The sequence below is a fragment of the Benincasa hispida genome, chromosome 12, assembly GCF_009727055.1.
Source record: "Benincasa hispida cultivar B227 chromosome 12, ASM972705v1, whole genome shotgun sequence".
NCBI classification, from domain to species: domain Eukaryota; kingdom Viridiplantae; phylum Streptophyta; class Magnoliopsida; order Cucurbitales; family Cucurbitaceae; genus Benincasa; species Benincasa hispida.
This window is the reverse complement of record NC_052360.1, coordinates 20,555,922-20,628,010: the sequence shown is the minus strand read 5'-3', so window position 1 is coordinate 20,628,010 and position 72,089 is coordinate 20,555,922. Positions and strand designations below refer to the sequence as shown.

The 72,089-nt window shown below is 34.9% G+C and overlaps 3 protein-coding genes across 3 annotated transcripts; 1 reads left to right on the top strand and 2 right to left on the bottom strand.

The window, feature by feature from the left end:
• The first annotated feature begins 8,774 nt into the window (after positions 1–8,774).
• On the top strand, positions 8,775–18,383 carry LOC120068437 (chloroplastic import inner membrane translocase subunit HP30-2-like). Its single transcript, XM_039020204.1, has 6 exons — positions 8,775–9,323; positions 9,529–9,644; positions 17,238–17,364; positions 17,712–17,860; positions 17,954–18,016; positions 18,102–18,383. Exons 1-6 carry the CDS (start codon positions 9,042–9,044, stop codon positions 18,130–18,132), a joined length of 768 nt encoding a protein of 255 aa, XP_038876132.1. The 5' UTR covers positions 8,775–9,041; the 3' UTR covers positions 18,133–18,383.
• A 4,526-nt stretch (positions 18,384–22,909) lies between these two features.
• On the bottom strand, positions 22,910–23,517 carry LOC120067725 (protein RESPONSE TO LOW SULFUR 2-like). Its single transcript, XM_039019281.1, has one exon. It carries the CDS (start codon positions 23,480–23,482, stop codon positions 23,165–23,167), a length of 318 nt encoding a protein of 105 aa, XP_038875209.1. The 5' UTR covers positions 23,483–23,517; the 3' UTR covers positions 22,910–23,164.
• Positions 23,518–40,864: 17,347 nt separating this feature from the next.
• LOC120067056 (NPL4-like protein 1) lies at positions 40,865–48,992 on the bottom strand. The gene is made up of 2 exons (XM_039018436.1): positions 47,727–48,992; positions 40,865–41,301 (listed from the first exon to the last, which is right to left on the bottom strand). The coding sequence occupies exons 1-2, from the start codon at positions 48,705–48,707 to the stop codon at positions 41,047–41,049; spliced, it is 1,236 nt and encodes a 411-aa protein (XP_038874364.1). The 5' UTR covers positions 48,708–48,992; the 3' UTR covers positions 40,865–41,046.
• Between the last annotated feature and the right edge of the window lie 23,097 nt (positions 48,993–72,089).

Here is a 72,089-nt window from a genome sequence, read left to right as displayed (position 1 = left end):
AAGATCGAAAGAATAAAATGCTAGCTCTGTCTCAAGCATTATACATTGATAAAAGGTTTGTCAAGTATTTGACGCAGAACTCCAAGAGAGGATTACTATCTTTCAGGCATGGAGCAATTTTGCCTAAGGAACAGTGTCCTAAGACACATCAAGAAGTTGAGGAAATGAGATGGATCCCCTATACATCGGCTGTTGGCAACCTAATGTATGCGATATTATATACTCGACTTGACATCTGTTATGCAGTGGGGATAGTTAGTGGATATCAGCCTAATTCAGGATATGATCATTAGACTATCATTAAGAATATCCTCAAGTATCTACAGAGAACAAGGGACTACATGCTAGTGTATGGTTCTAAGGATTTGATCCTTACAGGATACACAGGCTCTGATTTTCAGACTGATAAAGATTCTAGAAAATCCGCATCAGGATCAGTGTTCACTCTTAACAGAAGGGCAGTAGTTTGGATGAGCACCAAGCAAGGGTGCATTTCTGACTCCACTATGGAGGCTGAGTATGTAGCGACTTATGAAACTACTAAAGAAGTTGTTTGGCTCAGGAAATTATTGACTGATCTAGAAGTCATTCCAGACATGTCAAAGCCCATCACACTTTATTGTGATAATAGTGGTGCTATGGCTAATTCCCGATAGCCTAGGAGTCATAAGCGCATAAAGCACATAGAGCGAAAGTATTATCTCAACCGAGAGATTGTGCATCGAAGGACGTGATTGTCACGCAGATAGCTTCAGAGCATAATATTATAGATCCATTTACAAATGCCCTCACGGCTAAGGTGTTTGAGGGTCACCTACAGAGTATGGTTTTATGGGACAGACCATGTTTAGACTAGAGCAAGTGAGAGATTTGTACTGGACGCGTGTTATGACCTAGTTTATTGTGTTATGTATTTTATTTTATAGTTTGAATGTTACATTGTACACCTCACTAGTTTTAGGTCAAGTGGGAGATTATTGGGGTTGATGCTCTAAATCTTGTATTGTACAAACATTTTATTTATGTAATAAAATATATGATTTTTTATTTCAAAATTAGTTACATTAACCACAAACCAATAAACTAACATCCAAGATTATCTTGTAACTTCAACATGTATTTAGAGACATACGGGTGGATCATGTTTAAGTGATAATCTAAATAGTTTGTAGTAGATGGATAAGGCTGGATATCTTATCTTGGTGGCACTACAAATATGGCCCACTTTGTAGATGTTACAATTGTTGTAAAGTGCTACAAATAATCTGATCCTTATCATTCATGTGGAGACATGTGAGTGGAGATATTCTATATAAAGAATTTTCTATAAGATCAGACCACAAAATATTTAGTCTCATTATATATGTCGTTCATAATAGAGATTTACATTTCACCAGGATGACCATAGGTAACATAACCTGATTCCTGAGTGAGTTGTGAACTTCTGCCTATGAAGGCGGTTCTTTGATTTATATAAGTGAGACTGGCCAAATCGCCGACTCAATAAACCTACCATTTTGGGAATTTGTCTGAATGGGAAGTTGGAAACACAACTACACAAGAAAAAATTCACTTATTCCCTAATGTTGGGGCTATAGATAAATTTCTCTTTTAATAGCTGATTTCGGGGCTTAAACAATGTGGTGCTACACCCTCTCCCGGCCCAAGAGAAGTTTTGTCATAGTTAGACTATGATTTATTATTCATTAGACGAATTGGTGATATTTAAGGAGTTAGATGTAACTATAAGGGCAAAACGGTATTTTGGCCTAGTTATGCTTACAAGCAGTTTGTGAAGGGTCATCATACTATTGATTGGTTATATCCAATGGTCACAAAAATGAGATTTGGAAAATGGATGTCAAGACGACTTTTCTAAATGACAATCTTGAAGAGACCATTTATATAGTGTAACCCGAGGGATTCATTGCCTAAGGTTAAGAGGAAAATGTTTGCAGAATGAATCGGTCCATTTATAGGCTAAAACAGGCATCTCGATCTTGGAATATTCGGTTTGATACTGCGATCAAATCGTACGGTTTTGACCAAAACGTTGATGAGCCTTGTGTCTACAAAAAGATCGTCAACGGTTCAATAGTTTCTTTAGTGTTGTATGTAGATGATATCCTACTCATTGGGAATGATGTAGAACTACTAACTGCAGTTAAGAACTGGCTAGCGGCCCAATTCCAAATGAAAGATTTGGGAAAGGCTCAGTTTGTTCTGGGTATACAGATCTTTCGGGATCATAAGAACAAAGTGCTAGCACTATCTCAGGCATCGTACATTGACAAAATATTGCTCAAGTACTCGATGCGGGACTCCAAAAAGGGCTTACTGCCGTTTTGGCATGGAGTCACTTTGTCTAAGGACATGTGTCCTAAAACACCTCAAGAGGTTGAGGAGATGAGATGGGTCTCATATGTATCTGTCATTGGCATTTTAATGTATGTGATGCTCTGTACTAGGCCACACATCTACTATGCTGTGGGAATAGTCAGTAGGTATCAGTCTAACCCAGGTCAGGGTCACTAGATCACAATTAAGAGCATCCTCAAGTATATTCGAAGAACGAGGGACTACATGCTCGTATATAGGTTTAGGGATTTGATCCTTACTGGATACACTGATTCTGACTTTTACACTGATAAGGACTCTCAGAAGTCCACTTCAGGGTCGGGTTTTACTCTTAACGGAAGAGCTGTAGTGTGGCGAAGCACTGAGTAGGGGTGCATCACCGACTCCACAATGGAGGCCGAGTACATAACGGCTTATGAAGCTGCTAAGGAGGTCGTTTGGCTCAGGAAGTTCCTGACAAAGCTAGAAGTTAGTCCATATATGTCCTAGCCCATCACCCTCTATTGTGACAATAGTGATGCTGTGGCGAACTCCAAGTCCAGGAATCACAGACGCGGCAAACACATAGAGCAGAAGTATCATCTGATCTGCGAAATAGTGCATCGAGGGGATGTGATCATAAGGAAGATCGCTTCGGAGCATAACATTGCTGACCCGTTTACAAAGACTCTCACGGTATAGTGTTTGAGGGTCACCTTCAGAGCATAGGTCTATGGGATCGCCTGCGGCTAGACTAGGGCAAGTGAGAGATTTTTATATACTGGGCCTTAGTGCCCTAGTTTATTATTTTGTACAAGTTTTTTGTATACCCCACTTGCTTTAGGACAAGTGGGAGATTGTTGGGGATGATGCCCTAAAATCTCGTGTCCTGTAGTTTGTAAAAAACAGTTTTATACGAATACTTGTGATGTATAATATATGATATTTTCTTCACTACTTGTCTTTGAACACTGGATGTTTTATTTGCTTTACCACAAACCAATAAACTAAAATCCTTGGTTGTCATTATGTAACTTAAGCATGTATGTGGTGACATACAAGTGGATCATGTCTTAAGTGATAACCAAAATGGTCTGTAGTATATGGATATAGGAGGGAAACCTTATCCTGATAACACTACGGACGCAAACCGCTTTGTAGAATAGTTACAAGTGTTGTGACTTGCTACAGATGGTCTGATCCTAATCATTCATGTGAGGACATGTGAGCGGAGGCGTCCTAACAAAGAGTTTGTATAAGACCTGACCATGAAGTATTAACGTCTCGTTATATAACGTCGTTCATGACAGAGACTTCACTTCACTAGGATAACCATAGGTACCATGACCTCAATCCCGAGTGAGTTGGGAACTTCTGCCTTTGAGGGTGGTCATTTGATTTACATGTGCGAGTGGCCAGGTCGCCGGCTTAAACCTACCACTTTGGGGATTTGTCTGATTTGGGAGTTGGGAACTAAGCTACACAAGATGGAATTCACTCCTTCCCCAAAACAAGGGTAAGTAGATAGATTGCTCCCTTAAGAGCTGATCCTGGGGCTTGAACGATGTGACGCCACACACCTTCTCATGGCCTAAGAGGTGTCACACATAGTAGGACTATGTTGTATTGTTCATTAGAGGAATCAATGGTACTTAAGAAGTTAGATGTAACTATAGGGGCAAAACGGTAAATTGGCCCATTTGTACTTATGAGCATCTGTCAAGGGTTGTCATACTGTTGATTGGTTATATCCGATGGACACAGAAATATATCTGTGGTAAGGAGAGTACAACTGTCGATCTTTAGTGGAATGCCTAGCAGTTAACGGATGGTAGATCTCGTGGCTAAAGAGTTTAGTCAGTTATTCACATATTGTTGGAGTTTCGAGCCATAGATCCATAAGGTCCCCTTGGTAGCTCAATGGATTCAAGTTGAGAATCAGTTTTTGGGTCAGTTTGAAATGTTCAAATTGACAAGAGGGAGTTCGGTTATATATGATATGATTGAACTGGTTAATTATATTTGATATGATTGACTTTATGTATGAGATACATCAATTGGAGGAAATTGAATATAAATATGATTTATATCTAGTGGAGGAGAAAACACTATGGTTTATATTTGATATTAAACTATAGGTTAATGAATATAATATGATTATTATTTTAATTTGACAATTATGGGATAATTGTGCATGCCGTTTTCTCTGTAACCGTGCGTTAGTGGGAAGTTTCAATCAGTTTTCGTAACTGAAGAATAAAATGAAAATCGTTTTCATTTTGCAAGATATCACGTAATTTGCTCACGAAGTGTATGCTGCCTATCGCTGAGTAAATTGAGAGACTATACGATAGCTTGAATTTACTACATGATCGCATATGTGCACACTTCTTTCTAAACGATCGCCTATGTTTCTCTAAACGATCGTCTAGTGCCGAGCATTTACTAAACGATCGTATAGACGATCGCTATCTTTTTTCTACACGATCGTGCACTTTACCTGAACAATCAAGCATTTTGTCTATATGATAGACTAAGCCTTCTCCCACTTGCTTGATCGTTGTATACGATCTTCATTTTCTCCTCCCCTCTACCAAATTCCAACAGAGCCCACTCTTCGGATTCTCACACCGAGAATACTAAGGGTTCCAATTGGTGGTGTCATCCTCATTTCTTTTGTTCGTGTGGAAGCCATTCGTGAGTAGACGATCGGGTGTTGACGTTCCAGTGAGAGCGAGAGTAGTCTCTTAGAGAGAACGAGTTTTGCTGTGAAGAAAGAGTCTTCAAATGGTATGTATTCATTCTCTTGTTGTTTATTTGTTCTAAGCATGCCTATAATTTTGTAGTATGATGCATATATGTATGATTGAATGTAAATGTAGTAATTCTATCACAATATCTTTGGAAAGATCCACTTCCGCTCAGAGGTACTCTTGTATAAGAGTTTCTTCAGTAAAGTGTTACAAATGATTATTTGGGTTATCACTTATCCATCTACGATAGGCCCACTTTGTAGATGTTATAATTGTTGTAAAGTGCTACAAATGATCTGATCTTGATCATTCATGTGGAGACATATGAGTGGGGATATTCTATACAAAGGAGATTGTATAAGACCGAACCACAAAATGTTTAGTCTCATTATATAACGTCATTCATAATAGAGACTTACATTTCACCAGGATGACCATAGGTAGCATGACCTAAATCCTGAGTGAGTTATGAACTTTTACCTATGAAGGCGGTCCTTTGATTTGTATGGGTGAGAGTGGCCAGACCGCTGACTCAACAAGCCTAAAATTTCAGCCATCGCGTGAGCTAAAGCTCGATATTCAGATTCTGTAATTGAACGAGCTACAACACTTTGCTTTTTGGAAGACCGTAATACTAGTGAATTTCCCACAAATATACAATATGCTGCAACAGAACGACGATCATCTATATTGGAGGCCTAGTCAGCATCCGAATATGCAGTAATAGACATCCCATCACTTGGTTGGATTAGTAGACCAAAGTGTTTAGTGCCTGAGAGATAACGAAGTACTCTTTTAACAACACTCTAGTGCTCATCAGTTGGTTGCTTTAGAAATTGACTTAGGTGATTGACAATATAGGCTATGTCTGGTCGGGTGTGAGTGAGATACTGAAGAGTCCTGTACTTCGATAAGTGAAAGGATCTTCTAACACCTTACCATTGTTAAGAGAATAATGCTTACCAAGAGTACATGGTGACATCATTGGCTTGAGATCCTCGATGTTGAGCTTTGATAATATATCTTCAATATACTTTGTTTGTGTTAGCAGAAGACCAGAGGACAAAGGATTAACTTGAATGCCTAAAAAGTAACTCAGTACTCCCAAATCTTTCAAGGGAAAGGTGATGTCCAATTTGAACACTAGCCGACTCGTCATGGAGGTGTTATTTTCGGTAAGTATGACATCATCCACATTAACAAGCAATAGCATGGTGACATCACCTTTGTGATAGATAAAGAGGGATGAATTAGACTTACTATTTTGGAAGCCTCAATCAAGTAAAGTTGCCTTTATCGTGGTGTTCCATGTGCGTGGTGCTTGTTTGAGGCCATAGATGGCTTTATTGAGCTTGCAAACATGAGATGGTAGGTCGTGGTTAACATAGCTAGGAGGTTGGGACATATAAACATTTTCATCAAAGACCCCATTAAGGAAAGCGTTGTTGAAGTCAAGTTGCCACAAAGTCCATCTTTGAGAAACAGCTAAAGAGAGTACAATGCGAATGGTTTTACTACTAGACTGAAGGTCTCAGAAAATTCAACTCCAGGCATCTGATGAAAGCCTTTGACTACCAACCGAGCTTTATGTCTTTCAATAAGCCTACAATTTTGGGGATTTGTCTGATTGGGGAGCTGGGAACACAATTGCACAAGAAGAAATTCACTCTTTTCTCAATGTTCGGGCAAGTAGATAAATTGCTCCCTTAAGGACTAATTTCAAGGCTTGAACAATATGGTGCCACATCCTCTCCTGGGCGAACAAGGGTTTGGTCATAGTTGTACTATGATTTATTGTTCATTAAAGGGACCATTGGTACCTAAGGAGTTAGATGTAACTAAGGGACAAAATGGTATTTTAGCCTACTATGCTTACGAGTAGTTTGTGAAGGGTCATCATACTGTTGATTGGTTATATCCAATGGACACAGAAATATATCTGTAGTGTGAAGAGTGTAGTTGTTAGTCTTTAGTAGAATGCCCGACAATTAACAGATGGTGAATAATTTAATTAATTATTCACGTACCGTTGGAGCTTCAAGCTATAGGTCCATGAGATCCCCTCTGTAGCTCAACAATAATTAATGAGAATCAATTTTTGGATTAATTTGAATTGTTCAAATTAATTGAGGGAATTAATTTTATTTGATATAACTAATTTAATATAACTATATATGATATAATTACTGTAATGTATTTTGATACATTAAAATATAAAGTTTATTTGAGAGGAAATAAATATTTGAATATTATTCAAATATTAATTATATGAATTTGATTTATATAATTAAATTTAATATAAATGGGATTTATATTAAATGCCATTGATGAGAGAATATAAACTATAGGTTATATTGTATTTGATACAATATAGAAACTATAGGTCATGTGTTATATTTGATATAACATATAGTTTAATATATATTATATGATAAGATATTTATCATATAAATATATATATTAAATTGATTTATGAAAAGTGGTAGTGGTGAAGTAAAGAAAAGAAGTAGTTATTTTTTCTGGTGTGTTTTTTTTTTTTACAAGTGAGAGAAACACATAAAAGTTCGGTGAGACTTGGTGAATATCTTCTCATCCTCTCAACACTCATAGAACCCTCTCACATAGCCAAAGGCCACAAAATTCCTGGATTCTCACCCAGAGAATACAGAGGTAATATACATGGTGGTGTTCTCATTGATAGTTAGAGGGTTCGAGATTGTTCGTGATAAGATTCGGAGAAAGAATCTCGTGAAGAAGAGTTCTTCAAAGGTAAGGTTTCTTAACCCATTTTTCTTTTCTGTAATCTCTGTTTTAAAGCATGCTGCAATTATTTTTAAATGCATAATCTAAATGTTATTTGCTGTAAAATTTTTGTTCTGTAAATTTTGGATATTTGATCCGATCCCATGCTTACACTCAAGAACCTTCACTGGTTCCTTCAACTTAAACATGATCCACCTGTATGTTTTAAGCTATAAATGATAACCTTGGATGTTAGTTTATTTGTTAGTGGGTTTAATGCTACTAAATGTCAAATAAAGTATTTCATATTTTATTAAATAAATGAATTATTTGTACATTACAATTATAAACTACATGACCAAATGAGATTTAGGGCATCAACCCCAACACCTACAACCAAAGCGTTAGAAGCCCTTAATTAAGGAGGTCTTTAATAAATCTGGAGTGTTCCGTAGCTTGATGCAAGAGGAGGTACAACATGAGCGGGGAGGGAAGAGACTTATATGATTGTATTTCTTCACCAAAATTACTTTTATTTAATATTGAGCTTCCTTCATTGCACAGTAGATGTAAGCTTCTCGACGAACCACTTAAATTCTCAGTGTTTTTCTCTCTTGATTGAATGGTCCTTCTCTCTTTTTTTTTTTCTCCTGCTTTGTTCGGTGATTTCTTAATAGATTTGTATAACCTCGACAAAAGATATGCAATATTAGCATCATCTAAATTGATTAAGTGGCACTTCTATTTTTACAAGTGTAAAGAAGGTGGGTTGTGCATGTGGTCAATTTTATAGACATGTTTTAGCTTTTCATGCTCGTCGATTTGACTTTTCTAAAATTTAGATTGAAATCATCATTCCTTGATAGATTTTGCCCTTCTATATGTTGTTCTCTTAAATTTGTTTTTCTCTATTCTACTAAAAAAAAAAATCTAGAATTCATTCAACTCTCCCACCCCATTAAAAAAAAAAAAAAAAATCATTATAGAAGTGTGAGAAAGTTTTGTATATTAGGGTTGGCTTGGGATTGTAGAATCAAATAAGAACAAATGAAAAATATATATTTGTTATCCATCCAGCGGTTGCTGATCGGCTCCAAGCTTTAGCTTTTCTGCGAAACTAACGATTGCCGAACGGAGGATAGAGGAGAGGAAGAGGAAAGGAACCGAGAAGAGATAGAGGCTCCATCCAGTTGCCTTGACTTATCATAGATGGAGCAGGGGAAACAGGGAGTGGTAGTTAAATTGACTCCTCCACAAAACCCTGTGGAGCAGATTCAGGCTCGTTTCAAGGAACTAGAAAATGGGTTCAGAACGTGGTTGGCCAAGCAGTCTCTCCCAGTCGAGGCTGCTGTTGTCACCGCCACCAGCGCTGCGCAGGGCGCTGCTATTGGTGGTTTTATGGGCACTCTCACCAACGACGTCTCGTCTTCTCTGCCCACTCCTCAAGCCGGCCTCAACCCTCAAGCCATGGCTTCTTTCAAGCAGGCCCAGGTGCGACTCTGCTCCTTCCTGTTCCTTGTTTTGTTACAATATTTTTCCTCGAACGGCATCATAAAGAAGGATTTTCCCCTCGATTGAAAACCTCCTCATTCCGATATTCAGTTCTTCAATGAACAAACACGATTTTATGGAATTTCAAACACGATTTTATGGAATTTCGGGTACCTAATTATTCTGCTATTCTTTTAAATTGTAGGCTCTTGCTGGAGGTCCCTTGGTACAAGCTCGCAACTTTGCCGTCATGACAGGTGTTAATGCTGGCATATCTTCTGTTATGAAGAGATTGAGAGGCAAGGAGGATGTCCAGTCAAGGTAAGGTTTTACGACTGCTCTGCCGTTTCCTTTTCCTGATTGATAATTTGACATATCATCAGGCTTTGCATTCCCCTGGCTTTGTTATGTTCATTTTTCCATTTTAATCCAAAATTAATTTTGTTGAAGAAATGAATTATGGAAGAGGGATAGAAAAGCCAGGCTACTGCTTTTGTATCTGTGATAGAACAATTCTTGTACAAATCTTGAAAGGAATGCTAGAATTTTATTGAATGAGCACATAAGGAGGGGCTGCCATATATATAGGCACCGAAGAATGAAGATAACAACTTAAGCTGGCCAAAACTAACCAAACCAACTAATAACTAATCTGACAGCAATTAAACTAATACATAAACAGTAAAATAACAAACAGATTAACTGCTGAAAAAACCCAAAAAGATACGTACATCAGTTCTTCCCCACCCAAAAGGGAATGTAATTCATCCTTGAGTTAATTGGAGAGTTGTAAGTCATCTGGTGCATGATAGGGAAACAAATCAACAACATTAAATTGTGGTGCTTATGTTCATGGATGAAGGAAGATCCACCTTGCAGGCTTTAGGACCAAAACGCTCCAATATATGGAAGGGACCAAACTTCTTTTAAGTAAGTTTGGAAGAGGAACCGGTAGGTTGGTGAGCAAGTAGGTGTTAGGAACAAAATGTCTCCAGGTTGAAAGGTTACATCACGGCGACGAGCATCAATTTGAGCCTTGTAAGGTTGATTAGCATCCTCTAAATTGTCCACAACCTCATTATGGAGCTTCTTTATTCGATCAATCATAAGGATTAGTTAAATCAAATGTTAGGTGAGGAGCTCGAATATATACAATATCAAAGGGACACTTCCTTGTGATACGATTTTGCATATTGTTATATGCAAATTCTGCTTGAGTTAAGTTGGCATCCCAACACCGAGGTTGATCTTTACAAATGCAGCGCAACATATTTCCCAAAGTTTGGTTTATCACCTCCGTTTGGCCATCAGTTTGGGGGTGGCTAGTTGAGTTGTACTTGAGGTTTTTCCCAAACTGTTTCTAGAGGCTTTTCCAAAAGAAGCTCATGAATTCGACATCTCAATCTAGAACTATTAACTTTGGAATTCCATGAAGCCTAACAACATCCTTAAAGAAACTGTCAGGAATATTTAGAGCATCAGCCGGTTTATGCAAGGGATAAAATGAGTCATCTTGCTAAATCTATCAACAACCACCAAAATCGAATCAAAACGTTGTTGAGTCCTTGGTAGGCCTAGAATGAAGTCCATAGAAGGATCTTCCCAAATATTAGTAGGGATAGGAAGAAGGATATATAAGCCAAAATTTTGAGTATTACCTTTGGAGTTTTGACAAATAAAGCAGTGTTTGACAAAATTGTTAACTTCCTTGTGCCATTGCAGCCAAAAGAATCTATCCACTAGAGAAAGGTAAGTTTTATCTCTAACTGTCCCGAAAGCCCACTGGAATGTGCTGCCTTAATAATGGCTTCTCGAAGAGATCCTTGAGGAATACATAATTGGTTTCCACGAAAAAGATACCCATCCAAAATATGGCAGTATTTGGGAGGAGAATCAGAAGAGCATTGTGCCCAAATTGAATTGAAATCAGAATCTGTAGCATAATAATTTGAAATATGATCAAAAGCTGTGACAGAACTCAGAAGAAGAGTTAGAAAATTTGCCTTTCTACTCAAATCCGCAACCTCATTAGTACTACTACCCGAAGTATGCTTGATGAAAAATTTAAATTTTTGGATAAATGAGACCCATCTAGCATGCATAAAGTACGACTAATGTGCTTTTGCTTTTGTAAGAATTTCAAGGAATAATGGTTGGTTAGAAGGATTGACTTTTTCCCTATTAAGTAATGTTCCCATTGTTGGAGAGCTGTAACTAAAGCATAGAACTCTTGTTCCTACTTCCTATGTACTCCATTTTGCCTAGGAGTTAAACTTTTCAAAAAAAAAAAATAAAAAAAATCAATAGTGTGGTTTTCTTGAGATAGGACAGCTCCTACTCCTAATGCACCAGCATCAACAGTAACCTCAATTAATTTGGAAAAATCTGCAAGTACTATAACTAAGGAAGAAGCTAGCTTATCTTGGAGGGTCCGAAAGCTATCTAAGGTTCTTTAGTCCAAAGAAACTTACCCTTTTTAAGGCAATTGGTTAGAGGAGCTGCTATAGTACTAAAGTTTTTGATAAACTTGCAATAAGAAGAAGCAAGGCCTAGAAAAGACTGAACCTCTTTTACCGTGGAAGGAATGGACCAATTGGTGATTGTTTTAATCTTCAACGGGTCAGCTTGAGATCCTTGAGCACTTATGATGAATCCAAGAAATGAGATGTTGTAACTCAAGCAAGCACACGTTTTGAAGTTATTAAGTATTGGTAGCAAGGATAGAAAATATTTCCTTTAGGTGGTGGAGATGGTCTTATGCTATCTTGCTATATATGAGAATAACATCAAAGTAAAGAACCACAAACTTATTCAAGAATAGAAGAAAATTTTTATGTTTTTTTAAAAACAAAAACATAACCTTTCATTCATATAATGAAAAGGGACAAATGCTCAAAATACAAGAATGAGCAAAGATATATCGAAACATAGAATCTAGGGATTAGTAGATGCATCCGAATATTTCAACTATGACACATCCTTAGTATCCTCATCACATCCCAATACAAAAGAGATCCACTTGATATACTTGGTGAATACATGATTACATAGAAAAAAGAAAAGTATTCTAATTATGACAAATATCTTGAATAGAGTTATCAACAAAATATTTTGATTTAGAACTCCATGAAGAAGCAAGTAGACGAGTAGAACCAAAACGATTAGTCCAATCCAAAGCCTTGTCGTGGAAAACTCTCTGATTTCGTTTAGACCAGATTTCTAAGATTTGAGCTTTAATTGCATTATACCAATGTATCTAAGCTTTAGGAGAGAGTAGAGGACCAACCAAAACTTGAGACATAGTTTCTCCAATTGACTTTCCGAAGGCCCAAGATAAGTTGAAGAGTGAAAATAACTTCCACCAACATTTGCTTATATAAGAGCATTCAAATAGTACGTGCTGTAGGTCTTCTCCATTTGCTTGACACAAAGGACACATATAAGGAGAAAGGCATTTGTCTCAAAATTTGTGTTGAAGAGTAGCCGAACAATTTAGGGTTCCAAAAAATAGAATCCAAAGGTTTTTGGATTTTCAGAGGCCTTGATAAATTTCTTTGTCTAACCGGATGGAGGAATTCAATTATTTGGACAAAGATTTAACCGAAAACCTTCCAGATGACTCCAAAGATCATATATGGGAATCCGAATTGCAATTAACTCTTTTGTTTTCTATTTGAGACAATAGCTGCTGGAATTCTAGGATCTCTTCCTCTTTGAGCTATCTTCATAATATTAAGTTCCATGAACTCGTATTAAAATCCCCATTGTCATTAATACTACCATTATGAAATGAGGCCACACGAAATAGCCTTGGATAGATCTCCTTAAAAGATAATTCCGAGCACCAAGAATCTTTGAGATGCTGATCCAAGGGCTGCTCAAACTCAGCCCATGCTTACCCGAAGTGTGCCAAAGATGAGGATTTGAACCATGAATGCTTTTAACCACCCTACTCCAAAGCAAATCTTGCTACTTAATGAATCTCCAATTTCATTGAAATAAAAGAAAATTACCAATGCCAATACCACCATCATGTGTATCTTTCGAGGCACTTTCCCATTTCTTTAGGTGTAGGACTTGATACCGCATGTATTGAAGGGAAAAAAAAGAGAATAGATTGTAAATAGAAAAGATTTGAAAACATGACTGGATAAGATAATTCTGTCCTAGAGAATTCTAGTGCTTTTTTTTTTTTCCCCCAGTTTGGGATGGTTTTTGTAGATGTTTAGGGGTGGTTTGGCCTATTGAGTGAAGTTAATATGTTGGAGTTAGTAAGTTTGTGTTTGGGGTGTAGAGTTGTAAGATGGAGTTCGTCAATAAATGTGAAAAGTAGATTAAGAAGGGAATGTGGAGTTACTCAATAAATGTGAAAAGTAGAGATAGGAAGATAGAGTTTCTTGATAATTGTGAAAAATAGAAAACGATGGGAAGATGAAGTTACTCAATAAATGTGCAACATTCAATAGTGTTTACTATTGAAGTTGAGTTGTTTACACCAACGTAAGAAGTCAGTGGGCCAAATGGCTCTTTAGTGTCTGCTTGGTGACCTTGAGAGTATAGCTCTATAGTGAAGGAGTTTCTTCTTAATTCATCATTTCATCGTAAAAGGTTGATTTCCTTGAAATGACACCAAGTTTTGTATAGTTTTATGGAGCATTTGGGTCGAGACTTTTTGGAAGGAAATCTAGTCATTGTTAGGTTACATGACTGTCCTAAACTTCGGTATATAAGTGTTTTTGTATTTACCCTTTAGATCTTAATTTTTTAGATTTCTTTTTGTTTTTGTTTTCTCATTTTGCTAGGTTGTTTGTATTTTCCTTCTATTCTTTTCTTTCTTCTCAATGAAAGTATTTTTCTATTAATCAACAAACGGTCAACTTAATTCAAGGACCATTTAGAACTATTTTCAAAAGCTTAGGGAAAAAAATGCATACTTTCAAAATTTAGGGACCAAATAGACAACATCAAACCTTAGAGACCAAAAATGTATTTCGCCGTTTATTTTATTATTACTCGTAATGGGTTCAATCAAATTTCTAAGTGGTATCAGAGCACAAGGTTTTATGTTCGAACTTCTATAATTCATTTCTTTACCAATTAATTTTGATAGCTACTTGTTGGACCTTGCTAATTTCCAAGCCTATGAGTGAGAGAGTGTGTATTAAAATATGAAATGAGAGATTAAATTTACCATAATCCATCCACTCAAGATTTTGAGTTTAGTAATAGTTCTACGAAGGCTGTCTATGATTCTTGACTTCTCCTCTCAAGAAGGAAAACAATATGCTTTGGGACATCATGGTTAGTGCCTTTTTTCTAGTCCTTATGGCAAGAAAACTAACAAAATTTCAAAATGGAGCACGCATATTGCATCACTTTTGAGAATCTAAGTTCACCATTTGTTCCTGATGTAATTGAATTCCTCTGTTTAGTAATTACTCCTTTCCTCTTTTTGTTTCAATCAGAAGAAATTTTCTTTAAACCTTATTTGGTAGGTCAAGTAATTCCTCTCCATCATTTGTCAATGAACTATCTTCTTCCTTCTCAAAATTATTTTCTGAAAAAAAAAAATTAAAAAAAGAAAGAGAAAAAGAAAAAGAATGAAAAATGAAAAGGAAAGAGAAAAGAGTACATTGCTAAGTTATAGGTTTCCAAAATTGTTGCCAAGGTTTTGGCCAATAGGTTAAGTGATACAAAAAACCCCACAAATTGGAATTAGAAACCCTTTTGTTATGAGAACCCCCTAATTCTCAATCACTAAAACCCCCAAATCAACTCAATTTCAACTCTAAGGATTGGCTCATTGGGTTAGACACGGATTGTCTTTAGATCAAAGTTCTTGAGACAAAGAACAAGTTCTTTGGCTCAAGATTTGAATGACCCACAAGATAGGATGATTAATCCCACTTGAATATTCTCGGCATGCAACTCAACACATGAATTGCAAAATTCAAGAAGCTCTCATTTCTAATCTTGAAAGAAGTTCAAAGGGTAAAACTTAATTCATCGTAAAACTTAACTGATCCAAACAATCTAAAGACAAGGCCTTAAATAGCCTAAAAAAACCCTAATACCACATCAAAGTTCATAATAAAAGACAATAATAACCCTACTTAAAATATCATAAAAAGGATAAAATTGGAAAACACTATAATTACATCAAAATTATTAAATAAAACATAAATAATAATTTGATACTCGGGACGGTTCATATCATTAAGGTTCTTCCAATCAACATCTTTGAGTCTCTTTCCCCTTTCCTCTTCCTTCTGGTGGTGGATGTCTTTAGCTTAGCCGATTAATCTGAAGGGGGTTGATAAGGGTGCGACTAATGGTTTTCGGGTTGGTGTTAATTGCAACCAGGCTGAATTGTCTAGGTGGGCTTTCCTCTAGTGGGTTGTTGGTTTGTGGTGTCTACCCTTGTCATATGCAGGCCTTTATCTTGGGCATAATTAAGAATGGATAACATGAGGCATTAGAATGGATCTCTCTTGGTGAAGTTCTTTTTAACCTCTGTTTAGGCGTCAATCTCTTTAGATCTTGTTTAATTATCCATTACTCATTATTAGGGATCGATTTTTTTTTTTTTTTGGGTATGACTAGTTGTTTGGCTTTGAGTGAATTGTTGTTTGTATGCACGTGGACATTTTTGTTTTGTATTTCATTTCCACTCTGAAAGCTTGGTTTCTCTTAAAAACAAAATATGAAGTGGCTTTTTCTTTTGAAACAAAAACAAACTTTTCATTGATATAATGAAAAGAGACTAAGTGTCAAGATACATAGATAGGAATATAATGAAACATAAAAATCATAGAAATCCTGAAGACTAGGGATCAATAAGTGCACTTGGGCATCTCAACTAAGTTGACACCTCCATAGCACCCTTATAATATCATATTACAAAATTCAGCTATTCGATCTAGAAACAAAATAGCAATTGCCATGGTTACACTAAGAAACAAAAAAGTTCTAGTTAAAGACAAATATTATGGATAAAGTAATCTACGAAAAAACTGTCTGAGAGCACCAAGAAGCTAAAAGGCGAGCTGAACCAAACCAATCCGACCAATCAGTAGCCTTGTTGTGAAAGACTCGTTGATTTCGTTCAAACCAAATTTCTGAAATTAAGGCTTTTACAGCATTTGACCAGAGTAGTTGGGCCTTGGAAGATAAAATTGGCCCGGCCAATAATTGATAGATATTATTAAAGATCGTCTGCCCAGACACCCAATGTAGATTGATGTATGAGAGAAGCTTCCCCCAACATATGTATGAATATGTGCAACGGAAGACTTAGGTCTTCGCGGCTTGCTAAACAAAGTGGGCAAATGGAGGGGGAGAGGTAATGGGATTGAAGTTTATGTTGTAAGATCTCTGAGCTATCAAGGGCCCCAAACAACAAAATCCAACCAGAATGTTTATTCTTTTGCCGCTTTTAGTCTTCCAAAGGGCCTGGAGGAACTAATTTTATAGAGGCCCATAAGAAATGTCAAAGGGCTTTATGATATTCGGCTATTTTCTTTTAACATTTTATGGAGAGGATAAGTAGTTCTTTATAACAATCTAGTATCCAGTTAGTAATGCATGTATTTATTCTCTCCTTTTTTTCCGCCCTTTAGTACAATGCATGTATTTATTCTTACATCATATAATCGTGGGAAAAGAGTGAAGATTTCTATGTGGATAATCTTGTACAAAGTTACAGTCATTTGATGTATGTAGACTCTTTTCTATGTTTCTTGTAGCCAACAAATTTTAATTTGGTTCCATGTTTTGTGTAGCGACTTGATCGTTCAAATGTATTTCTGGTTCGAAACGCGTTCTTTTATTTCATGGTGTATTTTCCTTTTAGTTATTTTATGCGTTGGTGCCTTTCCTGAAATTTGGCTAACATAATTTTACTTGTTATTACAGCATGGTGGCTGCTTTTGGGTCTGGGGCTATGTTCTCGTTGGTGAGTGGAATGGGAGGTCCAAATCAGGCGGCAAATGCTGTTACCTCTGGTCTCTTTTTTGCCCTCGTTCAAGGTGGACTTTTTAAGGTGTGCATCAATAGGAACTATTTTATTATTGCAAAACTTGCTGATAGCAGTCCTTTTGTTCTGATAATTTGAAGCGTTTCAAGCATTCTTCGTCTTAGAAAGTCTTCGGCTGTTCCTTTGTCCCGAGTCGTGAGAATTTTCAATCTTCTTACAGCACAGGATGCTGAAGATATGGAATTATTAGATTAGAATTCACTTTGAAATATTCTGGTACAGCTCTAACAAAATTTTTGGACGGGCTCTACTTTCTACTTCACATATTATAAGAGCTTCGCAACTTGAAAAGAAAATCATAGTGGCAATTTTATCCGGGGGCACCTACTTTAGAGTTAATGCCTGTTTTGCAGTTAGGGGAAAAGTTTTCTCAACCACCTGTGGAAGATGTGTACTATGCTAAAACAAGAAGCATGTTGAATAACCTTGGACTACAAAGTTATGAGAAGAATTTCAAGAAAGGCTTACTGACCGATACCACTCTGCCTCTGCTCACTGACAGGCATGTAAATTGATTTAAAGCTTTTGTGCCTAAGGTTATAATAAATAGATATGCTGTATTGACCCAGTATACCCCTGCTCTGACATGTGGCAGTGCGCTTAGAGATGTCAAAATTCCCCCAGGACCAAGGCTACTCATTCTGGATCACATTCAGAGGTCTCAATTAAGTTCTATAAATAAAATTGTCATTGCTTCCATTACTTGTATGTTATCTCATTTGTGGCTAAACTTTTAATTTCAGGAATCCAGAGCTAAGAGAGAGACGAAGCTGATTTAAAGGGAGCATGTTGCCCAGTTTATTTGCAACCAAGTGTCCCCCACTTTCTACTTGAACTTGAGTTGGTAGGGGAAATACTAGGTCATCTTAATTAGAAAGAATGTGTAATAAATAGGGCTGTTATACTTGTGAGTGGTTGATTCTGTCATTTGAATTCACACTAAGTTCGATTTTGAATGCACCTTTTCGTTATATTGCGGACGATAGAACCATGCCTGGTTGGGATTAATGGAACTTGATTTTTTCTTTCTTATTTTTTTTGAGACAACATAACTTGGTTGGTTAAAACTTCAAATTTGCAAAACTTTCTTAGGCTTCCATAAACAAGTATCCCTTTCTCCATAAATTAGAACTCCCAAATAACAAAAAATCAAACGTCAAACTCTAAGAAAAGCAACCCTCGACGAATAAATTTCAATCCAGAAGAAAAATAGAAACGAAATGAAATGCTGCTATGGGAAAGATGACGGAACCACTTTATTTCCACCATATGGATGAGATTGAAAGTGTGTGTTGTGTCTCTCTCTCTTCGTGTGTTTTGTGTGTGTTTTCTGGTACCATTTGGGGTAACAAGTCGAGAAGATCTTAATGGGGGTAATTGTGGTAAATGGGGTTGTTTCTTCTATTGGGTTACTGTGGATTTGAAATTTTGTAATATGTAATTGGATTTTGGAAAAATTTTCATAATCCTTGAGAAGATAAAAAAGTCACAGAATGAAAATAAACAAAAAAAAGTTTAAATGGTGTTTAGTGTGGCATATCTTTGATTTTAGTTCATTTTGGTCTTTTATACTTTCAAAATATCTATTTTAGTTCTTGTAATTGTGAAAAATGATCATTTTAGTCTATTCATTTTTCATCTTTATTAAGAGATCAAAATGATCATTTAAAAGAATTGTAGAGACTAAAATAAACCCAAGTAAAATGTAGAAGGCCCAAAATGATAAGAGAGAAGTATTTAAGGTTTTAAAAAAGACTCACATTTTCGACAATTACCAAGTAGGTGTTTGGGGCATTGACTTGAGTTGAATTTTTAACTAACTTAATGTTTGGCTCATCAACTTCATAAAGTGTTAAATAACTTAATTTCACTAACTTCAACAATATTCACGGTTGAAGTTTGTACATTTATCAAAGAACTCTATTTTTTCTGTTACGAAATCGATAATTAAATAATATAAAAAATGTAAAAAGAATTAACATACAGATCTACATGGTTCATTAACGGTGTGTTAGTTACGTCCTTGAGGTAGGGGGAGAACAGTATTATTAGAAAATATTTTCTAAATACATTAAAGGTGTCTCTAGAGTTAAAGAGTTTATATAGCACACTACTCTAAATTCTAGGGTCATAATCGTAAATAATTACAAATAAGTAAATATGTTAAATACGAATTTTAAATAGGTTTCAGGGGCGTGGCCCTTGAACCTCCACCAGGGCGTGCTACTCCTGTAATGTGGTTCGCTGTCTGGTCAGCAAAACCCCTGTACTTGGTTGTTCAAAATGCCACAAGCAAATTCAAAACATTCCAACATTTCTCTCTTTCTCTCTCCCCATTTAATGTTTCTAATGACTCCACCCGCCACAACCACCCTCTAATCCATTGCTGGTGTTAATAATTAACATGTTGAAACAATTAGGATTTTAAGCACTCTAACTACATTAATTTTTAGAGATCAAGCATGCATGTCCATAATTGGAAAATTGGTTTAAGAAATTAACCTTCATAGATCTAAAAAAGTCAGCAACTCCTTGGACAATTTCCGATCACAAACTCATCGTGGACCACCTCTAGTGTCTTCTCCGCTATTCTTCAGCCTTGGAACGGGTTGTGGGACCCAAATTGAGATGATATTTTGAGGAGAATTTGAGAAATTGGGGAGAGTTTGATGGGAAAAAAAAAAAAGAACAATTCTTTCTTAAAATTTAATCTTGCATGAAGATTTTAGAAAATATTAAAAACTTCCATTTATACAAATTATTCATGCAAAAATAATCCACCAACAAATGACACCACACATTGCACTAATAAAGCATAGATTAGGTGTTAGAGAAAATGGAAAATGTGGGATTTTCTCACTTTCCATTTTAATCAATTTTCTTCATTTTAAAATTTATTTTCATAAAAAACAATTTATAATGAATTTTGGTTTTTAAAAACTGAATTTCATAAATTCAATTTTAAATTTTAAATAATTAATTTTAAATAATTTAATTAATTAAATTAATTTAATATCAAATATTAAATTAATAAAACACCTATTCCGAACATGAGTCCCTATTCATTATGTAATATTTAAATAAAATTTAAATATTTTAAATTTTCCAATTCGTTTAATTCGATAATTAAATATTTTAATTATATCGTATATAATTAATAGTTCCTAAACTTAATTTGAACGTTTCAAATTCTATCAACATACTATTCCAAGGTTTAGTCTGATATGAGTTAGCAGATGACCTGATGGACCTACAGATCATGAGCTCCAACGATCCGAGATAAATCAGTTAAACTCATTAACTCAATTAATCAACATTCGCTAACTACCAGGGCACTCTCTTCACTATAGATATATTTTTGTTCGCTTGATTTAATCATGATTAGTAAGTCAATCTTTCACAGGTTGCTCGTAATTATAACTTGGTCAAAATGACCGTTTTACCCCTGAAATTACATCTTGCTCTTTAAGTCTCCACTGAACTACTAATGAACAATTGGTTTTTGGTCCAAACACTAAACCTAGTCCCTCTCAGGCCGAAGAGAAGGTGGAGTCACTTGTTCAATACTTGGAGTCAATACTTAAGAAACAACCTATCTACTAACCCTATAAGCAGGTAGGGGTAAATTCCATCTTGCAGGACTATATCCCTAGCTATCTACTCGGTCTTACCCATAAAATGGGAAGCTTATTGAGTCGGTTATGTTGAGCTACTTTCACCCAGGTAGATTAAAGAATAATCCCAAATAAATAGAAGTTCATAGTTAGCTCAGGATTAAGATAAGCTAGGTCATCGAATTGAAATAGCCAATCTTATCGTTTTGTAAAGTAAAAGTGACTATTTCGTAGTTCGATCTTATGCAAACTCATTGCATAGGATGCCTTCACTCGCATGTCTCCATATGAAAAATTCAGGATCATATCGTTTGTAACACTTTACAACTATTCTAACAATTACAACGTGGGCCGCATCCATAATATCTCCAAGATAAGATACCCAGCCTAATCCCTATACTATAGACCATTTTGGCTATTACTCGAACTTGATCCACCTTTATTTCTTATTTATGTTATAGCCAAGACTTCTTAGTTTATTGACCTTTATTTCTTATTTATGTTATAGCCAAGACTTCTTAGTTTATTGGATTTAATGTTTAAAATGTGCAACTCACATATTCAATAACATTTTTATGAATAAACCTCAATAACAATTTTATTGAAAAAACAGAATATGTTTAATGTTTACAAACCACAAGTTTTAGGAGATACAACCCACTTGATAGGAGATACAACCCACTTGATGTAGATTCGGATGGGTGCAACCCTGTATCTAAGTTTTTCCCCTAAAATATATGTGAAGATTTACTTTTTAACTCATAGGACTGAGCATATCAAAGGGAAATTATCAGAAATAACACTATCAAGTTTCATTTTTCAAAACTAGCACATTTTTTAACAACTCGTTAAATTAGTTTTTCTCGGTTCATCTCGGGTGAGATCGACCACCGAAATTTAGTTAAAAAATTAATGTGAAATTTCCGACAATATTAACACTGAGATTCTATTAATTTTTCCAAATCTTATATCTTTTCAAAATTTCTCCAAATTCAATTATTTTTACCAAATCTTATATCAAAATTTTACATAAATTTTCAAATATTTACCTTAATTTTAGTTTCCATAATTATATGAATTTTCAAATTTCTAAATACATTTATTAATGATGATTTTTCAGATGAATCTCGAGTGCAATTTTTAAATTTTGTAAAAGATCAAATTTTACAAATGAAAAAAATTAAGATTTGAAAAAATATAAAGAATTGCTAATATGCCTGAGATTTCAATGACAAAACTCAAATATATAGAATATCGATCGAAGATACTCAAATTCTTTATATATCCCAAATTTTCCTAACTTTTGGTTGAAAGATTTGAAAAAGTAGATAAGATTTAATATAGAATCTCGATATTCCCAAACAATAATATGTTAAAAAAACAAATTTTTATGTAAATATTTATTGTGCTATAGGATTGGCAAAAATCTAGGGAAATCCCCAATTTGACTGGAGATGGGGTTAAACTGGGATCTAACCATCTCTGTCCTGTCCGGATTAAATTTTTATATTTTTTTTATATATATTTTTACAATACATAGATATATATAATATATATATATATATATATTATATATATAAAGAAAAAACCGGAGATAATCCCCGTTCCCATCTTCAATGGGCGGAATGGGGATGGGAGTCCCCGTCCCGGTCCTGTTCCAACCATAGTGTGGCATTTCCAACCACCGGTAAAGAAGAAGGCGGTGGATATAGAAACCCTCCCACGGGACTGGGAGAACATCAGTGACACATCCCGTTCAGCCGAACATATGGACGCTGGTGTGGGATGCCCAGACTTCGGGGTGTCCCAATTTGGGGATCCCGAACTGCCCACTCGTGGCGCCGGAGCCGATATATTTAGTCAAATTTCCCATATATGTTTTGTTTGTTTGAAGAACAAATTTTCAAATAGGCAGTTAAAGAATAAAAATTGAATAGTTGTGTAAGTTCAGAATTCAAATTGCCGAAACAGAAAGGTCAAATTTAATACACCATACCATTGGATTTGTTCCCCATAATCAAAAGGTCGAGAAATTGTTTAGCAAGCAAGCAGGGGAAAAGAGGATACAAAATGGTAGTAAAATAGAGATGAAATTACATTACTTTTCTCGATGGAGTATTGAAGGGGAAAAAAAAGGGACTCCGATACACATCGAGAGAGACTCAGAGATACAAAAGGTTTTTGTTTGTTTTCTAAGTACAGGAGGCGATGGAATGGGAGGTGGAGGCAGCTTGCAGCAGTTTATGAGCGTGGGAGAGCTGGTTCATCAACGATGTGATTTGTTGGTGGTAATCACGTGCCTGCGTCAGAGCCTCTGCCTCGAGCTCCCCGAGCTGCGACGAAAGCCTCTCCTCCGCCTCCTCCGCCACCTTCAACCTTTCCCAAGCCCTTTTCAGCTCCTCCCTCATGACCTGCTCTCTTTCCTGGCTCGCCTCCAGTTCCTTCTCCAGCTCCTCGTTCCTCCTCCTCAGGCTCATTGAGTCAGCGCCACCCGATTTCAGGACTCCCATTTTCTCGAACTTCTGATTCTGAATGCCCTCTCCTTTCTTCTTCTTCTTCTTATACCCCACCACTCGGGTGTCTAGGTTCAATGTATCTTCTTTTCCTTTTGCATTTGCCTTTCATTTTCAAATACCCCCATTCTTTTCTTTTATTTTATTTTTCCCATTATCTTCTCATAATTCTCATATAATATGCCTCTGCTTGTCCCCGTCCAACTTTTGAAGATTCCGCATATTCCGTTTGTAAGACGGTTAATAAATCAAACCAACCACGCAATTGCCTCTCCACCACTTAAATTCTACAAATATCGCATCTTCCCCTACCTTTCAATTCATTATTCATAATTATTTCCATTTTACTTTCAAATTTTCAAATTTGTTTCCATAGAACCTTAATCACGTACAAGAACTCCATTATTTCAGGTGAATTCTACAACAATAATAAAAATAATTTCCAACAAATAAAATTATAACAACCTCAAGAAAACTAAAATATATTTGGTTTGGAAGATTGATAAACACAAGAATACAAAGAAGGCATAAAGCTTTATAAAGAAAATTTATTCAAATTTCAATTCCAATTCTCAAATGACAAAAGTACAAGTATTTATACTAATTGAAAAAATAAGGACACAACCTTTCACTAATTGACTAGGTTCAACAAAAACATATAAATACATTCCTTAAATGGATATGGGCAGGACACAACCTTTCACCTAATTGACTAGGTTCAACAAAAACAAAAACATATAAATACATTCCTTAAATGGATATGGGCACATTTAATCCCTCTTGAAGAGCTAGATTACATTAGATGATTAGGTTGACTTGACTTGGAAAATTGATTTTCACCACGCGCTTTGAGCTGGATTGAGCTTGTTGAGTTTCATTTTCCTCTTGTAAAACTTCATGTTCTATCAACTCCTTATCACATATATCTCGGTTAGTTTTTTTTTCTTTTTTCAAAATATGTGATATCATTTTTAGAAAAATTTGTACGAATAACCCAAAATTTGGGCCCATGCTTTTTAAAAGATTGGCAATCAACCTACCTTTTGCTGGCATCACATTTGAGTGAAATTACCAAAATAAACCCATGTGTGCGAAAAAATTATTTTCGAAAGAATGTAATTCATGGAATTTTTGTATTGATTTCGGTATAGTAAAGTGGATACAATCTCTAAGATTTGATCATATGATGCCTTCTCTAACACAAGAGATAAATGCTTAAAATTTCTCATTCTTCAATCTTCATGGAGTTACTTTGAACTTCAATCTTCTGGAATTCAAGAAAATTTTAATCTCTAAATCTTCACTCTTCAGAAAGTCGTAAACTTGAGATCGATTTGAGCTTTAGTCTTCTAGAACTCAAGAAAGTGATAATCTTGAGACAATTAAAACTTTTAAGTCTTTAGAGCTTTAGAGCCTTAATCTTGATCTCCAAAGCTTCAGCGCTTCGTTGCCACTTTTCCCAAAAACTTCTCCAAATGAAAGGGCAACGCCTCTATTTATAGAGGATTTTCATGGGTTTTAAGTGGGCTTTTGGGCTTAGACCCGACTACTTTTTGAGCAATGATTTCAATTTATTTTTATCAAAATATGAATTTGGTTCACAACTTGGTTTTTCCTAGTTTAAAAACATTTATAAGTAAGTTTCATAAGTTGATGGACACCGAAATTCACTTAACCAACTGATTTTTTTTTTTTTTTTTTTGCATGGTTAATTTTTAAACTATACTAACATATAAAGCACCTAAACTATAAGACAAGTAAGCTTCTTCAGACCATATAAGTGTGTGGCGAGTCCATGCAAAGGGTTTAGTTAAGATATGTCAAATTCCACTAAGTATACAAATGAAATTTAACCATACATGTCTCCCAAATTTGTTCTAAAATGAAATCATCAATTTTTTTTTTTTTTTTTTGTCAAATTTGGTTAAGGAACAAATTTTGGCTTAAAACAATAAAATAAAATAAAACACTTTAGCCAGATTTAAAACTCAAAATATTATATCCAATTAAATCCAAAATAATCAAGTCTTAAAAACTTTTCGTGAAGTTTGGCTTTCAAATAAAATCTAACTTCTTTTGAGATTTGGATTTTAAAAATCTCAACCAACCCTTAATCACTTATTTATAAATCGAATTTGATTAACCCAAAAAACGAAAAATTCACTCATTAGCAAAATTATTCTCCAGCAGGTTTTCTTTGTCCTCCTCTCCTTTTCTTTTTTTTCCTTCTGCCTTTTTTTTTTTTTTTTTTTTTTTTTTTTTTTTTTCTTTTAAAGATTTAGTGATGAAAAGCGATTTTGAAACCCACCTTCTTTAAAAAACTTTTTTTTGACTTTGCAACCTTTGAGGCTCTTATGAACTGCTCTAGCTTAGTGAGGACAACACTCTCAAGTTTGGGTGATAGTAATTTCTGTCACCTAATTTTCTTTCCTCCTTGGCTAAATGGTCACTGTCTTTTGGTTTGCCCAGCCCGGAATGCTTGTAGAAGTTGAGATTGTAGAGGTTGTTAGGCTCTTTGCTAAATTGAATACTAGCATTGCCTCTGCCAAAACTTTTAACAGGGAAAAGAGCTGTTCTTCTTAACGATTTCCTAAAACCAACTGCCTCGGAACATCTCCCATCTGCGTTGCAACAAGTCGAAGAGAGATACAGAAATATAAGAGAGTTTAGCCGGTCCGGTAATGCCGTGGATGGTGGTGGGCGTCAGCCTTTTTTTCATCTTTGCTTTTTTTTTTTCGTCGCGGTTGTCTGTCGAAGAAGGTGGCAGTGCTCATTCCTCTATGGCCTCGAGAGATCGAGTGAGAGGGAGGGTGCAAAGAAGAAAGAAGATGAAACAATTTGCCTTTTGGGAAAGGATTGCTGGAAAAGTCTCTTCTGATCTTTTTCTTTCTTATTATTTCAACCAATGGCTTGCCTTTATATAGAAGTTAATGACTCAAATAGAATTTTTCAATATTTTACACAATGAATTAAATAATCAGAAAAATGAATAATACCGTCCACATGTCACAAATCCAATACGTGGGTCTAGTACAAGTTATTGAGAAATATTCTTCATCCTCAAGCTGTATTTTGGCTTTCCCTTTCTCTTGATAATTTGATTTACTCCTTACATCCCCTCAAATGAGAGGGGAGTTTAATGACCCCGAGTTTAGAACGTAGCAGATGAAAGTGAGAATGAGTGAGGGGCTTGGTTAGACAGTCGACAATTTGGTCAACAGAGGATAAGTATCGAACTGATAATTGTCCATGTAACACTTGATCACGAACAAAATGCATGTCAATTTCTATGTACTTTATTCGAGCATGAAAGACAGGATTGGAGGCAAGGGCTCCGACACTCATGTTGTCGCACCAGAGAACCGGTGTGGTAGTTTGCAGAAGGCCCAACTCAGACAGAAGTTGTTGTATCCATATAATTCCAGTCGTCGCGTGAGCTAAAGCTCGATATTCAGATTCTGTAATTGAACGAGCTACAACACTTTGCTTTTTGGAAGACCATGATACCAGTGAATTTACCACAAATACAATATGCTGCAACGGAACACATCTATATTGGAGGCCTAGTCAGCATCCGAATATGTAGTAATAGACATCCCATCACTTGGTTGGATTAGTAGACCAAAGTGTTTAGTGCCTGAGAGATAACGAAGTACTCTTTTAACAACACTCCAGTGCTCATCAGTTGGTTGCTTCAGAAATTGACTTAGGTGATTGACAATATAGGCAATGTCTGATCGGGAGTGAGTGAGATATTGTACTTCGATAAGTGAAAGGATCTTCTAACACCTTAACATTGTTAAGAGAATAATGCTTACCGAGAGTACATGGTGACATTATTGGCTTGAGATCCTCAATGTTGAGCTTCGATAATATATCTTCAATATACTTTGTTTGTGTTAGCAGAAGACTAGAGGACAAATGATTAACTTGAATGCCTAAAAAGTAACTCAATACTCCCAAATCTTTCAAGGCAAAGGTGATGTCCAATTTGAACACTAGCCGACTCATCATGGAGGTGTTATTTCCGGTAAGTATGACATCATCCACATCAACAAGCAATAGCATGGTGACATCACCTTTGCGATAAATAAAGAGGGATGAATCAGACTTACTGTTTTGGAAGCCCCAATCAAGTAAAGTTGCCTTTAACGTGGTGTTCCATGCGCGTGGTGCTTATTTGAGGACATAGATGGCTTTATTGAACTTGCAAACATGAGATGGTAGGTCGTGGTTAACATAGCTAAGAGGTTGGGACATATAAACATCTTCATCAAGGACCCCATTAAGGAAAGAATTGTTGAAGTCAAGTTGCCGCAAAGTACATCTTTGAGAAACAACTAAAGAAAGTACAATGCGAATGGTGGAGGGTTTCACTACTAGACTGAAGGTCTCAGAAAAGTCAACTCCAGGCGTTTGATGAAAGACTTTGGCTACCAACCGGACTTTATGTCTTTCAACAACTCCATCCATATTCCATTTGATACGATAGACCCACTTGTAGCCTATTATATTCATGGATTTTTGTTGAGGAACAAGTGTCCACATATTATTTCTTTGGAGAGCTAGAATTTCAACATCCATTGCTTGTTTCCAAACCAGAGTAGTTAGTGCATCCACAAGGCGAGTTGGTTCAATGAGGGACTAGTCAACTGCAGTATCGGAGACGAGGATTTTTGGTTTGAAAATACCAGCTTTTGCCCGAGTGATCATAGGGTGAGAGGGAAGTTGAGGTGGTGGTTCCTTTGGTGGAGTAGGGGAGGAGGTATGGGGAGGAGACAGTTCCGAGGCTTGATAGGCACAGGGGTATTGGAGGAGCAAGGAGAACTGAGGTTGCGGTTTGGGGAACTAGGTGGGGTTGATGAATAGCATTGGGAGAAGTTAGGTGATTCGGATGATGTGTTGGGGTTCGATGCTTGAGCTTGGTAGGGAGTGCTTATAGTTGGGCTTTGGATAACCATAGATTATGGAGGGTTTAAGGAAAAAGGTTCAGGTAGTTATATGGAGTGATGAAGGGGAATTTGATGGTTTGGTGAGATTTGTTGGGCTGACATTTCACTAGAGAATGTGGGGTCATTAGGCTTTGGGAAACCGTTTTTGAAGGGGAATTCAGATTCATTGAACTGCACATGCCTACATATATATATATACACACACTTGGGCTAAGACATTTGAATCATTTGTGAACTGGGTTGAAACCAATAAAAACACATTTAGCAGACCGAAAATTCAGCTTGTGAGTATTATATGGTCTTAAATGTGGACAACAAGAACAACCAAATATTTTTAGTAGCGAAAAGTTTACTTTCTCGTTGAACAATACCTCAAAAGGAATGTTGTTTCCAACGACTTTAGATGCTAGACTATTGATCAAGGTGGTTGTTGTAATGAAGGCTTCCCACTAATATTTGATAGGCATCCCTACTTAGGCTAGCTAGATTAGTCCAGTTTCAACCACTTGCCGGTGTTTCCGTTCTGCTCTCCCATTTTGTTCTGATGTGTGTGGACATGAGAGTCTTACTTTAATACCTAACTTGTACATAGTTGCTGAGCAGGTTTAAATTCCCTACCATTATCAGATTGTAAGCATTTAATACTACCTCCGAACTGAGTGTTAACTGTGTTATGAAAGTGATTAAATGCTCCTATTACATAATTTTTTTTTTTTTTTGTCTAAGAGGATATATCCACAGAAAACGACTAAAGTCATCAACAAAGTTCACATAGTAGCGAAAACCATCATTAGATAATAACAGTGTTGGACCCCATAAGTCAGGGTGTACTAATTCAAATGGTGTTGTAGCTCGAGAATCAGAGATAGAGAAGGGGAAAGCATGTGATTTTCCAAACTTGCAAGCTTCACAAAATTCAACATTTACATTAAGGTTACTGGTAGATTACATTTTTTGATTAACGAGTTTAGGATTGCAGAGGATGGATGTCCAAGTCTTTTATGCCAAACTTCCTTGGACACCTTTCTATTAGTGAAAACAGTAGGTAAACAATGGGCTGAACACACTACTATGTTGTTATTATTAGCCGACTTCAATCTCTCATCAACACTTGAAGCACTACCAGCAACTATTTCTTTTGTGTTCAACCTATAGAGTCCATCTTCAAAATCTCCCTTCAACACCACTTTGCCCGAACGCAAGTCCCTTACAACACATTTATCAGCATGAAATTCCAAAAACACACCATTATCTTTAGCTAGTTTTGAAACACTAACTAAGTTTTTGGCTATTTCAAGCACACACAAAACATTTTCTAGAGTAAGTTGCCTATTTTCTGTTTTTAGATTAGTTTTACCAATGTGAGATATATTCAACTTATTTCCATTCCTAACTATAACTTTTTCCTTACCTCCATAATTAGTAGACTGAATCATACTGTTGTAGTTTCTAGTGCCATGGTTGGTAGCCCCACTATCAACATACCAATGTGGATCAAAAACCACTTGAGGAGTTGCTGTTTTGAGATGTAGTGAATGCATATGAGGTGTTCTGGTTGCCTGTATTTTGTGGGGTTTGATTTTCCCCTTCATTTTGATTTGTAGGAGTCACAAACTCCCTATCATACCTGTGATAACAAATGTCAGCTATGTGGCTATACCTATTGCAGACTTGGCAGGTAGGTCGGTTATATCTGCTATTGTTCCAACGTCTTCTACCTCGGTTTCGTCCACCTCTACCCCTTTGATTGTTGTTGTTTGTCTGTCTACTATTCTGCCCATTATTGCCTCTTTGACTGTTGGTATTTGAATTTCTTTGGTTCGAGTTACTTGCCATGTTTTTAGAAGGAGAGTTGTTAAACGAAACAAAATTTTTCTGAGTGTTTTGATAATCTAATCTCTTTTCAAAGGCCAGGAGTTTTGTCTGCATATCAGTCCAGAAGATTTCTGGATGCCCTTGAATGGTTGCAACAACCGGATTGAATTCCTCATCAAGTCCCAGTAGGACTTGTGACACCAAGGCTCGTGTAGGAACCGTACTTCCAGCAAGTCCAAGGTTGTCTAAGTAAGTCTTCATTACTCTTAGATATTCAGACATCTTCATTGACCCTTTGTGAGTCTATTGAAACACTTGGCGAAGATAATCTTCCTCCACTCTTGACTGTAGACCAAATAATTCCTGAATATAGATCTTTGTAATTTTCATACCCCATCACTTGCATAGCAACTTCTGCAGTCATAGAGTTATATAACTATCCTAACAAGAGTTGATCAACGACGGAGAGTGGATTCACCTGATATGCAGAGGATGAGCTAGATGCAATAGCGAGGCCTTGCTGAGAAGTTAAAGAAACAATACCTGAGTACTGCCCTCCATGACCAACTTCATCTTCAGCTGGGATGGTTTTTGTTGGTTGATCAACAGTCACGATGAATTTGGGTGGACACGGAACTTCACTGGTAAGATGACCCTTTAGCTGATAGCTTCTCAATATGGACAGCACCAGATTTCCCCATAGGAGGTAGTTCCCTCGGTCAAGCTTGATGGTGGTAACTTGATTCAAAATCTGATTTAAAGGAGGAGAACTAAAAGAGGGAGAGGTTGAGGTCACAGTGAACAAGGCAGTGGCCATAGTTGCTGCTCTGATACCAAGAAAAAAGATGAAACAATTTGCCTTTTGGGAAAGGAGTGTTGGAAAAGTCTCTTCTGATCTTTTTCTTTCTTATTATTTCAACCAACGACAGTGCTTGTCTTTATACAGAAGTTAATGACCCAAATAGGGTTTTTCAATATTTTACACAATGAATTAAATAATCAGAAAAATGAATAATATCTGCCACATGTCATAAATCTAATGGAGGCACTCCCAACGGCTTCATGTGGGTCTAGTACAGGTTGTTGAGAAATATTCTTCATCCTCAGACTGTATTTTGGCTTTCCCTTTCTCTTGATAATTTGATTTACTCCTTACAGGGAGAAAAGAAAGAGAAAGAAAATGTGAAAGGGGGTGGCGATGAAGAAAGAAAGAAAAAAAAAAAAGGAAGGGGCGACAGTATTAGGTTTAGCTCCTTCCCGCCTTTTTAAATATTTTATTATTTATTATTTATTTTTATTTTGTTTTATCTTAATTTTTAATTCCTTTTTTTAAAACATTATCAGATATTTTTTCTTTCTTTCCATACTTTGTATTTTTTTCTTAATTTTTTTAGCCACGTTTTTTTAGGTTTCTTTTGCCTTTCTTAGTATTATTATTTTTCTTTTTTCTTCCTTGGTATTTTTACAACGTTTTTTTTAAAATTTCTTTATTCCTGCACTTTTTTACTAATTTTGTTTTTTTTTTGTTTCATACTTTAGAGGTCTAGATCCTGTGTTGACCTTAGAGAGGCTTGGATCCTGTGCTGACCCAAGATAAGGTACCCAACCTTATCCATCTACTACAGACTATTTAGGTTGTCATTTAAACATGATCCACCCGTATGTCTCTACATATATGTTTAAATTATATAAAATAATCTAGGATCTTAGTTTACTGGATTGAGTGTATGCTCATAAAATAACAATTATGTTATTAAGAACAATTTGTTTATACAAAATTTACAAACTACAAGAATACAAGAGATTTAGGACACCAATCCCAACAGAAATAGCCTTTTTCCCAATTCAAGACTAGATTGGTGTCTTCATATCGCCTCAAAATTTTCTCAAGAGTAGCTAGACATATTCATATGTCTTGTTGTATACTGAAAAGTTGTCCATGAAAATTTCAACTGACTTCTCAAGATAATCAGAGAAGATTGCCATTCTTCCCAAAATAATGGGTACATCTTTATCAGCTTCGTAGTCTAATATAATGAAATCAGTTGGCAAGATGAATTTATCCACCTTTACGAGAATATCTCCTAATTTTTCCTTTGAATGTACCAAGGAACGGTCTGCCAGGTGCAAAGTAACCGTTGTGAGTACAAGTTCTTTCATTTTCAGTTGTTTAAAGATTGATTACGACATGAGATTAATGTTGGCCCTAAGGTCGCATAGGGTTTTCCCTATTTAAGCATCTCCAATAGAACAGGGAATGGTGAAACTCCCTAGGTATCGCATTTTTGGTGGAATACTTTCTTGTACAATGGTGTTGCATTCTTGTGTTAGTGTGACAATCTCATAATTTCTCATCTTTCTTTTCCTTGAGATGATATCTTTTAAGAATTTGACATAAGATGGCATTTGCTCCAACGCTTTGATGAATGGATGTTAATTTGCAAGTGCTTTAACACTTCGAGGAAGCATTGAAATTGGTTTTCATTGTTCTTCCTCCTTAACCTTTGTGGGTATGGAGGGAGATGCACCTCATTTGACACCTTCGAAGTAGAAACTATCGCAGATGAGTCCCTGTGTTCCTCTTGGTTTTCATGCAATGGTATATGAGTTTCTTGCATTGGTTTCTGGTCAGTCTTTTCATTAAAAGAATGTCTCTGTGCTTCATTAGTAAGCTTGATTGACTTTTCCTTCTGACCTTTCTTCATTATGTGACCACTTCTCAATGTCATTGCGTGACATTATTCTTTGCTTGAACTTTTCGTAGTGCGAGGAACTTCATTGTTGCTTGGTAGTGAGCCTTGTGGTGTGTTTTTCAATTCTCTGGCGATTTACCCCATTTGAAATTCAATATTTCAAATGGATGTCGCTTGGCTTTGCAGAATCGTCTCATTTTCCTGTATGTATTCTCTTAACAGATTTTCTAAAGGTATAGTCGTTGGGGCTTGTGATGAGCTTGATGCCTGTTGGTGTCCATTCTGTTCTTGATGGAACCCAGTGGTCCATCTTTAGGGGCACTATGTGATAAAGTTAGGAAACATGCAACGGAAGAAAATAGGATCATTTATCATTCTAATTCTTAATTTTGGCTTTAAATTCAGCATGCCCATAAAATATAAAGTAGGTTTCAAACATACATTTGAAGATGTTCTTCTTCAAGCTTGATTCAGTTGCAATCTCTTTGATTTCTACTCGTGAACTACCACAAAGCCTTCCCTACTATCCTCTTGGTACCTTAGATTGAGTTATGGGACTCAAAATAAGCTTGAATTAGGGAAAAAGGAGAAGGAGGACTGGTTTATCAGCTTGTTGAAGAACAGTTCTTCAATCACTATTTCTCAGCAAATTGCAACTTATTGCATTCCCAATTTTCACTTAGACTTCAAGTTTATATTGCATGATCATCATGCAAACTCATTTGCTACATGAGATCCAACACCTACTTGGAATTTGACTGATAAAAAAAAATAGTGGTTTTGTGACTACCAGCTAGCTTGAAAAGTAGGAGAAACCCACTTTTTCAATTTTTCCAATTTTGAAACAAATTTCAAAATTACAAATTAATTTCAGTTTTAAATTTTACATTTAAAACTAAAATTATATTAATTTTACAAAAATTAATTCAAAATTAATTTTTCTAATAAAATTAATAATTAATAATTAATTAAATAATTTAATTAATTCTAATTAATTTAAAATCAAATATTAAATTAATTAATCACCAATTCCACTACCATGAATCCCCATTATTTAAATTATATTTAAATATTAATTGATTATCCAATTTCGTTTAATTCCAAAATTAAATGTGTAATTATATCACATATAATTACTAATACCCTTAATTCTAATTTGAATGTTTCAAATCAACTTATCATGCTACTCTAAGACTAATATGTTTATGAGCTAGTAGGGGGACCTAGTGGACCTACAGATCATGAGCTCCAACCATTCGAGATTAATTGGCTAAACTTTTTACATTGAATTAACCCTCATTCGTTAACTACTGGGTCACTCCATTAAAGCCCAAAGTTGTACTCCCCTCATTATAGATATATTGTACCCACTCGATATAACCATGATTAGTAAGTTAACCCTTCACAGGTTGTTCATAATAACGGCTGGGTCAAATGGATGTTTTATCCCCAAAATCACCTCTTGTTCCTTAAGTCCCACTAATCATCAAATCGAGTCCCTCTCAGGCCAATGAGAGGGTGGGGCCCCTTGTTCAAGACCTGAAGTTAGCACTTAAGGGAACAACCTCTCTACTATCCCTAAAAGCGAGTAAGAGTGAATTACATCTTGCACCCTATGTCCCCAGCTATCTACCTGGTCTTACTCCTGAAATGAGAGGCTTATTGAGCCGATGCTGTTGAGCCAACCCTCACCCATGAAAATATAAGGATAATCCCGCATAAACAGGAGTTCATAGTTAACCCAGGATTCAAGTTAAGTTACCTAGGTCATTGTTGTGAAATAGTCAGTCTTAAATAGTAAACAACGTTATAAAGTAAAAGTGACTTATTTCGTGGTTTGATCTTGTGCAAACTCATTGCACAGGATGCCCCACTCCTCATATCATCACATGTACGAATTAGGATCACTTCGTCTGTAGTACTTTACAACTCCTTGTAACAACTACAGAGTGGGTCGCATCCAATAGTGTTACCAGAATAAGGCACCCAACCTTATTCATATACTATAGATCATTTTGACTATTTACTCGAACTTGATCCACTCTTATGTCTCCAAAGTTCAACTACTCATGTAATAATCATGGATCTTTTTAGTTTATTAGATTTATTTCTAAAACGAAATAAGTAATTCATATATTCAATAACAACTTTATTGAATTTTCAGAATAAGTTTTATTGTTTACAATCCACGAGTTTTAGGACATAAAACCCAACAAACTCCCACTTAGACTAAAACTCCAGTGGTATCAAACATATGAATACATAATATTGAGTTTCTGAGTATTACAAAGAAATACAATAAACTAGGGCATCACATACTCATGGTTTATTCTCCCACTTGCCCTAGGTTATAAACCGCGTAGTCCTAGCCTTACTAGGAGATTCTCAAACACTCTAACTGAGAGAATTGCAGTAAACCCGTTAGTATACAATGGATTTCTTATTAAAATATATAGGAAATGCATCTAATGTTCACAACTCTTTGTTTTTCAATGCAATCACCTAAACTTGATGGCATGAGTTTCTAATAAACTCAAAACATGGCTAGGGTTTCATACATCCTTTTCACTATATCGAGGTACCCTAAACTCTTTGAGTAAGACGCATCTGATCTGCGCAAACAACTTTTCTTAAAATATCAGTTTTAATCAATAACTCTTTATTGATATATATTTGCTTTTATGAAATACAAATAATACATGGTGATCTTGTATATTTTTCAGGAAAATTTGGTATTTGCCTACACAAACACTTGATTTTCATTTACTTGAAAAATATACTACTTTTGGATTGCTATAGATAGGCATGTCTTTTATACAATATTTCAACACTTAAGGATTTGACACTATCACATGTGTCGATCTTTTCATATTTCTGAACTATGTAAACATCTTTTACATATCATAAACAACTTTTATGAATTTTTCATATCTCGATTGGATTTTCAGAAACACCTTAAAATTGGAATGATGTTCATAACAGTTAAGGCAACTAGGTGTAGAAAGTTTTCAGTGGATTTCATGTTCTATTAGAATAGCCCTAGAAATCTCAAACTTTTTATATTTCTTACTTTGATCCAATCAAAGTATTTTGGATTTTATTTTACCTAACAAGTTTTATACACTTTAAACCTTTCAAGTGTTCTGAACTTATAATTTAGGTTAAATAACTATTTGCCTTTATTGTTTGCTAACCGTTTTTAAATATCTAAATATTTGCAAATGGCTTTTAACTAGGTTGGTTCTAACAGAAGTTGCTTTACAGTAGAACAAATATCACTCTTATTAATGAACATTTCATTTATAACAAAAAGTTTATACAATATGTTCTTTACAAAAAGATAAAATAACTTTCATTACAATAACAAAAAGTAAACAAGTTTATCTTCTGACAAAAACTGTATCTCCCACTGGTTGTTATGAGAAATACTCCCCTATCAAAACTTGGAGTTTACAAGGAACTAGTTTCCTTGACTTGCTTTCTCTGCTCTTTTTTCTGCAAGGTATTGTGGGTAGTTTCTTTTCAAGTATCCTTCTTCATTGCAGTGGAAACATTTTCATTTATCTGCAGTATTTGCCTTGCCTTTTCTGCCAATAGGTTTCTTTTTCCCTTTCCCTTTGTTTTTCTTTACTGAAATACTTTTATTCTATGAAGAAGAAGCAGTATCAGAATTTTCTTAGAGGACGATCCTCTTTTCTCAGCAGTTGTAACATTTACTTCTGGTTCTAGTCCTTTAGCCCTTATCATGGTCTGACAAGCCTATAGCTCATTGATAAATGTAGTCAAATTATACTCTATTTTATTCATTAGTGTGTTCGTACAAAACTACAAGAAACTCTTCGGAAGATATTCAAGAATAAAACCAACTTGACTCTTCTCATCAAGGACAATACCGTTTACTTCTGCCACGTTAAAATGGATCATCATGTCCAGGACATGTTCTCTAACAGAGGTCTCTTCTTTCATACGACAGTTGTAAACATATTTGATTGCATCATGTCTCAAGGAGAAGGAAGTTGTCCAAACATCCCACGCAGAGACTCCATAATTTACCTGGCAGTACTCATGCTCTCATGTTTCTTGGCCAATACATCAGATATGTTGGCAAGAATATAGGCACGAGCTTTCTTGTTAGCCCTAATCCACCTGTCGTATGCATCCCGAACATTTTGGTTTGCATTTGAGCTAGGAATGGGAGGACACTTCTCTGTTAAAACGAACCGCAGGTCATTTATCACCATTGTAGTATTTAGGTTTGATTTCCATGTGGCATAGTTATTCCCGGTAAGTTTATCATAAGCCAATAGTTGTACTAAAGAACTCGTCATTATGAAAATATAAACAAATTTTATCAGTGAATTACTTTTAAACCCAATCAGTTTTAGCAAATTAATAATGTACCCAAGATTCATTATTTTTGTAATGATACTATAGCAAGACATTTTTTTACTAAATACTGTCCCTAGAATAACTCATATTCCAATAACTATTTAGCTACCGTTTTTATCATAACTTACTAACATTTTAGTAATTCCGTAAGTGTAATTCTCCATTTTCAGACCTCAGAGGTCGGCTCCAACAATTCTACTAATTAGACAGTCAAATTTGAAAAACGACCTAAGAAATCTTATCCATTTCTGGAGTTTGAGTTATTTCGAATCCTATGTTACAACCTTTCGAGGGGATAGCCATCGTCAAACGACTAGTAAGACCGACTTAAAGATTACAAGCATGCGCAACATAGGAATCTCACCGTCCAAACACACAGAATAGACCATAGGATACGTTGACACATATCCTTCACCCACTTACTATGAACTATTTTCCCCATTCACTTTGATATTGATCCATCCAAATACTTTCCGAATGGAGGTCACTTCCAGGGTGACACGAAGCGTCATATGAATCTCACAGTGTGAACTTTCTAGGGACGTGAGAATTGAAATCAATATATCGTATATTTTATTTTACATCGAACAACTTCCCCTCATTCACCTTATATTGACTCATGGAAACACTTTCCAAATGGAGGTCACTCCTAGGGTGACACGAAGCATCGCATGAATCTCACGGTGTGAAACTTTTAGGACATGAGAATGAAAATCAAAATATCACTTTTGATTTTATTGTGAATAACTTCCCCTATTCACCATAATTTTGCTTGATGGACTCGCTTTCTGAATGGAGGTCACTCCCAGGGAGACACAAAGCGAGACATGAATCGAGATTGTGTACTCTTAAGGACGCAAGAGCTAAAAATGACATATCGTATATATTATTAATCTCCTACTGAAGCATTCTAAATTCCCACTAAAGTGTTCTAATAATATATCATATATGCTATTAAACTCCCATCAAAGTATCCTAACATTTTGTTTGGGTACATCTTTACTCAGGGTTGTTCCAGATAACTTAGGTTTTTATCCAAGAATACCGTTTATATTTGGATTTAACCTACGATGTCTTGGTGATAAACCAGTTTTAAAACCTCACATGCTCACGAATTACTCATAAAACCAGTTGACAACGCTCAATTATTCGGCCATAATCTTCAGGTAGGAGGTGTTCCGTAGACCGTCAACTTAAATACCCCCAACCTTAGACAAGATTATATACTGGTTGAGTTTGTAACCCTAGTTTCACAAGATAACGACCTATTTTAACTACTAAAACAAGTGGTTAACCTATGTGAGCATGCAACTTATCTTTGTTCTGGATTTTAAATGTCTAACCCAATTTTGTAACAATTTACAAAATTTTAGACATGCTAAGCATCCATAACATACATCAAAGGCATTCAATATTTAATATAATACTTATATTAAAAATAAGAAACCCTAAACATGCATACTATATATTATAACATTTTATAACATACTTTCAATGCATGTAACATGCTTCCTATAGTGGGTTTTTAAATCTACATGACATACTTTATGCACATACAAGATTTATTTAATTATAACATACATCACATGCATAAATAATTAAACACATACTAATATGGTTTTAGTTTTGACATTTTCAAGCAAACAAAGGCCACAAAAATCAGCAAAAAATGGCTCCAAAACGCTTTTGGACCGCTTGAACCACCTCGAACCGAACTCAAACCCCTTGAACCAGCCTTCAAACCTTCAAAAGTGGTTGAACCAGGTCAAACCAGACATTCTTAACCCAAATCGGCCGGACTGGTTCAGCTAGACCGCTGGTTTAGGTTGAAGTGTGCATGCTAGGCTGAGGTGAGCATCATTGCAACGCTCTCACCCCAGCATTGCAACGTTGCGGGCGTTCTTCAAATTCTGAGCAACAACTTGAGCAGTGTTGCAATGCTCAAGGGCAGCGTTGCAATGTTGCCTGAACAGAAACTCTATTGGAATTTGCAGCAGCTCGACCTTCTTCACTTCTTTTTTCAATTACATCTTAATTTCAACTCTAATGACTCCAATAGTTTTACAGACACTTAAACACACATTAAGGCCCATCAAACAAGAGCTAATTACAAAAATTACAACATAATTGAAAGAAATTTAATGCCAAAACTCAAAAAAACATATCAGTTCACCATTTTTATATATCTTGTGAAAAAACACTCATCAAGCTAAAATTAAACCAAATTGAATGCTTAAATGATGCTCTGATACCAATTGATAAAGTTAGGATACATGCAACAGAAGAAAACAGGATCATTAAGCATTCTAATTCTCGTTCTCTCTCACTCTCTCATCCTCTCGCACTCTCGTCCTCTCTTTGTGGTTTCGCTCTCGTCTCTCTCGCTCTCTTGATCTCATCGGAGCTGCTCATGTGGAGTCACTATGCCGAAAAAGCTGTAGCATGGCGAAGAAGAAGAAGACGACGTCGCTCTCGTCACCTTTGGAGAAGAAGAGGAAGAAGAGGGAAAAGAGAAGAAAAAAGAAAAAAAAACCTCAGAGAAGAAGAGGAAGAAGAAAAAGAAGAAAAAACCCTTGCTTGGCCACGATTCACGAAGAAGGGGATGAAGAAAGAGAAAGAAAAAAAAAGATGGGTAGATCTGTAAATTCACATATGTTAGCAAAAAGTCAATTACCAATGTTTTAAAAAAGGTTAGATATTTTTTATTTTGGACCTTCAAAACAGTCACATGTGCAATTCTCTTTTTACAGCTTGTAAGTTTCTTACCAAAGGAAAAGAGTGAAAAAATGGGCAGTAGGATCCTTACTTAAGTGAATAACTCCAGTTATTAAATCGAAAAGATGGATACGTTATTAGAAAAGACTATTCGGCTGCAAGGATTATGAGGATGTGAAGGTTTTAATGTTGTTAAAACAACTTGCTTTAATCGAGGGGCCCAAGAGCCATTGAGAAGTTTCTTCCATCATATCATACATCAGAGCGATTACGACACAAAGTACAAATGATCCTAATGAATAATTCATTTTTCACTTTTGTCTTTTTGCTACCTAAAGAATATAGCTCAATTACTATCCTAACCTAACTTCGTTTTTTCTTTAAAGCCAAATTATAATAAATATCTTTCAACCTTGTATTTTATTTAAAAATCATCGAGCTTTCGATAAGAGTTCAATTATATAGATTTTTACTTGAAATGGTTAGTTTTTTTTCGAAAGTACAAAAGAAAAATACCTTGTTTCAAAAGTGTTGCTGAACTTTCAAAAATTATACTAATACCCACGAAAAAACATCCTTCAATTAGTATATAAACACAAGGATTTACACAAGGATTTGTCTATGTACCCCTCATAATCCCTCACTTCTTTAGTTGTTTTAATTCTCTTTTTTCATTCCTTAATATCTAAAACTTTCCTCTTTTCCCCTTGTTTTTTCTAAATAAACATGAAAAATTCTCTCATTTTGCATATCGTTAAGAAATCTCAATACCTAAACAATCAATATCTTTGAAGTTATCCCGAGTTAGAAAAAAATAACTTAAATAGATGTCTTCATAAATCTGATATCGAGATTGTATAAATTTGGTGATGAATTTTCAGATGACAATATATTAAAATATAACTACAATCTCTAAGTTGTCAAGAGGGACGATGGAAAGTAAATGAGAATCTAGAACAACTTCCTGTAACCAGTCTCAGTTGACACTGTATGTATATCAAGCAGCACTTGCCATAGACTCGATTAATATTTTGTAACCTTCAGGTACGGCTGTCTGGGTCTGAACGCACTCAGCCAGTGCAGGGACGTCAGAGCTCACGTCTAACACCCTGGCTAGTGACAGCAGCAAATGAAAGTCAGAAATTCGCTTCACAAAAGGAAGCCCTTTTGAACGGTCTAGGTGATTCTTCAATGCCTTCATGGTCACAGGAGCATTTCGGTTTTCAATCGGAAATATTGTCGAAAGTGGACCCTGCATTACAAAGTTCTCATTAACAACAGTTAAGGCCTACCAAAACCAAATTTAAAATTTCTACCTTCATATTGATGAAGTATCAATTTAGCAAAATGGAGAATACTTCACTTTTCTGCAGTTTTTCCCCCTTCTTTTCATATTATTCATCAAGCATAATCATATGTTTAAATTTGGGCCAATACCAAAAAAAATGTTCTCACTAGGAAAACACATTACTCTCCACATCTACTGGAAATGTTACAATTGTTGGCGTATTCACATCCAACTTCATAATCACCCTTGCATTAAACCAATACACTAGATTCATAAGAGGACTGCTACTAGAATTGAATTAGGCTATTGGGATATGAAGGGTATATCAGTTTTTTATTTCTATCTTCTAAGAAACGGAAAACTAATCAGCAAGGTGGAGGAATTACAAAATAATTTTTATTCTATCTTTTTTCTTTTGACAGAAGACCAACTTTCAATGAGAAAAAAATTGAAAGAATACAAGGTGTAAAAATACGAAAAAAGGCGGCCCATATAAAGGGAACACCCTAAAGAAAGGGACTCCAATCCTATAAAATGTGATGTAACGAACAATTACAAAAGGGACTCATCACCAGAATCCAAAGAAAAATATTAAAATTAACAAAGAGACTCCAATTACAAAGGAACTTGTGTTTGGCTACTCCAATTGGAGGCCGTGAGCTGTACAAAATCACAAAAATAATTAAAGAAATCATACTTGTCTAAGAAAATTCTAACGTTTCTTTCCTTCCATATAAGCCACAAAACATCGTTTGCTGTGTAAACAAAGAAGATAAATTTACTCAATGATCTTTCAAAGATAGAAAAAGGTTAATGGTTATACAAAGGATCTGGGCGGTGAACCTCACAGTAAAAACAAATAAGCCTCCTAAATAAAAGAACAAAAGCTGGAACAAAAACTAAACTGTAAAAACAGAGTACGGTAAGTAAAGGAACTAAAACTTATTACATCACTTTGCCGTCCACAACACTAAAACCCCACCAGCCCGATTTGCTGAAGCTGCAGTGAAGTAAAAAGTGAGGAAGTGATCTCTCACTCCTGCAGATGCCACACGTATTAGAAAAAATGTTATGGTGGAGAGATCTTCTTTGCACCTTATCATAATTATTAATGCTACTGTGAGCAACTGTCCAAATGAAGAATTTAACCTTTTTAAGTACTGAACCTTCCCAAATCTAAGAGCAAATCTCTTTTTCCAAAAGTTCTCTATTTTCTTCGAAGGCCAAATAGATATCCTTGATTCTTCTATTTTTAATGCACTGTTTTGGTGTAAACACCTACAGTCCCCCTTGGATATCATAGCCTAAATTATCTTGTTCCAAATTGGAACCAACTTTTGTAATCCCTTTGACAGGGCTCTTTCGTATATACTTTAGATTATTTCATTCATCAATGAAATTGTTCTTATTAAAAAAGAAAAAAAAAAGTGCTATAGAAGGAAGGGAACAACATCTTCTGGGGCCTGATTAACATGCCAACTGTTTTCCCAAAAAAGGTCATTGTCATCACCTGGTTTAAAACTAACGTTTTTTCAAAAGAAATCTGAGTTTTTAGCTATCACCTTCCAAGGAGTAAACAAACCTCTCTAATTTGTCTTGTTTTCAGGTCTTTTAAAGAATCCACCCCATATTTTGCTCTTTACCACCCTTCTCCAAAGACCTTTCTTATTTTTCTTTCTCGAAGTGCTACCATTTGAGAAAAACAGCGTTCATTCCCAATCCCACCAAGAGAACAAGAGGCTACACAATTGAGAGAGAGAGAGAGAGAGAGAGAGAGAGAGAGAGAGAGAGAGAGACTTCTCCAAAGAGCTTTTCTATTTTCTTTCTCAAAGTGCTACTACCCTTTGAGAAAAACAGAATTTTTTTCTTTTCCTTCGAGTTTGTCACTCACAATCCCACCGAGAGAACAAGAGGCTACACAATTAAGAGAGATAGAAAGAGATTAGGTTGGCTAAGACAAAGAGGCAGAGTTCCATAACAAAGTCAAGTATCCCATATGACTGGCAAAGACAAGAGGCCGAGTTCCATAACAGAATCAAGTGCCACATATGGTAAGAAAGACGATACCAGAAAGGTTGATGATCAGGACAGTGTTACGACAGCAAGAAATGAAGAATTCCCTTATAAGAAACAAGATAGAAAGAACACAGAGCCTCCCAAGGTTGAGTTTGTTCACAATACGGGTAGACAAGAAATAGAAAAATGTAAAGGCCACCAAAAAATATCAGTACAGAAGATTCGGTTGCGAGTGAGGGGAGAATGACTTGAAATCTCCCTGTGTTTGAAGACTAAATGGGCTGAAAAGATATCTGGCATGTCAAAGGTTGGATTCTCAAAGTGGGATCATCCGTCATTAAGAGGAAAACACTTTAGTAGCTACAAAGTTTGAAAGAAAAGAAGAGAAAAGTTAATGGGGGCTGTTACCAGCAATGTGTTGATGGATATGAAGCCTCGGGGAAGGCACCGATAATGTGCTGGAGAAAAGACAACGAGTTGGTTGGCTGCTAAACTGTAACCCTAATGGCATGAAATCATAAAGATCTAGAGGAATGTGAAACCATGCGGGCTTCTTAGGTATGTTCTCATTTTAAATAAATGGGTTGAGGCCCATTTTCTCATATCAAAAAGGAAAAACTAAAAAAAAAAATGACAAAACAACAAAGGAAGAAGGATTAAAAGAGGGAAGATTTCTCGAGTGGCGATAAAGCTCGACATTAAGCTCAAAGTTGGTGATAAAACTCAATCTTAAGAGAGTCCTCCCACACATCATCTCAGTGAACCAATTTGCTTTTGTGGCAGACAGAGATTATCGATGCATCCTTGATTGTAAAAGAGTTGATTGATTACTATTTGAGATCTAAGATTTCTCTCGTGGCGATAAAGCTCGACATTGAGAAAGCTTTTGACATAGTGGATTGGGAGTGTCTGGATGAAATTATAGTTTAGGATCAAGGATTTATATCCTTTGCAAACTTCTCCATGATCTTAAATGGTAGACCTAGAGGCAAAATCATAACTACTCGAAGACTCAGGCAAGGAGACCCCTCTCCCCTTTTCTTTTTACTTTGATTATGGATTCTCTCAGCAGGATGCTCACAAATGGGACCAACACGAACCCTTATTAAAGGTTTTGATATTAGAAACTCGGGCCTTTCCATTAGCGACTTACAATTTGTAGACAATACTATTTTGTTCTCATCTCCAAATATTGAAAAGCTTACTAGACTTTTTGAGAACATCCAATCTTTTGAGAATGTATCCGGGCTTGGCATTAACCACTCCAAATCAGAATTTTTGACCATTAACATGGATAGTTGCACAGTTGGTTCTTTGGCATAAGCTTTCGGTTGCAAGGTTGGTAAGTGGCCATCTACTTATCTCGGTCTCCCCCTCAATGGCAAGCCATACAAATCCTCCTTTTGGGAGCTCATCATTGAAAAAATTGAAAGGAGACTTAAAAGCTGGAGTGATACCAATATCTCCAATGGAGGAAGATTAACTCTGATCCAAGCCACCTTAAGATATCTTCCCACCTACTTTCTCTCTCTTTTCAAGTTATCTTCAAAGGCTGCCACCGACATTGGGAAATTGTTTAGCTGTGGAATGGAAACAAAGATAAAAGAGGTATTCACTCCATAAGTTGGCAAAAAGTACAGCTCCCACTGTCAGAAGGGATCCTCGGCTTGTCTAACTTGAAGATAAAAAACAAAAGTTTATTGACAAAATGGATCAGGAGATACAATGTGGAAAAAGATGCTTTTTGGAGGAGTATCATTGATGCAAAATACAGCACTTCTCTTCAACCTCAAGGTAGCATTCTCAACATTCGATGGGCCCTTGGAAATATATCATCAGACAGGTGGATTTGACTGTGAAAATGTTTCCAACATTATTGGTAATGGTGAAGATACATCCTTTTGGAGAGATAGTTGGATTAGATTTTCCCCTATTAAAGATGCCTTCCCTAGGCTCTATGCCCTCTCGAAATGAAGGAGGCATCTGTTTCTCTTTGTTGAAATCGTGAACATGAATCATGGGACCTAGGCATGAGGTGACATCTCAATGAAGCAGAAATCACCTACTAAATCAATAGGCTTCGAGACAACCTCCCATCCAACCATATTATTATCTACCTCACCCTCATCAACACTCTCCAACAGAAGTCCCTCACGATCTTCATCTTCTCCCTATTACTAACAGTGGAAGGGACCTTAACTATACAAATAAAGTACATCAGAATCTCACTCAGTCCAAACATGAAAAGTATTGTCCTATCACCCCAAGGAAATAACGTAATTTCTAATAAGATAGACATCTTTTGACATATTCTACGATTAGATTCTGAAACAATAAATGATTGGTAGTACAGCCAAGGGGAAGCACTGAATATAAATGGTAGGAAGCCACTTTCATGCAAACGCCAATTAAACATTTATCCGGGCAGCTTAAAAGGAATCACGATTGATACTGATCACAAAACTCTTATCTCTAATTATGACAAAATGATTTCACAAACAGATAGAATTATCAACTATGTTAATACTAACAAGAGAGCCCTCCCTAACCGAGAAAAATAGGTCGTATTATCAGCAAACTAAAAATGAGAAAGGAAAATTCCTGTCGTATTATCAGCAAACTAAAAATGAGAAAGGAAAATTCCTTACCTCCCCACATAGAATCCCTCAATAAGATCCTTATCTGTTCTTGTTGACACTAATTTTCTTTAGACATCAACAACTGGGAAAATATCAGGGATAAGAGATATCCCTCCCTAACCCCTCCCTGTAAGCTAAAGTTCTTCCACTAATTTCCTCTTAACCAAATTGATTAATCACTAGACAACTCCAAACCCACATTCTCCACTTGAACTCAAAACCCTTCTTTTATAAGCCCTATAACAAAAACTCCAATCCACACGGTCAAAGACTTTTTCAAGATTAATTAAAAAATTAACTCCTTTCAATTTATGAGTCCATAGTCCTTGATAGACTCATTAGTAATAAAATAAACCTTGTTCAAATTCTGTCTTCCTTCAAAGGTGACAAGACTGATATAGTAACTTGTAACAACACCTTAGACCCATTAGCAATAAGAAAATCATCCGGGAACTATTAATTGCAACAACACATGGTAAACCCCAGAAACTATATCAGTAAATCAATAAGGAAACCATTGGTCCTCATTTCATCTTTTAAGCATTAAGAAAAACTTCCAAGGCCTCAATATTTACTGAGCTAAACATTATGATATGATTATCATATGATCATACAATATTTGAGTCTAGAAACTTGGGGGACTTTAATACTAAGCAGGTGACAGTAAGGTGACCACTTAAACACAATTTCCTTAAATGTTGTGTACAACCCTTCCAGGGTAAGTAATTGGTTCTTAGATCTGATAAAGATGCTATAAGAAAATTTTGAACATACCCAATCAAGCAGCTACTAAGAAGACAAAAAAAAAAGGTGAAGAAACATAAAGCACAAACGTACAGTTAATTCTTGTATGAGAAAAAAATCATAAGCCAGAAAAACATGATAGATCACAAGAGAAAACGTTTTATACTTGAAACAATTAAGGAAGTTTTTTCCCATTGTAAATATCATCATTATGGAACTCGGGAATTCAATTTTAAGAGTGAGCAAGAATGGAAAAGAAAAAGGAGAGCTAGGCAGCGATTAGTGAATTTTTTTTTTTTTTAAAAAAAAAGTGATTCTCACTCTTGACCGATCTAGATGTGGTAAAAAGAGAGAATGGAGTCTAAGGCTTTGGTAACTTGAGCTGGGAACAATATTGAAGGTCCGACTTGGCCCATGGTTCACAAAAGGAAAAAGATTTTTCGCACTCGTCCATTTCAAAGAATTTTATCATGAAAACTATCTGCGAGAAGGATACATCTGAGAAAGAAAAACTTAGAGAAAGAGAATAGAAGCAACATTTTACATCAACCATCACATTCTTCTTACTTGATACGAGTAATCTGCTAAATCCTGTTATGGTAGAATAAATTACAAATATTGAATGAACGAATTACCAAATTGATATTTTCAAAAACTATTACCAAGTAGAGCTAATATTCTGGCCCCAAGAAAATGGAAAATACACCACCCCAGAACCACCAACTCCTACGCTCCGGCCAATAGCTAGAGCTAACACATTCAATTTACAAAGCAAGTAGACTATCCACTTTCAATCATGATAGGTCATAGGAGTTATGTCATGTGTCAAGGAAGCAACATACAAGGAAAAATTAAGAAAACACCGAGATTTATGTGGAAACAAGTTCAATGATTGCAATTCTGAGTCATTAATTGAAGAGAAAACAAATACAATTCGACACAGCAGAGGAATTAGGCAATATGATTAGGAAAATTAAAGGGTCGACGAACCTGATGGTCGAAAATCTTAACGACGACCAGGAAAAAATCATTGTCAACATCTCTAGTGTCTTTGACACCAACAACAACGTCTTTCTTCATTTTCGAGAGCTTGGGATCAAAATCCTCTCCAATATCCGTCTCAAACCAACCTTCCTTGAACAATCTAATACACATGTCACTCATTTGAAAAGCCTCAAAATGAACATCAGCACCACCGTCCTCGTTCACCTCCAACTTCACAACTGCTGTCACCCACTCCTTCAACTCGCTCTCGGAGTGAAACTGAGCCGCCTGGAGTACTTCCTTGTTGGATAGGGTGTAGTCCTTTTTGTCCTGACTAATTGTCTGCGTGAATATAAACCCAACTTTCCTCATCCCCAACCCAACTGCAATTGCTTCCACCAATCTTTCCTCATCGTGATCTCGGAAAAACAGTAAATTGTCCTCAGTCCCTTGCTGTGGCGGCTCATATATGAAATCTACCTCGACCTTGCCTTCTGGGGACACGGTTCCGTACATCATCCCCCCACGTTTGACAGCGAAGGCTAGCGTCTCATTAACATAATGCTGGAAAGCATTGGCGCAATCCCGGTCGAAAGAGACCAATTCACAGTGCGGGTTTTCTTGACGAGTGATCCGCATCTGCTTAGCAATTAGATCATCCATAGTCATTTTACGGCCAAAGGATCCGGCGGGATGGAAAGTAGGCCCAGCAACAGTGCGCTCGCCCTCGTAGGCGAGAAAGACAATAGACCCATGAGACAAATTAAGCGACGAGAGGTGGGTATTAGGATTAGACATGTCAGTGAATTTGGAAAGATCGTCATGAGTCTTCGCCAATAGAATATTTTGGTTAGTGGAGAGGGTTTGGTTCTGGATTGGGATTTTGAGCTGGGATTGAATTACGGCTTTAAGTTGAGCGATTGTGATGTGTGGGTTCTCTACAGCGACTCGCTCCAGGCCATCTCTACTGCGAATTCTGAGCATCATGTTGGTGTCGGCGGAAGTTGTAATATGAATTTCTATAAGAGGAGATTGATCGTAATTTAAAGACAATTTTGAGGGACAAACAGAAACAGCTGCTGTAAAAATCGACGCTGGGAATCAGAAAATGCTGCCGGAAATTTAGAGAACAGAAGTTAGAAGGGTATGATGCGTCTGCGAATTTCTTGTTCAGGTAGTAGACGCAAGGGATTGTACTTATTTATATTAAATCGGAAGTCTACCGCGGTGGCTTGGGAATCAGGAAATAGACAATCTCCGTCAAGACGGCGGAATTCGGTGACGAAATCACCTCGTTCCGTTCGCTTGAGGATTTTTTTTTTAACTTTTTTTTTAACTTGTTAAAAATCTTTAGTCGCCTATTCGCCCTAAGTTTAACTGGGGAAGAATTGACGGAAATTTTCATAAAATAACCCAAAAAGCAAAAAATTTTCCTTTGATGACCTTTTTCACATGCGAAATATCAGATATACTTTTATTTTTTAAAACCAAACAAGCGCATATTCCATCTCGTTTACCAGCTGCTTATTCGCATTCATATTTGCATTCGAGTACTCCTCTCAGTTTTCTCTCAATGTCTCCCTTTGTCTTTGACGTGGTTCGCTACTCGTCGGTCGTATCTACTCATTTTCACTTTCGTTTGAACTCCTTCTCCACCGTTCCAATAATCTGAAAGGTATGGTACTCTCGTTTGTTATTGTTTGAAATCATTCAGTACATGGGTTTGATTAGGGTTTAGGGTTCGTTTAGTACATGGATATAAATCGCTTAGCTTTGTATAATTGATCTTATAACTCTATATAATCGATCACATAGTTTATATAATCGATCATATAGCTTTTAATACTATATCGGATAGATTCATATACTAGGTCTCGTAGATTTATATAATCGATCGTATAGCAAAAGCTTTTGTTAAACGATCGTTTAGCAAAAGTTATACGATCATTTAGCTTTTCATACTCGATCCTTTAGTCTTTCATACTCGATCTCATATCTTTTAATACTTGATCATATATGTTTGATATATTGTAGATTGCGCACTCAGTCCCAATTGAGAAAAATTTTCCTGCTACCGCTTGGCCCACATTGGCAAGAAGAATGCACTAATTAAGAAGAAACTAACAAAAACATAGATGGACATGTTCCGAAAAACATGATTTGGTCCATTATTAGACGTCACCTTGTATTCAATGGCCAACTTGTGCATCATTTTCTTCTAAAAGAGGTCACTAATGAGAATCCAGATGTTGTAAGCTTCAACATCATGGGGAAGAAGGTAATATTCACACAATATAATTTTTGTTTGGTTATTAGATTATGGCCGACAGAGGAAAGATTGGAAAGGGATACCAGCTGTGAGAGGCTACGACATCTCATCCTTGAACCGAAGGACGATAGCAAACTAATTCTCTGTAAGGATGTGGCTGCTGCATTTGAAAAGTTTAAATTTTTGAACCACAAAGATGTTGTGAAGGTTGCATTGGCATTATACATAGAAATGGTGATGATAGGAAAAGACAAGAAAACCCAATTCAATTTGAAGAAACTTGGGATTGTCGATGACACTGAGTCTTCAGACACTATGACTAATTCTTGGTCAAATATAAACGGACATTGGAAAGTTTGAAGAACATTTTGCATGGGAAAAAGAGGTAAGAGACAACTAAATCCCAAATACGTCACACATCACTGCATAAAGGGATTTGCACATGCATTTCAAGTACGTATTGTTCCAATTTATTTCAATATCAACTAATTTATATGTTGTATACTAACAATGTTGTCTATTTAATTGTGTAGGTATGAGCTTACAAATTATTGTCTTCATCTAGTAAGTTCATAACTACCAAAGTTAGTAAGAATGCAATCCCATGTATTTTGAAGTGGACATGTGCGGTCTCACCATCTTGAAAGCTACTAGAAAGGGATGTCTTCCAACCCAAAAAAGTAAGAATGTGTTTCTATATACACTGGGGTTTACCTGAAATCGTGAAATCATTTAGTATAAGTTAAAAGATCATTTAGATTTATCTAGACGATCGTTTAGTTATAAGATAATTGATCTTTTAGCTTATACTATACGATCATTTATCTTATAATAAACGATCGTTTAGCATGAACTAAATGATCATATAGCTTTAAGTAACAATCATCTATTTTATTGTGTGATCGTGTAACTAATCGAGTAATCTTTCATGCTAATGTTAACTACTTTTATATATAGGCTATTGTTATTCCAAAACTTATATTGATGGAAAATGAGATGAGGTACAAAGAGGATAAACTACTAGGGTTCGATGTGACCCAAGTGCTTAAAGAAAGAAGAATGGTTGATCAAGATATACCTGAAGGTGGTGATGTTGAGGCTAATCAACACTCTTTCGACCAACTCCCCGCGAACGTTGAATTTGAGGAGTTTGATCACGATGAGGCGACTATGGGACATGGCGATCATGATGAGCAACTCCCCCCAAATTTGTCAATCTCATATGAAGCAACCTGACACACGTAATAGAGGCATGTAGAGAAGCACACAAAATCCTCATGAAAACATAAGAAAAACAAGTCTTATAGAGTTATATGTGAGAAACTATCAGAAATTCGCAATGATTTGACGAACTTAACTAGCATGGTGAAGGAATCAAATTCTCGCGGAAGCGTGTGAATGTCTTGCATTTAGACATTCGATTTTTATGGAAACAAAACCAGTAAAATAAACACATGCATTTGTAGGATAAACATTCAAACAAAACTATAAGCATGCTAGAAAAGAGGAAGAAAAGAAGAAATCAAAACTCACCTTTGTTTATTCTTCTAGCTTTCCTCTTCCACCATTATCAACAATCTCGAACTTCTCTAATGAAGAAGAACACCACCAACAAAGTTATCTTGCTATTCTCTAGGATTCCAAAGAACTTGGAAGAGTGGTCTCTAAGAACTTTTGAGGAGGAAAATGATAGAAAATTTTTAAAGAGTAGTCGAAGAAAAGGTGGAGGCTTGGAGGCTAGGTTTTTTTGTGTAATAAAAATCCTTTACCATAAATGGGCAATTAGGATATATTTACATGGAGAAGGGTTAACCCCTCCTCCAAGTATTTTCCTTTATACTCTTAGTATTAATTAATTAAATAACCATATGGTGATCAAACAGTTGATGACCAAATAGCTAATGGGGGAGATATTGGACGAACCCTACTCCATGATCAATTCATACCTATTAACAATGAGTAGCCTATGCAACCAATGCCCATGGATCGATTGTTGAGGGTCGAACCGTTGATGAACCGTCCGTAGTTGTTAAAAGTATAACAACTGAAGAACGTATAATCGATGAACCATAAATTGGACTGACCATCAACGAACCATCAATTGGACTGATCGTCGATAAAGGTCAACTTCCGGAACAATCGTTCAATGTGTGGACCCACTTAGACCTGAATTCTCCCATTGAGTTACAAGCTGATGTTAAAGGGAGTGCAACACAAGAAGAAGTCACTCAAAACAAGGTATGATTGTATTATGAAATATCAACACACTCAAAACACTATAGTCACTAACTTAGAATCTAATTGTAGAAGGAAGCTAAATGCCCTGAGCACCGAAAAAGGAAGAATCTAGAATAGTTTATACCTGAAGAGGTGAAAAGGGAAAACAAAAAAGGTCGAGTCTCGAAAAGCTTAACCAACTCTAGATATCCCTAGACAACTCTAACCACCTCTAAATGAGCCTCACCCACCTGCAAGGGAATTGAAACCACCCACAGGTGTTATAAATACGAACCAATTGGTCCTGATTTCTGACTTTCCCACTAGAATGGTTAGATCATATGACCCACTATTCCCGATCTCAGATGTTTTATGGTCAGCATACAAGACATGGAGAGCCAATCTAAAAATAAAAAACGAAGAGCGACTGGTGGTGTATACCTTCCGAACCAAGGACTTCTTCAAAACACTCAAAAAGAACACATGGGTGCTTGGGGATGTGAGTATTTAATATTACATTGCTCATTAATCATAAATGATCATGTTGTTAATCATGTACAATCGTGTAGAATTATCTACATGATCGTGTAAATTGATTTACATGATCGTGTTGTTATTACGTAAATGATCGTGTATGTAATCTATGTGATCATATAGATTGATCTACACGGTCATATAGATTAAGCTATACGATTTTATAGTTTGATCTATACGGTTGCATAGATTGAGCTAAACGGTTATATGGAATTATCAACACAGTCTTATACATTAGCTAAAAGATTATACATAATTAAGTACACGATCATTTATAATTAACTACACAATCATTTAGGATTAACTACACCGTTAACTGTTTGTATTAGGATATGGACTTCTAGTGATGCACGTGCATTGGAAGCTGCATACAAGACCTAACCTCTGCCAATATCGATTCACAGTGATGGATTCGACCTTCATGGTACGAATTATCCAATTTTAATTACTGTTCGAAACATGGTTATAAATACAATCTAATATATATATTTCTTTAGGATGCCATCGTGGAATCAGAAGGTGTTTCAACAAATATTTGTGCAAATAGTTTGGTAATGGTGGACGGAAACATGGGACTTTGGACAAATCAAGGAGCACATATGAAGCACTGGGTGAACAGTCAGTTCTTTCTCGACTATGTGCTTGGTGCATTTGAGGAGTAAAAGCCTGTATGGAATGAAATGGAATTCGTATTCGAGTCAATCAACATCATACAACATTGGCTTATGGCTGCCATCAACCTGCATAACTGCAAGATAAAGGTCTTTGACTCCATACCGAACTACCTCCCCGATGATATCATGAATGATTATCTGCAACGGGTGGCAGATCAATACCGTCCATGTTGATAGCCGTTGATCATGATGAAGGTCACTCAAACTTCAATTACAGTTTTTGGAAAGTGAAACGATCGAAAGTCATCTTCAAAATGGGAAATCTCTAGATTGTGGTATTTTTTGTGCAAAATTCGTTGAATATCTTGTAACGAGAAAAGATAGTAGTAGCTTGCAATAAGAAAATATGCCACTATTTAGGAAACAATATGTTGCCCAATTGTAGGCTACTAAATACTTATGGTAGTTTGAAATTCATTGCATATTTCACATACGAATATAATATTTATGGTAATTTGAAATACTAAAAGATAATACTAAAAGTTTGTTTATGTATAATTATTACATTTAATTAGTGTATTTCACCTACGAATATTACATTTAATTATATTTCACAATCAAACAATAGTATACCATACACTCTCTGCAACAATTACATAATACTAATAAACTGTTTAGGTATAACTAAACAATCGTTTATATAACACTAATAAATCATTCATGTATAACTAAACGATCATTTAGGTTATACTAAGAGATCATTTAGTTATACATAAACGATCTATTAGTATTATCTAAACGATTGTTTAGTTATATCTAAATGATCTCTTAGCATAACCTAAACAATCGTTTAATTTGGTTACATATCGTTTATCCTCGATGGCCTTGCGCCTGGTGTTATCAGTGGTTGCCTACATGTTTTTTTTGTTATGTCCTATGCCATTGCATCTTATGCACCTATAGATCTGTAGTGGCTCCTTCCCAGCAAAAGGTATACGAACAATCTGACATCGACCAACACTTGCTACCTTTCGTGGTGGTAAGATTTCGTAGTTGTTAAAGTTCGAACGTCGCCTCCATTCTTGCCTATGACCAATTGGGTAAATCGATTTTGTGTATGCAGCAAGGACACATTCAACAGTAAACCACTTTTGCACACAAAGTTTGAGCATTTATGTGCCACAGTGCAGCCGCAACAATTGCATGCGAACAAGGAATCTCTAAACAGTTGAATTCCATGCAACTACACGTATGTGCATGAAGATCCACCAACCCCCCAAGTGTCCATCATCTCCATTGATTACATGCATGTCAAGTAGGAAAACACGGCACGTTCTAGAATTCAATTCTTCAGCCTTCAGAATATCAAATGCATAATCATAAACTATGTTTGTGCATGCAATTTCGTTTGTTCGACGAATGTAGAACCAACCCTGTAACCACTCACGTATGTGCTCCAACAGTTTTGTGATTGAGGGTGCTCGAGCATCCTTTAGTACTGCATTAAGGCATTCTATTATACTTATGACCATCTTGTCATACCTACAGTGGACTTGATAAACTTTTGTCCACCGTTGTACCCTAATTTATTTGAGATAACTCGTTACACCAAGATATCGTTGGAGCTTGGCCCAATAAATTTCAAAATCAGACATCTTATATGCTTTGGCTGCAAGATAAAAATGTAGGATTATATCATCATTTTTTAATTGGGTCATCAAGTTATTTTGATGTGATATATATGAGTGCATGAAATGCATCAGGAAATACAAATGCGACGACTTTTCCAATTGAGATATGACGGTAAGATGGAATGATTAATTCTGGAATTTCTCCAATTTAAGCCTTTAAATTAGTCATGAACCAGGTTTAAGCTGCATCATTCTCATTGTCCACGATACTAAATACAATTGGGTAGATGTTATTATTACCGTTGATGCATGACCATAATGATGGGATGAATACAGTTCAAGAATCCCGTAATGCACGGTCTTAATGCCATGAAGACATACTTAAAGTATTGTTCATCTTCTATTTCAACCTAAAAAAAAGTACCTGGATTTGCAAAGTACTTCATTAAATACCTTAACAAAGGTATATGATCCTTTTAGCGACCCTCGTGCATATACCAATGCATTTTCTCTTGCGTGGTAAGCCCGTCCATAGCTTATATTCACTCCATAGTCTCTTCGGGCGTCTTCAATTATATCACTTGGATGATATGATCGACTGAGTTGATTGTATTTGGACTTGATTAAGCGTCCAATATGTTGGGGTTAATGCCCTGTGTCCTATAGTTTCTCAACAGTTTGAATGAACACTTGTGTTGTATAATATATGATATTTACTTCACATCTTGTTTTTGCTCAGTTGTATATTTTTATTTGTTTTACCACAAACCAATAAACATAAAATCCCTAATTATCTGTATGTAACTTAAGCATGTATGTGGTGACATACAAGTAGATCATGTCTTGAGTGATAACCAAAATGGTCTGTAGTATATGGATATAGGAGGGAAACCTTATCCTGATAATGCTACGGATGCGACCCGCTTTGTGGAATGGTCACAAGTGTGTGATTGTCACAGATAATTTGATCCTGATCATTCATGTAGGGGACATGCGAGCTGGGGTGTCCTATACAAAGAGTTTGTATAAGACCTGACCACGAAGTGTTAACGTCTCGTTATGTAACATCCTCCATGACAGAGACTTCACTTCACTAGGATGACCATAGGTAACATGACCTCAATCCTGAGTGAGTTGGGAACTTCTGTCATTGAGGGTAGTCCTTTAATTTGTATGGGTGCAAGTGGCCAGGTCGCCGATTCAAACCTACCATTTTGGGGATTAATCTGATTTGGGAGCTGGGAACTCAGCTACACAAGATGGAATTCACTCCTTCCTCAAAGTAGGGGTAAGTAGATAGATAGCTCCCTTAAGGGCTAATTCCAGGGCTTGAACAATGTGGCGCCACACACATTCTCTTGGCCCGAGAGGTGTTCACACATAGTTGGACTATGTTGTATTATTCATTAGAGGAATCAGTGGTACTTAAGGAATGAGATGTAACTACAGGAAAAAAACGGTAAATTAGCCTAGCTGTACTTACGAGCATCTGTGAAGGGTCATCATACTCATGATTGGTTATATTCGATGGACACAAAAATATATCTGTGGTAATAAGAGTTCAATTGTTGGTCTTTAGTAGAATACCTGACAGTTAACGGATGGTGGATCTCATGGCTAAAGAGTTTAGTCGGCTATTCACGTACCGTTGGAGCTTCGAGCCACAAGTCCATTATGTTTCCTGGGTAGCTTGGATAAAGTCGAGAATCAGTGCTTGGGTCAGTTTGAAATGTTCAAATTGACAAGATGGAGTTTGATTGTATATGATATAATTGAACTGGTTAATTATATATGATATAATTGGTTAAATGTATGAGATACATTAATTTTGGAGGAAATTAGATATAAATATGATTTATATCAAGTGGAGAAGAAATTATTATAGTAGATATGTGATATCAAACTATAGGGTAAGAATATAATATGATTATATTCATTTATTATTAAATTGGTTAATTATGAGATAATTGGCTGAATTATTATCCTCAATCGTGTGTTAGTGGGAGCAGCCGCATTCGATTATGGTAACCGATGAATAAAATGAAAATTGGTTTCATTTTGCAAAGAGTTCGAAAATTCGCAATTGGTGTGAAAATGTAACGATCGCCTAGCTTGAGAGTCTATACGATAGTAGCTCATTGTCTAAACGATCGCACATCAGTGCCTAAATGATCGCACGCCTGTCCCTAAACGATCTCTTAGCTTTCCTAAACGATCGCATAGCATGCTGTGTTTTCTAAACGATCGTCTACCTTTTATTAAACAATCGCTTAGTAAAACCTACACGATTGTGTAGCTTCATCTAAACGATAAGCATCCCTGCTATACGATAACTCTTTCTCTCCCACTTGCTTAGTGTCTACACGATTTGTCTTTTCCCCTACCTCTACCAAATTCACCAAAGACCACACTTTGGATTCTCACTCCGAGAATACCAAGGACTTCAACTGGTGGTGTCGTCCCCACTGCTCTCTTGTTCGTGACTGTTCGTGTTGCTGTCGTTCGTGTAGACAATCGTGCTACCGCAACCGACTGATTTTCTGGGCGATAGAGCGTGTAGAGGTTCTTCCGCTGCTTTGAGCTTGACACTTGAAGAGAGTCTTCAACTGGTATGAGAACTCTTTCCCTTGTGTTTTATTGTTCGAAGCATGCCGTTAATTAGTGTTAATTTGTATAACTATATGTTAGAATGTGTATGTTGTATTTCAGTCATGATGAAATCGGAAAGATCCGAATGCGCTCATAGATGCTCTTCGTTAAGAGTTCCTTCACAATAACCCAACTCTTAGCATGTCGATGTTAACTACTCCTTATTTCAAGTGCGCATGTATGTATGCTTGGATACTTTGGCACCTTAAAGGAATCACTTTCCTCCATTTTTTTTGCATGGACATGCCACTTACATTCCTCCACTAAACGTCGCACAGTTAACAAGCTCTTCATCGACTTCTTTACATGGTAGTCAAAATTTTTTCTTATTGCAAGCACTGACAATTTAATAAATAAATCATACTTGGAAAGAAAATCTGACCAAACTTTTTGTATCATATTCATTCAGGCAATCGTGAGGTACTGAGATAAGTTCATCATAAGATGGGCCATTAGATGCTCTAGGTACATCTACGAATGACTGGGTATGAACATTTTGTTGTATTAGATTTGAAGGCATCATCGGTGATCGGATTGGAAGTGGTGAGGTTGGAACACAAATAAAAAGGTGTTGGAACTGATTATGGACATAGAGGTTATCCATATCTATATTCAGTATGAATCTGTGAGGTGCATCTCGTTTGGATGTTGTGACCCATTCAAGTTTCATTTCCATCATCACCCAGGTTACATGGTTCGATATTCTCATCTAGTGAAGACAAGTTATGTCTAGATGTGGTTGGAATGCCAAAGTCCTGACTAGTTGGAATGGTTGATTGCCCTGATGGTTCATGTTCTCAATGTATGTTCCATGAATATCATGTTATGTGACTGATATAAACAAAGCCATTCGAGATGCATCACTGCCTTAAAAAAAAAACTAAGGTCTCATCATCGACTATATCGATTGGAGGGGCTTAGACCAATAGATTGTTAGAACATTTGATGTGTATGGCAAATCTATTTGGATCGATATTTAGTTGTTGGTGTAGAAGACTTATTAGTTCACTACACGATATATCATGTCTAATTTTTAGACCTTTCATGTGACCGCCAACATAGTTACTTTTGGCTTGGTCTCACTCCCCACCATAGCGTATAAAGATGCAAAGTAACGTCATTGATCTGCAATACACCAATTATAATAATCAATCAAGCATTGAAACTACATAACAAAAAATATATGTGATAAACGATCGTGTACCATGATGTATATGATCATATATACAATGGTATATGATTTTTACGCTGTGGTACACGATCGTATATACAATGATATACAATCTTATGTGTTGTGGTACACGATCGTGTATGCTATCGTATAAGATCGTATATGTTGTGGTATATGATCGTGTGTCTTATGATACACGATCATGTACCTAATGATATACGATCGAAAATACAACGGTACAAGATTGCATATATAATGGTACATGATTAGAAAAATGATAGTGAATTAACTTCTAAAACTTTCAGTTAACACTTACTGTATTTGTTTCTGGCTATGTAGAATGATTTTCTTCAAAGAATGCTCGTTCTAGACCCACAGAATAAATTGATTTGAGTTGAAAGCGATATGTGTTCGACTAAACACGATAGAGAAATGGAGAAGATGATAGTGTTTAGGTGAAACTAAAGAGATGAAAATGATATTCATTAATTGTCCTATGGTTAAGATCCAATAACATTAAATTCTAATGTACAAAGTTGGTTGAAAATAAATGGTTGCATTAAATTGTAGACGATTGGTGTTTGGAAGGGAAGATCAAAAGATGAATAAGAGTAAGAGAGGAGCATTTAAAGTTGGGGGTAAAAATGAGATTTCACATGTGGAAAAGGTCAATGAGAACAAAGTTTTTAAAAAGAGGTCATCCATAGAAAAGTTTTTGCTTTTTGGGTTATTTTATGAAATTTTCCAGAATTGGCATTGTAAGGGTTTGAACGCGATCTCTTTGTACTATCTACTCTGATACCATCTTAAATTACAAATTGATTAAAAATTAAGTTAATAGATGAAGGCAAATTTAATATCATATCATGAGCTTAAAAGCTGAGTTTAATTTGAATACAATTTCCCATTATGTTAAATCTTTCTCAATCTTTTCTGTTTTTTTAGGTTTTTTTTTTATAACTTTTAATCTAATTTGATCCATTAAAATGTAAAGAGTTTGAAATCTTGAATATAGAACAAATTCTCTTTTCTTCTCAATTTTTTATCATTTTTCAAAGCCTTTTCATGGGGTTGTTGGGATTAGAGGTTATTCTTAATGTAATTGTGGGGTTTTGTCAAACTAATTAAGGTAGTTTTTCTTTATCATTTGAGTTTGTGAAATTATATAATGTTCAATTTCATTACTCATACTAACCTTTTAATTTCCAATTCTAAGTTGTGTTGAAATGTTTGTGGCAATTAAGGAACTCCTTTTGTATTGATTTAAATATCCTCACCACCTTCAACTTCGGTTCATTTAATAACATTCTTATTTCTAGTTTCTTCATTGTTATCTGTTTCAATTTTTTAAGAACCGAAAATAAAAACATGTTTGATAACTATTTTTATTTCTTGTTTCTTAAAAAATAAACAGAAAAAAAAGTGAAAATAAAACTTACTGTACATAATATAATGAAATATATAACATGTTAACAAGTTTTTTTCTTTCTTTTTAGCAAAAGCAAAGGATTGACAAGAGAGAGATGGCAAAATTTAAATACAAAATAAGGCAAAAGAGTTTCAAAATGGGGAAATAACAAAACGATTTCATTAATCATTAATTAATAATTTAAAATGTCAAAATATCTTTGATACTATAGATTTCAAACTATTTTAAAAATAGATTTTTATAATGATAACAAATTAGATGTTGTTGGTTTTGAAAATATACGATTAGATTGGAAAATTATTTTAAATAATAAAATTACTACAAATATTTATAATTAATAGCAAAATATCATAGTCTATGTGATAGACAACGATAGTTTTTAGTGTAATATTTGATATCCAAAGGAAGGTTAAAATGATGCTATATGCTTCAATTTCCCTAATTTTTTACATAAAAAATCTCCTAAAATGACACCTATTCGTGAAAACTCAAAATTCAACATGTGCATCCTTTTAATGATACTAAGGGCATCAGGCTCTGTCATACCGAATGATGGCCAAATTCCTCAGCCAGCTTCAATACGTTCAATGGCAGAAATGCCTGCGCTTCCTCTGCCAATAACGACACGTGAATAGAAGATGCTCGAGCAACCATTAAATCTCCCATTTCATTATAAACAATAGGCCCCAGCCCAACCCTATTTAGATTCGACCGCCAAGCTGCATCCACATTGAGCTTTAAAATGTCTGCGGCTAGACGAGATCATCTCGACGAGGCTTCCTTTGAATTATTCAAGCCATTCAGACCTAAATTCAAAATCCACTTCAACTTCAACTCGACTTGAGCCACATACTGGTTATAAACATAATGGTTTCTATCTTCCCAAATGGCCCAACACATGACACAAAACCCGTGAAATTGTCCTTGCTCAATAACTTTGCTAATGGAACAACATATCAGAAACTAGTTACAACTGTGAGTGATGCACCTGTTTTATAATATTAAAAATGAAATGTTAGGTATAAATTGAAATAAGAGTTACTTGATAATAATTGAAAAATTTTCCAAAATAGCATTTTTTTAGTTTTTACATTACAAAAATAGTACATTTTTTGAAAATTCGTTAAAAGAGTTTATCTCGACTCTTCTCGAGCGAGATTGACACCAGAATTGAATTTGAAATGTTAATAATTCAAATTATCTAGCATGTTGAAAGGATAAAAATACTCTTGCTTGAAAAAACTCTTCATATAAATGGAAACCATCAGCTGCTTACTTCGCTCGAGATCTCCTTGCAATGTTTTGAAATTTTCTTTATCTCTATAGTTATTTCCATCCTTAAGCTTTGTAAAGGTATTCCACTATTCCTTCGTTTTGTCTACAGTTTCATCTTATATTGGTATTTTATTATCTATTTGAGGTATATGTGAAACCTAGGTTATATATATTTGGACTTTTTTTTTTGTGTATTTTGTCTGTATTTGATGATTTTTTTTTGATAATTTTGATAATTCTAAAGTGAATTGAATCTCGACATAAGTCTGATTCTTTGAACGAACTAAAAATACAAATAATTAAGAAAAATGTTAAGTGACATACATTTGCGGATCGACAAATGCAACAAAAACTCCTTGGTTGTCTCATTCTTAAATAATTCCACAAAATCTTCTTGCTATGACTTTGGCAAGGATCCAAGGGCCCTACTTATAGAATTGTATGGCTTACTCCTGAGTCCTTATGCAGATATTCTAAATTAAATATTTAATAATATCCAATATTAATAAATATCTTCTCAAATAATATCATATTAAATGGTTTAAAATATTTAAATCATATTTAAATATTTATCACCAACAGAATCTTTAATTTGAATCTCATTCAAATTAAATAATGAATTATTTGAATCCAATTCTAATTAATTAATTCTTCTTTCAAATTATTTAATTCAAATCTTATTTAAATTAAATAACTTAATTATATGGATCTCATCCAAATAATTAATTATTTGAATCATATTCAAATAAATCAATTCTTCCACTATCTATTTACTTCGAATTTTATTCAAATGAAACAATTTATTTATTTATATGGATCTCATCCCAATAAATAGTTAGTTATTTGAATCATATTCAAATAAATAAATTCTCCATATTATAAAGATATAATTTGAATCTCATTAAAAAAAAAATACTTTATAATAAATCATGTAATTAAATGTATCCAATACAATTAATATTTACCCTCATAAGATTTGAACATTTCAAAATTTCTTTCAACATATATTAAACTCTTTAATTAAATTGACATTTATTCATTAACTACAAGGCAAACCGTTATAGACCCGTAGTTGACTCTTATGTACTATAGAAGAAGTTATATCCATGGATTTAATCAGTATAAGCAAGTCATTCCTTCACAAGTTGTTCATAATTATAACTGGACTAAATGTCCATTTTACCCTTATAATTATCTTTTTCCTTAAGTACCATTGATTCTTTTAATGAACAATTTATTTATGATTCAACCATAAACTAAGTCACTCTCGGACCAGTGAGAGTGTGGGACCTCTTGTTCAAGATCTGAAATCAACAGAGAACTACTCATCTACTTACCCTAGGCGGGAAGGAGTGAATTCCATCTTGTGAACTCATATTCCCAACTCTCCATTTAGTAGAGTCCCCAAAATGGTAGGTTGTTGAGGCAACAACTTGAACCAGTCTCACCCATGCAAATCAAAGGATTGACCTCACAAATAGGAGTTCATAAATCACTCAAGATTAAGATCAAGTCGCACATGATTATTCTATGAAATATTAAACTCATCAATTAATGGATATACAAGGTGAGATTAAATATTTTGTGGTTCGGTCTTATACAAACTCTTTATTAAGGATATCTCTACTCACACATGAATGGTTTGGATTAAGCCATTTGTAACTATTACAAAGTGAGTCGTATTCATAGTGTCACCAATAAGGCACCCAATGTTATCCATATACTATAGACCTTTTAGGTTATCTCTTGAACATGATCCACCCTATATGTCAACTACATATTGTTCTAGACTACTTATGATAACTTTGGATTTTGCTGGTTAATGGATAAATTAATATTGCCTAATTAATAAACTAATTAATTAAGAGGCTTTATGGCACAAATTCCAACAATCTCCCACCTGCACTAAAGCCGATGAAAATTCGATGAGACATGTATCCTAGGACATACTCTATACCCAACATGATCTCCCACTTGTCCTAGCAAAGAAGAGACATGTTTTGTAATCCTAGACATTCTAGGTGACTCTCAAATACGTTAGTCTTGAGAGTCCTTTTATTGAATCAAACTGTATGTCATTCAAAGTCATCTTGATCAATACCATGATACTTTCTCTCAATATGTCTTACTCTAGACATTGATGTTTACTAATATCCTTAGTCTTAGTCTTTGCACCACTATTATCTCATAAAAGTGTGATAGACTAACTCAAAACTTAAATTTTTAAGATTTTAAAGAATATTTTGTGGCTACACAAAGTTTTGCTTCACAAAAAAAAAAACAATCATCTTGTGTACCACCCTCCATCACATAGGATAAACTTATCTTACCATAGATTTCTCTCAATCTTTGTAAGAACTAGTGTATCTTGTAAAAGATCACATCTTAACACTGTACACAAAAATTATTCATTGTCCATAGATACTTTGAGAAAGTTTTTAATTTTGTACTTACTATTCACACCATTGATATAATCCATATAATAAACCAATTGTATGTTAAGTCTTATTATGCATTAATTGTCTCTCCTACTCAGAGAGGATAATTAATCATTTTTCCTCTACACTTGAGGTGTCTCAAAATACTCTTTCTTAGACTTAACTTCACATTAGAATGATATATTATCATTTCTTTTGAAGTTCTAAATCTAATATTTAATAAATATTTTGTAAATGTAAGATGTTTGAAACTCACTTAACATTATGTCCCTTTTGTTAGGGAGTCAAATTTTTATGTTATATCATTCACAATGATAAATATGTCATTAATTTAAATCGTGAGAAATATTCACTTATCAATTAATGACTCTTTTATCTATACAAGATCATTAATATTTGTTCAAAGTCATAGGTTATGATAACTCTCATTGAACCTCATATTTAAAGATCTAATTTTCTAACTCATTTATCAAATGAACATATACAATTATGTAAACTTTTTGCATTCGATCTTTGAAAGCTGAACTACTCTGTTTGTCTGTGTAGATGCATTCCTTAAATTATTTTCATAAAAGAATTTAAACATTCATTTTACATATCTTATATGCAATAATGAACAATGCTCAAAAGACTATAGTGGCAATGAGTGAGAAAATTGACCCACAATCTAATTTCTCTCAACATGTTTCACCTTTTGCCATGAGTCTTATTTTGAAGATTCATATCTTCTTATCTACACAAGCACATCTTCTTTGTAGATCTATTCATATCCTATGGGTCTTACCCCATCAAGAAAGTTCACAAATCCATATTGAAATGAAGTACATAGAGTTTATCTCGAGTTCATAACTTTATCTAAGCAATCCTTGTCAACACCCTTCACCATGAGGATGACAAGTCTTTAATTTGTCAACTAATATGACAACTTTGACTTCAATAAAGTCATAGTAAAGGTTGAGTTATTCAATAACTTCCTACTATGATAAAGGCTCATTATGTTTGACTAGAATTCATTTAACATTCAAATTAAATGGTTAATAAAACTTATTAACTCTGAGTGGATTTACTTGGAGAAAAAAAAATCAACACTAGTTAACTTCAGTAAAGGTTTGCAGTCTTTTATTCGACATTCCTTATAAAATTAACATTAGTCTACAAATACACTATTCTATTTAGTATTGCATAAAAGACCATTCTTTTTCTCCTCGAGGACAACCTACGTATAGGCATAACCTTTGAACATGTATATTCCTTTTGGGTTTGTTTCAACACATGCATCTTAACATACCCAAATCCTAAAATGTTGTAAACTAGTTTATTACACTTCTACAATCCAAAATTATCTCCAAGGTAGTTTTGGAGGGAATAACGTTCACAATGCAATCTCTATTGCACGTCCTCACCAGAGAATGGCAATGATGTGTAACTTATTAATGATGTGACCATGTCTAACAAAATACTCATCATTAATGTGATTAAGTCCTAACAAGGTCATATTTCTCCATAATTTCACCCAAGTTGTATCTAATGCTTAAAGCTGAAATATAATCTCATTTCATATCAATTTGGCATAGTACTAGAATTTTTGTACTTTCATGATCTGATTATAATATGTCTTGATAGACTTGCCTAACTGATCTGAACTTTAGTCTAACTTTTTTGAACTTTTCAGAGAATTGATTTTAGCTACATTAGATAAAGATACTCATACACTAAATATCTATAAATCCAATTGAAGACATATTTACGATGTTTGTATGATTTTTACATTTACCAGACCACTTGGGTCAAAATGTGTAAGTCAAACGTGTTCTTTAGTTTAACTTTATCCAATAAGATTCAATGACTATTTTGCATGAAAGGAAAGATCTTCAAGCGCGTAAAGTAATTTGACTCTAACTCTTAGAGAATTACCTGTACTAGTCATTTCATTAAAATTGATGAAAATCAACTTTAATTCCCAAAGAGAAGTATTTCTAAGGAGAAAATAATTTATCTTTCTATTATGCGTTCAATAATCCTAAATGTCTCAATGTAGTATTTGTATATGTTAAACATTTTAACACACTAATTGTACTTATCTAGGGCTGAACATATTTTCAAATAACTCTTGAAAATATGCTTTATTATATAAAATATTCATACCTTATGAATTAATTAGTAATAAAGACTTGAGAGATTGAATTTCTCTAATGGTGATGAAACTACCATGTTCATGATAAGTAACAATTATGACATCTCATGTTTCCCACTACACTAATTGAGATAGGCTTCTTGGTGCCAACATGTAGAAATCATTCTACATCATTAAGTATATTCCAAAAATTACAATCTAATTGTAATGAAGAAAAATTTGATAGTGAATCTTCAATCGACTATCTAGGTGCGAATCTTTATTCTCCACCAATAATTCAATAAATAAATTTACTTTCATTCTTATCTTTCTTCTAAAAAAAATTCCCCATAGTGTATGTGGCTCCCAAACTAATTTGTAAACAATTTCCTCATAGTTCTCGTCACATAGTTTAGTTTCTTGGATCATAATACTTAACCTTGAAATTATTTAGATAATTATCTAAATTAAGCTTATATTAACTTCAACATCTCATAGGTTATTGTCTTGTCTTTTATCTTCTAAGGTAGACATCCAATATATCAATTAGGAGATAAATATAATCTATCTCTCCAATTGTTATTTATCAATCACATGGTTCATGAACAATTCATGAAGTGGCAACAAGACTGTGAGAACATTTCTCAGTTAAAAACAAATTCTGAAGAATAACTATCATTAAAATAGTGTCTATGGTACTTTTCCAAGTAATACTTTTTCTCTTGACTTTTCAGTAATTCAAAGTTAAAATTATAAGAGAAAATGACATAATATTGAAATATATAAAGTATATTAGTTAACATTATGCAATCAAATATTCATTCAAATTTAGCATTAAATTTTGTTGAACCCTATAAATCATGTTTAATGCAATGATACTTCAGTGATTTAGAACAAGTGTCGCCGAAGGGTAGGCCAAATGGTCCTTCACTGGATTGAGACATTCTCAACCAAACATTATACCAGAATAACTCTTATTCCTTTCATGTTTAGTTACCATTATTTGGTCAGGACAATATTAACAACTTTATTATGTTCTTATAAGTGTAATCCATCATTTTAGATCTTATAGTTCTATTCCAACAAGCTTACCGAAGGGAATGTCAATATTGGAAACAAAATACTACAATTGTATACATTGCCGAAGTTTACCTAGATGTTGACCCATGCAAACACCTTCTGAAGGAAGGACGCTTCCAAGGAGCCATGAGGGCAAGCACGAGTCTCATGGTGTAGACCAATAATGGAGACCGCAGGATATGTTGACACATATTCTTCTTCCACTTATTATAAATACTTTCTCTAATCCACCTTGATCTTGACCTATGCAAACATCTTCTGAAGGGAGGACGCTTCCAGGGCAACATAGGCGAAGCATGACTCCCACGATTATTAGGGCTGATGCCCTAAATCTCGTAGAGTCTTATAGTTTGTAAACATTGTTGAACAAACTCATCATGTATTTAATAGAATTTATGATATTTTGTTCATTGTCTATAAAATATATGATATTTTAGTTGCATTAACCACAAACCAATAAACTAACATCCAAGGTTGTCTTTGTAACTTAAACATGTATATGGAGACATATGGGTGGATCATGTTTAAGTGATAACCTAAAAGGTCTGTATTAGATAGATAAGGTTAGGTACCTTATCCTAGTGAAACTACGAGTATGGTCCGCTTTGTAGGTGTTATAATTGTTGTAACATGCTGCAAATGATATGATCCTGATCATTCATGTATTAGACATGTGAGCGAGAATATTCTATACAAATAAGTTTGTATAAGACTAGACCATGAAATGTTTAGTCTCATTGTATAACGTCGTTCATAATAGAGACTTACATTTCACCAGGATGACCATAGGTAACATGACTTGAATCCTCAGTGAGTTGTAAACTCCTGCCTATGAGGGCGATCCTTTGATTTGTATGAGTGAGAGTGACCAGATCGTCGATTCAACAAGCCTACCATTTTGGGGATTCATCTGATTGAGGAGTTGGGAACATAGCTACACAAGATCGAATTCACTCCTTCCCCGAGGCAGGGGTAAGTAGATAAATGGTTCCCTTAAGGGTTGATTCCGGGTCTTGAACAATGTGGTGGCACACCCTCTCTTGGCACGAGAGGGGTTTAGTCATAGTAGGACTATGATCTATTGTTCATTAGAGGGATCAGTGGTACTTAAGGAGTTAGATGTAACTACAGGGACAAAATGGTAATTTGACCCAACTGTACTTACGAGCAATTTATGAAGGGTCATCATATTGTTGATTGGTTATATCCAATGGACACAAAAATATATTTGTAGTGTGAAGAGTGCAGCTGCCGGTCTTTAGTGGAGTGTCCGGTAGTTAACGGATGGTGATTAATGTAATTAAAGAGTTTAATTGATTATTCAAGCACCATTGGAGTTTTAAACTACAGGTCCATAAGGTCCCCTTGGTAGCTCAATAGGATTTAGTTGAGAATCAGTTTTTGGATTAATTTAAATTGTTCATATTAATAGAGGGATTCAATTATATATGATACAATTAAGTTGTTTCAATTATATGTGATACAATTATCCTAATGTATTTCATTATAGCTTAATGGGAGTAAATAAATATTTGAGTGAGATTCAAATATAGTTTCTATGAATTGGATTCATAGTTGTTAAATTTAATATATATATATATATATATATATATAATATGATAAGTTAGTTATCATATTTATATTTATATTATTATTATTATTTTAATAATAAGGAAGTGGGAGTTACAACTCCCTTCCCCATCTTTTCTCTCCAATGTGGGGTGGTTATTTTTTATAGGAAGGAGAATTAAAAAATAGTTTTTTCTTCTTCTTCCTAACATCAATGTTAGACGATTGAGAAAAAAAAGGACATTATGTGGCTTTTGAGTTTTATGTGATAGTTCTCAATATTCTTCCTCTACATATTAAGCTTTTCCTCTTAACCAAAATAGTCAGAGGCCACCACTTCTGAGTTCTCACCCTGAGAATACCAAGGTTACGATTGTGGTAGTGTCCGGGTTTTGGTTTGAGATTAATCTTGAAGAAGGTCTTCAAGAATTTCGTGATCCGTTTGGGGAAAACGTGAAGAAAAATGTCTTCAAATGTGAGGTTTCTTGAAACCCTTTTCTTTTAAAGCATGCTGTAATTTAGTTGTAAATGCATATCTTATTGTTTGTTTATTGTAAACTTTATATTCAATGAATTATGGAATTTGGTCGATCCGTTTCCGCTCAAGGATATCTCATTAGAGTTCCTTCCATGAATCTTCCTAGAGAATGCAAGAGAGACGATATATCATAGTATTTTGAAATAGGGGTTTCATTACTTAGACAAACTTACGCTAAATCATTTATCCAAGTTCTAATTTAGCTTACCAAAACATAACTCTTATGTTTGGACAGTTGACATAATGTGAAAATATCCAAGTTCGTTAAACTCTTTAATAAACTAATCACATTATGTTATAATAAAAGTTTGACTAATTCAACTCATAAGTCAATTTCCAAGTAAGGGCATTTCGTTACCGTTAGCTTAAATACCTAGTCTTAAATAGAACTTTCCTTAGACAGAGTTCCATTATAGGCAATATTTTATATTTAAATCTTTTAATTTGCTCATTTTAAACCATTTAAAACTAAATTAAAAAATCTATATTTAATCTAATCTCATTAGATAAACATGTAATTTATTTTATTCTAATCTCATTAGAATTTTAATAAAGATAAATCAAAGTTCTAAACTATTTAAAATTTGAATATAATTTTACCTTTATTCAAGTAAGAACCTAATCTCATTAGGGAAGCATGCAATACAAATAGAAAGATAAACTAAAATCAATTTTGTCTTTAATTAAGCAAGATCTTAATCCTATTAGGAAAGCTATTTCTATTTTCTAATCTCATTAAAATAATATAAAGATAAACTAAAATTAATTTTATCTTTAGCTAAGCAAGATCCTAATCTTATTAGGCAAAAATTCAATATTTCTAATCTCATTAGAAAATTATAAAGATAATTTTAAATTATAAACTATTTAAAATTAAACTAAAAATTATCTTTATCTAAGAATGGAATTTTACTTAGCTCTTCATTTAATTATCTAATATAACTCTTATATTTTAATTAAAGAAGAATCTCTACATAAATCTCTACAACAATTTAAATATAACTCTTATATTTAAAATTAAAGGAGAATCTCTACATGCATTTAATTAGGAATTACCCTAACAATTTAAATATAGTGCTTATATTTAAGTAAAAGAGAATCTTTACATGCATAAAATTAGGAATTATCCTAATAATTTAAATATAATATTTATATTTAAATAAAAGAAAATCTCCACAACATGTATTATTAGGAATTATCCTAGTAATTTAAAGGGTTGTTTTTAAATATAGAAAAATAAATCAAAATATTTACAAAACATAGCAAAATTTTAGAACTATTAATAATAGATACTGATAGACAGCCAGTGACATTGTTAGACACTGATAGAAGTCTATCAGTGTCTATCAACTCTATCATTCATAGTTCCGAAATTTTGCTATATTTTGTAAATATTTTTAATAGTTTTACCATTTAAAATAATTTTTCTAACTTAAATATAACACTTATATTTAAAATAAAATGCATGATATGCTTAATGGTGGGATTTTAATTTTGATGGCATACTTTATGCAACATTTTTTTTTTAGAAAAATTAATTTAAGTCATACATCTCATGCATAATTAAATTAAAATAACAAAATTGACCAGCATATTGAGTAGATCCTAGAAATTAAAGACAAAATTTAAAATTACAATAATTTGAATTTTCAAGACATATCTTGGTCTTCAATTTCTTCCTTGGCCATCAAAATTTAGGGTTTGAAACACCTAAATTTAATCTCTTGAAGCTTCAGCCGGCAGCGACACATACTTACCAAATGCTTTAATGACGTACAATAGATGACCGACAACAAAATTGCTAGATTTTTCAGATTTTTTTAATTAGAAAAATACATGATTTTCCCAAAATTTACACTATTTTTTCATCCAAATAAATGAAAAATATATATAAAAAAAACCCTAATCCTTAAGCATTTTTCAATTGATCTAATCGAAACTTTAAAATCTAATGCCCAAATATGCCTAAACAATCAATTTTGAAAATCACAATTAAAATCTCATACATCACATGTATTTATTTTAAAAGTAACCCACCATTCCTGATTTTTAATTCGGATCAAGAATCAAAGATTGGCTCTGATACCAATTGAAAGGAATTAAATCTCGGCGAAAACATGTGATTGTGTCTTTTGATTCTTTGAATGAATTAAAAATACAAATAATTGAGAAAAAGGTTGAGCTATGTACTTTTGTGGATCCACAATTGCAACAAAAACTCTTCTTGAAATTGGTTGTCTCCTTTTTTAAATTTTTTTTAATTCTACAAGATATTCCTTGCTATGACTTTGGCAAGGATTCGGTTTGTGAGAATAGTTTCTTGAAAGAATATAGCGAATGGGTAGCAAAGAGCTAACCTGCAAAAAAAAAAAAAAAAAAAAAAAAATTGTGTGTGTGCATGGATAGAGGTGAAAAGAGCTACCTCGTCTAGTTAAGGCTTCGAGAGAAAAGAGTTGATAGTTCCTGACAGTTGAGTGCGAAAGCTAGCCCTCTAGGTAAAATAAATGTCTTCTATGTTTTGTGTGCATGAGTTTAGGTACCCTTGTCTTAGTGTTTCCCTTTTTTTTTTTTTTTTTTATAAGTTTGGTATATCCAAGGTTGATAACCGAGCAAGAGTAGGGAAAAATAGATTGAGGGTCTTATAAAACCTTTTCGGGTCGTACAAGCTTAATTAGCAAGACTCTAGGCTCACTCATGCATAAATAGATTTAAAATGATTCTTAAAAATGTGCTTCATTGATTGATTGTAATCAAATTTCATTCTTGATTGCAAATTTCATCCTAATTGACTGTTGGAAATAGAGTAACAACTTTTGCAACTTGAGCAAGCATGTTTTTGAAT

Bases quoted from the DNA above. Each gene is read 5' to 3' on its own strand.
- LOC120068437 (XM_039020204.1), top strand. From the start codon at position 9,042: ATGGAGCAGGGGAAACAGGGAGTGGTAGTTAAATTGACTCCTCCACAA. The intron at 9,645-17,237 runs GTAAGGTTTTAC...TTGTTATTACAG, and splicing joins AAGGAGGATGTCCAGTCAAG to CATGGTGGCTGCTTTTGGGT. The intron at 17,365-17,711 runs GTGTGCATCAAT...CCTGTTTTGCAG, and splicing joins TTCAAGGTGGACTTTTTAAG to TTAGGGGAAAAGTTTTCTCA.
- LOC120067725 (XM_039019281.1), bottom strand. From the start codon at position 23,482: ATGGGAGTCCTGAAATCGGGTGGCGCTGACTCAATGAGCCTGAGGAGG.
- LOC120067056 (XM_039018436.1), bottom strand. From the start codon at position 48,707: ATGATGCTCAGAATTCGCAGTAGAGATGGCCTGGAGCGAGTCGCTGTA. The intron at 41,302-47,726 runs GTTCGTCGACCC...TTTGTAATGCAG, and splicing joins TTAAGATTTTCGACCATCAG to GGTCCACTTTCGACAATATT.